General features: G+C 42.3%; 3 protein-coding genes across 3 annotated transcripts in view; all 3 read left to right on the top strand.

Moving 5' to 3' along the window:
• The first annotated feature begins 11,947 nt into the window (after positions 1–11,947).
• On the top strand, positions 11,948–35,668 carry LOC130367283 (extracellular calcium-sensing receptor-like). Its single transcript, XM_056569689.1, has 7 exons — positions 11,948–12,165; positions 13,057–13,348; positions 20,528–21,346; positions 27,960–28,190; positions 31,040–31,042; positions 33,332–33,455; positions 34,761–35,668. Exons 1-7 carry the CDS (start codon positions 11,948–11,950, stop codon positions 35,666–35,668), a joined length of 2,595 nt encoding a protein of 864 aa, XP_056425664.1.
• Positions 35,669–44,228: 8,560 nt separating this feature from the next.
• On the top strand, positions 44,229–59,784 carry LOC130367282 (extracellular calcium-sensing receptor-like). The gene is made up of 8 exons (XM_056569688.1): positions 44,229–44,272; positions 49,287–49,448; positions 50,310–50,555; positions 51,957–52,248; positions 52,350–53,174; positions 54,122–54,349; positions 57,515–57,638; positions 58,874–59,784. The coding sequence occupies exons 1-8, from the start codon at positions 44,229–44,231 to the stop codon at positions 59,782–59,784; spliced, it is 2,832 nt and encodes a 943-aa protein (XP_056425663.1).
• An 8,975-nt stretch (positions 59,785–68,759) lies between these two features.
• The window catches only part of LOC130367281 (extracellular calcium-sensing receptor-like), a 22,950-nt gene continuing 21,581 nt past the window's right edge, over positions 68,760–70,128 (top strand). Inside the window, exon 1 of the mRNA XM_056569687.1 lies at positions 68,760–68,938. Coding sequence (XP_056425662.1) covers positions 68,760–68,938 — 179 coding nt within the window. The remainder of the gene's footprint in view (positions 68,939–70,128) is intronic.

Here is a 70,128-nt window from a genome sequence, read left to right as displayed (position 1 = left end):
TCACGCCCCTTTTCCCATAAAAAAAATTTGAAAACAAAATTACCGTGTGCGTAAATGTCTGAACTATAAAAAATATATTGTTAATTAAACCGCACGCTAATGGAATATATGTAAAAAAAAAAAAAAAAAAATTGTGTATTTTTGGTAATTTTGTATTCCCCAAAAAAATGTATAAAAAGCGATCAAAAATTCTCATCAAAACAAAAAGGGTACCGATAAAAACTTCAGATTGTGGTGCAAAAAATGGGCCCCCATATAGCCCCGTATACAGAAAAATAAAAAAGTTAGAGGGGTCAGAAGATGACAATTTTAAATATATAAATTTTCATGCACAAAGTTATAATTTTTTAACAGAAGTAAAACAAAATCAAACCTAACGTATTTTTTGCCTTTTAAGGCACACTTTTTCGTCCCCAAAACTGGGGGGGAAAAGTTGGTGGGTCTTATATGGCAAATACACATTAAAACCGGCGGTCCCTGCGGCCATCAACGGCCGGGACTCGCGGCTAATGTAGGACATCACCGATCGCGGTGATGCCCTGTATTAACCCTTCAGACGAGGCGATCAAAGCGGACCACCGCGCCTGAAGCAAAAGTGACACTAACCCGGCTACTCAGTCGGGCTGTTCGGGACCGCCGTGGTGAAATTGCGGCGTACCGAACAGCTTACAGAACACCGGGAGGGACCTTACCTGCCTCCTCGGTGTCTGCTCCGTGCCGGGATCCCCTGCATGGCCAGCGCTCTCCTTCGTCGTCATCACGTCTTCGCACACACCGTCCCGTCATCCAATAGGAGCGGCGTGCGTAGCGACGTGATGGCGGCGACGGAGAGCAAGGATACCGGGCAGCAGAGACGTTCCGGAGTGATGGGGACACCCCGGGGACGCGGCGACAGCGATGGAGGGCAACATCCGGGGCAGCGGTGATGAGCGGTGATGGTCCGGAACAGCGGGGACACGTGAGTATTACCTCCTATACCAGTGGTCTTCAACCTGCGAACCTTCAGATGTTGCAAAACTGCAACTCCCAGCTGGGAGATCACTGTCCTATACTTTACATTGTATTTGGTGCAGAATCTTTTTCTAGATTTTTATGCTTTAAAATTGGGTGCGTCTTATATGCCAAAGCGTCTTGTATGACGAAAAATATGGTATATAAGTTGGGTATCCTCGTAACCGTGTGAACCTATAGAATAAATATAAGGTGTAATTTTTACCGAAAAGCACACTGTCTAGAAATGGAAGCCACCAAAAATTTACAAAATGATTGTTTGTTTGTTTTTTTTTCAATTTTGTCCCACAAATATATATTTTTTGGCTTCTCCATAGATGTTGTGGTGAAATGACTGATGTCATTACAAAGTAAAATTGGAGGCGAATAAAAGAAGCCCTCATGTAGACTTCTAGGTAGAAAACTGAAAGTTTTATGATTTTTAGAAGGTGAGGAGGAAAAAAAACAAAAAAGCAATAATGGGGAAAAAAAGGAGTTAAATTAAAAAAAAATTCATGCATACAAAAATGTGCAGGAGGGTGTGCAGATGGCGGGAGTGGGGGGGGGGTGCTTCTCGATGTAGGCGGGGGACGTAGCCCCCTCTGGCCCCTCCTTGGCAATGCCACTGTTTCCAATTGAAAGTTTTATGGGAAAATTTGGCAAGAGGTGAAAAGATTGTGCGGTATTAAAGGAGGCCTTCCATGCCCACCCTTGTGGCATTATGATAGATTAATGGAATTCTCTAAAGGGTTTGGGGGGGAAAATAAAATAAATGGGTTTATCAAATTTTTTGTCAAGGTAAAATATTGACCTTTATAGACCTTCAACAAACACTGGGAATTAAATAGACAAAGTATCAAGAAAATATTAAAGGGGTATTCCAGGCAAAAACTTCAAAAATTTCAACTGGCTCCAGAAAGTTAAACAGATTTGTAAATTACTTCTATTAAAAAATCTTAATCCTTCCAATAATTATTAGCTTCTGAAGTTTTCTGTCTAACTGCTCAATGATGATGTCACGTCCCGGGAGCTGTGCATGATGGGAGAATATCCCTTGCATGATGGGAAAATATCCTCATAGGAGCTGGACAGCTCCCGGGACGTGAGTCATCAGAAAGCAGTTAGACAGAAAACAGCAACTCAACTTCAGAAGCTAATAACTATTGGAAGGATTAAGATTTTTTAATAGAAGTATTTTACAAATCTGTTTAACTTTCCGGAGCCAGTTGATATATAAAAAAAAGTTTTTGCCTGGATAACCCCTTTAAGGTAGAGTGGGTGACAAAAACAGGAGAATTGAAGGATTGCACATGGAAGCCGGTTTTTGAAAATGTGACAACTTGTTCAGACAATAGCATCAAATACTGCAGGTGAGCATTATATTTCAGGTGTATCATTAACCATTGACGTTATAACCATATCAGGATAATGCTAATTAACCCACACTAATGATTTCCTTCATTTAGCGTGGGGGTGCCCCAAAGTCCAAAGTTTATGGTCTGAAATAATTAAATTTTTGGGAAAAAAAAGTTTTTTGAGGAAATTTTTTCTGTCGGTTAGGCTAAGTTACCACTTGGTTTTTTCTCTGGCAGTTTTTGGAATACTGCCACTGCAGTTTTTGAGCCAAAGCCAAAGTGTCTTGTGGCTCAGTGGTGGAGGAAAACTGATAACCCCCCATTCCAGATGCTACTAGATAAAATCGCAGATATACGGAGAATGGAAAATATGTCCGCCATGGTGGAAAACAGACTGGATGCTTTTGATACTTTGTGGCGCCGGTGGGATGAATATGTGGAGTCCCTGAGAGTGGTCTGAGGCAGTGGACGGACCCTGAGAAGCTGGAGCCGAGCGGATACTTCTCTATTCTCTTTATCTTCCCTACTTATCCGTCCCTTTATCTTTATCTTCCATACTTACCTGTCTTTTTCTCTATTAACTTTCTACCTATTAAAAACTTTTTACCTCCTGTTTTTTTTACATTATTTTACATCGTCTTCATTGCATATTGCCTGGATTATTGACCATAAGCTGAGGTGTAATGGATCCGGAGTCAAGAGATATTATTAGTATCCTCTAATAGTGCTTCATATTATCCTCGCTTCATTGTTTATTATCTGTTAGATAACGGCTTTTATCTAAGCTTCATGTCTCTGAGGTGGGGTCTTCCCTGGATACTCACAGAGCCGACCTGAAATAATCTGGACTTTACAACATCTTTACAGCCGGATCTATGTTATCATAATGTAACCTGGTCTTTTTAATATGTAATGACTCTGTTTATTATTCTATGTACTTTTATTTTCTTATTCTCAAATATCTGTTTTAAATAAAAATTATTTAATAAAAAAAAAACATATATATATATATATATATATATATATATATATAAAGGAATAGGACATATAAAGGAAGGACTTACACTTCTCCTCCCTTATGGATCCACTTCTGACTTTGGCTCAAAAACTGCCAGAGAAAAAAACAAGTGGAAACTTAGCCTTAGGGTGGCAATTTGGGGGGAAGTGGTGGAATTTGGGGATCTGAATTTACTATGTTTAAAACTCTTTTTGGTTGGCTAAGGTGTCAGAGAAAGACCTAATTTTTGGAGAAACCGCTAGTGTTAGATCATTGGAAAAATTTAGTAAATGAAATATGGGAGTACGAAGAAATTTTGGCTAAATCCTCCCAAAAAAAGCTAATTGATTTAGAGGGATTGGTGATGTTATGGATTGTCGTAGATTTTTTTTTCTTTTTTTTGTTTCTTCTCCCGAGGTCTGTGGGGGGAATACAAAAACAAAATTAATGTATGTATATGTTTGTAGGGTGCCTATATTGAGGTATCAGTTGGGATCATGTAATGGAGTATTGTATTATATTGTATTGTATTGTATTGTATATTCGTGTAAATTCCTTCTTTTTGTATAAATAAAATATTAATTAAAAGAAAAAATCCATGCACACAAAAATGTCCAGGAAAGCCAGAGGGTGCGCAGATGTGGCCAAGCGGAAAAATGCTTGTGGGATGATGAAAGGAATAATTCCACTACTTGTCATGGCTCTGTCACAGGGCACGAGGGCTTCTACAAGGTGCCCTTATGAAGTGTCTGACCGGAAGGTGTTTTGAGGTGCCTTCAAAGGTAAAGTAGAGGTAGTAAGGGATGGCTTTTAAAGTGACAATGTGTACTGGAATACCATTGACTCCAGTACTTAAAAACGTATCCACAGAATGGGGTATAAGGGTCCGACGGCTGTTACTCCCAACAATCTACTGCCCAGTGCCCCTCATGCACGGAACGGCCACTGTTCTGTACACATAACTGTGTTGACTGCCCCAGGAAGTGCTGGTCGACACCCATCCTCCATGCATACCTATGGGAGAGCAAGAAATACATGAGTGCTGTATCTTTAGCTATGGGGAGAGCCAGGGTGCCAGGCAGATCGGACCCCCTGCGATCAGACACTCATCCCCCATCCTGTGGATAGGGGACAAGTTTTTAAGTACGCCTTTACATATATAAAGCAGAGGGGGTCCAGTCTGTATGTCCTGCCAGGATCTGTCTCTACAATTTAGCTCAGGGACAGGGTGAGGATCTGTAGTGTGGTGAAATTGACCATAGCAACCAATCAGATCGCTTCTTTCAGTTTTAAAAAGGCCTCTGAAAAATGACAGACTCAGTCTGATTGGTTTCTATATGCAACTGCACCACTCTTCCTCTACACAGGTTTTGATAAATCTCCCCCAATTGGAGGCTTCTGCACCATATTTTCCAAGCAGAATTATGGAGTGTTATTCAGCTGGAAAATACAAAAGGGTCTTAATGCGTACCTGTCAGATCCCTCAGTACCTAATCCTGACCATGTACATCTAATTTTTATGCCAATATCACCTATATTTATTATAAAAATGCTTCTTTTAATTAACTCACGGTGTTAGAAATCCTCTCAGGGGAAGGGGGTGGTGGTGGGAGGTGATTGGTGTGTGGTGAAAGGGGGCGTGTCTCTCCCTTGTGGTGGTGGAAGGTGATTGGTGTGTGGTGGAAGAGGGCATGTCCCTCCCTTGTGGTGGGAGGTGATTGGTCTGTCTGCATATGCAGCCTTGTCCATGAGTCATCTCCTGTCCATGACTCATGGACAAGCCTGATACTGCTGCAGGACTTAGTGTCCCAGTAGATATGGGGACCCCTAGTGGTGGGATTTTCAGGAGCCATTTTCTTTGTTAAATATTCATATTTTTTTAAACAACCATATTACAAAAGGTCTTTAATTTTCATCAGTAACAACATGTTACAACAAGTTTTTAGGTCTGACAGTGCCCATTTAAGGTCCATGTATACTTCTATGGGACACTTGTTAGTCTTATACCCAAATCTCGGTTTCTCCTCTTCACCTATGAACTAGGGTCAACAGACGGACATAGTGAATTTTTCTGCAGGAGCAGCTTAGCCCTAAGTGATCCTGGGATTTGGACTTTTCCCTTAGGGAAAAGGAAGCACAGAACACTAACACAGAGGCTGAAGGTTACTCCGGAGGGGGGGAAATGTTTTCAATTCAACTGGTGTCAGAAAGTTAAACAGATTTGTAAATGACTTCTATACAAAAATCTTAACCCTTCCAGTACTTATCAGCTGCTGTATGCTCCACAGGAAGTTGTGAAGTTCTTTCTAGTCTGACCACAGTGCTCTCTGCTGCCACCTCTGTCCGTGTCATAAACTGTCCAGAGTAGAAGCAAATACACATATAAATTATTTCCTGCTCTTTGATATAATTAATGTAAACATCAGTCCTTTCCCACAAGATGTTCTCTGCAGAGATCTGGATTGTTTCTTATTCTATAATCACCGACTGTTAGTAATCCGCCCGGGAATCAGCATCTGCACCGCCACGCTGACACACACATCTCCCATAGAAATAGTCTACGGAGAATCCACTCACTTAACCCTTGCATCAAAAACTCCAATTCTATCAACGAGGTGCAGCGTATAGGAGGCATTCAGAACACATAGGGTTAATTCATGTTATGTAAAACCTAGCAGCTTGTATATAAAGAACAGATACCACCCATTGTATCCAGGGGTGAACAACTGTAAGGCGTGAAAGGTATGTGTGTGTGTCTTGTGGGCATGTGTTATACTTTATATATTATTTTTTTATTATTTTATATATTTATAAAAAAAAAAATCTTAATTATTTTTATTTTTTCGTAATCATTTTATTAATACTTTTTAATGTCTGTTTAATCTGATTAATTTGTTAAACCTTGTGAAGGTTTTTATTATATATATTTTTTTAATTTAAACAGATTTTAATAAATTGTACAGTGTACCATGAGAGGCTGGATGATGGGAAATATTCTGCTAAATCTATTCGTGAGGGCTCCATGAAAGGTTGTTGTTATGCTGCTTTGTTTTGCTTTTTCAAACTGTACCATATACATCTGTTTACAATGCTTTTTTTTGCTGAAATGTTTTTATTTATTTTCAATACGCAGCAGCAAAATACTCAGCAAAATACGACACATGTGACCCCACCCCCTTATCATGTTTTTTGCTATTTCCTATAAAAATTAAAATAAAATAAAAAACGTATGGAGAAATACCAGAAATAAAGGCCAAACACAGAGTATTCTGCATTTTGAAAAAAAAAATATGCACTAATATTTCAGATTTAAGTTTCTCTCACCCTTCAGTGATGGTTTTTCAAAATTGCAGCATGCCAAGTGTTTTTTTTTTTTTCCCCCCCATAGGGCTGTTGTTCCTCCCAAAGGTGGTAGAAAAAAGCCAGAAAAAATGCAGGCTTTTTTCCCCCCGATTATTGAGTCACGTGACTTGTATTGATCAAACTCCAAATAAAAACCATTTGAATTACACACACTATTAAAATAAAAAAATAAAAATATATGAATAAATATATACATAGTTACATAGTTAGTACGGTCGGAAAAAGACATATGTCCATCAAGTTCAACCAGGGAATTAAGGGGCAGGGGTGTGGCGCGATATTGGGGAAGGGATGAGATTTTATATTTCTTCATAAGCATTAATGTTATTTTGTTCCAGGAATGTATCTAATCCTGTTTTAAAGCTGTTAATTTTTCCTGCTGTGACCAGTTCCTGAGGTAGACTGTTCCATAAGTTCACAGTTCTTATGGTAAAGAAGGCGTGTCGCCCCTTGAGACTAAATAACAATACTTAAATAAATACATAAATAAATAAATACCTACATATATAAATACATAAATAAATAAATAAAATACTAATTAAAAAGAGAACACCACAGAAAAGAAAAACAAGGGGGAAATTTTGGGGGGAATTTTTTTTTCAGAGCATAAAAATGCTAAACAAATGTTCCTAATCTAAGACTAAAATTAGATATAGCATTTTTATAAATAAAAAAAATAAATAAATAAAAGTAAAAAAAACGCATTACATGGCATTTTTTAGGAGCTCTAAACTATATAAAAATGAAACACCACAATTTTTAATAATATTTATTTATATAAAGTTTTTCTTTCTACATATTTATACCCATTAACCCCTTAAGGACTGAGCCCTTTTTCACCTTAAGGACTCGGACATTTTTTGCAAATCTGACCACTGTCACTTTAAACATTAATAACTCTGGAATGCTTTTAGTTATCATTCTGATTCCGAGATTGTTTTTTCGTGACATATTCTACTTTAACATAGTGGTAAAATGTTGTGGTAACTTGCATCCTTTCTTGGTGAAAAATCCCAAAATTTTATGAAAAATTTGAAAGTTTTGCATTTTTCTAACTTTGAAGCTTTCTGCTTGTAAGGAAAATGGATATTCCAAATATTTTTTTTATTCACATATACAATATGTCTACTCTATGTTTGCGTCATAAAATTGACGTGTTTTTACTTTTGGAAGACACCAGAGGGCTTCAAAGTTCAGCAGCAATTTTCCAATTTTTCACAAAATTTTGAAACACGCTTTTTTCATGGACCAGTTCAGGTTTGAAGTGGATTTGAAGGGTCTTCATATTAGAAATACCCCATAAATTACCCAATTATATAAGCTGCACCCCCAAAAGTATTCAAAATGACATTCAGTAAGCGTTTTAACCCTTTAGGGGTTTCACAGGAATAGCAGCAAATTGAAAGCGAAAATTAACAATCTTCATTTTTTACACTCGCATGTTCTTGTAGACCCAATTTTTGAATTTTTGCAACAGGTAAAAAGGAGAACATTTTTACTTGTATTTGAAACCCAATTTTTCTCGAGTAAGCAGATGCCTCATATGTCTATGTTAATTGTTCGGCGGGCACAGTAGAGGGCTCAGAAGGGAAGGAGCGACAAATGGTTTTTGGGGGGCATCTTTAGGAAGCCCCTATGGTGCCAGAACAGCAAAAAAAAACACATGGCATACCATTTTGGAAACTAGACCCCTCGGGGAACATAACAAGGGGTAAAGTAAACCTTAATACCCCACAGGTGATTCACGACTTTTGTATATGTAAAAAAAAAAAAAATGTTTTACCTAAAATGCTTGGTTTCCCAAAAGTTTTACATTTTTAAAAAGGTTAATAGCAGAAAATACCCCCCAAAATTTGAAGCCCAATTTCTCCCGATTCAGAAAACACCCCATATGTGGGGTGAAAAGTGCTCTGCTGGCGCACTACAGGTCTCAGAAGAGAAGGAGTCACATTTGGCTTTTTTGAATGAAATTTTGCTCTGGGGGCATGCCGCATTTAGGAAGCCAGGACAGCAAAAAAAAAAAACACATGGCATACCATTTTGGAAACTAGACCCCTCGGGGAACGTAACAAGGGGTAAAGTGAACCTTTAATACCCCACAGGGGTTTCACAACTTTTGCATATGTAAAAAAAAAATAAAAAATTTTACCTAAAATGCTTGGTTTTCCAAAAAATTTACATTTTTACAAAGGGTTAAAGCAGAAAATACCCCCCAAAATTTGAATCCCAATTTCTCCCGATTCAGAAAACACCCCATATGGGGGTGAAAAGTGCTCTGCTGGCGCACTACAGGTCTCAGAAGAGAAGGAGTCACATTTGGCTTTTTGAAAGCAAATTTTGCTCTGGGGGCATGCCGCATTTAGGAAGCCCCTATGGTGCCAGAACAGCAAAAAAAAAAAAAAACACATGGCATACTATTTTGGAAACTAGACCCCTCGGGGAACGTAACAAGGGGTTAAGTGAACCTTAATACCCCACAGGCGTTTCACGACTTTTGCATATGTAAAAAAAAAAAATTTTTTTTTACCTAAAATGCTTCTTTTCCCAAAAATTTTACATTTTTAAAAATGGTAAAAGCAGAAAATACCCCCCAAAATTTGTAACACAATTTCTCCCGAGTACGGCGATACCCCATATGTGACCCTAAACTGTTGCCTTGAAATACGACAGGGCTCCAAAGTGAGAGCGCCATGCCCATTTGAGGCCTAAATTAGGGATTGCATAGGGGTGGACATAGGGGAATTCTACGCCAGTGATTCCCAAACAAGGTGCCTCCAGCTGTTGTAAAACTCCCAGCATGCCTGGACAGTCAGTGGCTGTCTGGTAATACTGGGAGTAGTTGTTTTGCAACAGCTGGAGGCTCCGTTTTGGAAACTGTGACGTACCAGACGTTTTTCATTTTTATTGGGGAGGGGAGGGGGGCTGTGTAGGGGTATGTGTATATGTAGTGTTTTTTACTTTTTATTTTATTTTGTGTAAGTGTAGTGTAGTGTAGTGTTTTTAGGGTACAGTCGCACGGGAGGGGGTTCACAGTAGTTTCTCGCTGGCAGTTTGAGCTGCGGCAGAAAATTTGTCGCAGCTCAAACTTGCAGCCCGATACTTACTGTAAACCTCCGCCCATGTGAGTGTACCCTGTACATTAACATTGGGGGGGGGGGGGGGGACATCCAGCTGTTGCAAAACTACAACTCCCAGCATGCGCTGACAGACTGTACATGCTGAGAGTTTTAGTTTTGCAACAGCTGTAGGCACATTGGTTATGTATCACTGAGTTTGTGACCTTACTCAGTGTTTCAAAACCAGTGTACCTCCAGCTGTTGAGAAACTACAACTCCCAGCATGTACGGTGCATGGTGTAAGGTGACTGCTGGGAGTTTTAGTTTGCAACAGCTGGAGGCACACCGGTCGTGAAACACTGAGTTAGGTAAAAAAAACTCTGAGTTTCACAACTAGTGTGCCTTCAGTTGTTGCAAAACTACAACTCTCAGCAGTCACCGACAGCCAATGGGCATGCTGGGAGTTGTAGTTATGCAACCAGCAGATGCACCACTACAACTCCCAGCATGCACTTTAGCTGTTTGTGCAAGCTGGGAATTGTAGTTATACAACAGCTGAAGGTGCACTTTTCCATAGAAAAAATGTGCCTCCAGCTGTTGCAAAACCATAAGTCCCAGCATGCCCATAAGGGAATCCTGGGAGTTGTGGTGGTCTGCCTCCTGCTGTTGCATAACTACAGCTCCCAGCATGCCCTTTTTGCATTCTGGGAGCTGTTGCTAAGCAACAGCAGGAGGCTATCACTAACCTCCTGCTGCTGCTCCGTCGCAGGACAGTCCCTCGCCGCCGCCGCTCCTGGGGCCCTGATCCCAACATTGACGCCGGGGATCTGGGTCCCCAGCACCCGGGGTCGTCTTCCCGCACCCGCTCACGTCCTCTGGAAGAGGGGCGGAGCGGGTGCGGGAGTGACACCCGCAGCAGGCGCCCTGATTGGTCGGCCGGTAAACCGGCCGACGAATCAGGGCGATCATGAGGTGGCACCAGTGCCACTTCACCCCTGCTGGCTCTGGCTGTTCGGGCCGTCAGAGACGGCCCCGATCAGCCAGTAATTCCGGGTCACCGGGTCACTGGAGACCCGATTGACCCGGAATCGCCGCAGATCGCTGGACTGAATTGTCCAGCGATCTGCGGCCATCGCCGACATGGGGGGGCATAATGACCCCTCTGAGCGATATGCCGGGATGCCTGCTGAATGATTTCAGCAGGCATCCGGCTCCGGTCCCCAACCGGCTAGCGGTGGCGACCGGAATTCCCACGGGCGTATGAATACGCCCTGTGTCCTTAAGGACTCGGAATGCAGGGCGTATCCATACGCCCTGCATCCTTAAGAGGTTAATGGTGTTTTTATACAGACTTCTAAGGCCCTGTTCACATTGCGGAATTTCCTAGCGGAGCACAACGGAAAAAGTCCGCCCTGTAATTTAATTGCAGCAGAGTCCTATTTTTTCCAATAAGATTCTGCTGCACCTTCCATTCCATTTCGGAAATTCCGATTCCATGCTTCCCAGAAAGAATAGACATGTAAATTCTTACGTGCAATCTGCTCGGAAATGCATTGCCATCTACGGAGATGGCACATTTCTGAGCGGCCCTAGCATTGGGCGAACAATTAACTAAAAATCTATGGAGAGGTGGAAAAAAATCCTAAAAAGAAATGCCAATTTTTGTTTTCTTGTTTTTTTCCCCTCAATTCTTCTATAGTAATCTTGGAGTCCCATGATGAAAAAAAAAAAAATAATGACTTGTGAGGAGAAACACGCAGGGGGGAAAAAGTCAAACAAAACCGTCTAGAATAACATATACCACTTTTTTGTAGAAAAAAAGGACAAATTTTTCTTCGAGCCAAACAAAATTTTAATTTGTGTACTGTACTGGTTCTGTTCACGCATTTCATGAGGCCTCATTTTTTATTTTTTAATTGTTGCATTTTATTTTTACGTCTTAAATATAAGGACATCATTTTATTTCTCCACTGAATCCAATGCAGTCCCCTATGTTTTAATAATGGTTTCTGTCTACGGCAGTGTTTTCCAACCAGGGTGTCTCCGGCTGCTGCAAGGAGTTGTAGTTTTGCAACCACTGGGAGCTCCCTGGTTGGGAAACCCTAGTTTATGTCCGTATTGCATTGTACTGTATATATCACTACACGCTGTCACGTATATGGCACCTTACAGATATCCCATCCGTGATGTTGACTCTTTATTGTCTGGTCTGGATCTTCATCCTCATCTCCCTTATACCCATGTCTTGTAATGAAGATAACCGATGTAGACTGGAGGACCGGGGGCTCGAAGGGATTCTCCAGCCTGGAGATATAATCATCGGGGCCGTGCTACCTGTCCGCGTGGCCGATACCTTCCAGCAGGTTTCTTTTACCAAAACCCCTCAGAGAACAACCTGTAACGGGTAAGTGGAGATGTCTCCAAGACGTTGTGTTACGCCTACATTTATTTATTTATTTATTTTAGATTTTGTTGCGTAATTATTCTCAGGCTGCCATGGATCGGTAGGACAGAGCAGGGGCTATGCATTTCTTATGGAGCCTGGGTGACTCTTTGACTAAAAAACATAATCAATTTCAATTTTCAACACTCTAAGTTCAATCTGCAGCATGTAAAGGCTCATAATATTATATTAGCATTATTTTGCCTATTTTTTTTTTGCGTTCCTTCAGGATGTTATATTTTTAAATTGTGCATAGACATTGTCATCATTTCTGTGAATCTGTGTTAATGGACCATCTTTAAGATATGTATATATATATATATATATATATATATATATATATATATATATATATACTGTATGTATATATATATATATATATATATATATATATATATATGAATATTTATATTCATGGAGGTGTTTTAAATGAGAGAGAGAGAGAGAGAGGGAGAGAAAGGCAAAGTGTTCTACACCCCTAAGGATGCTCTCTGTAGCCGGGAAATAGCCATTTTTTTAATAGCGATTTTTTTCGGAAAATTCACCGGATTGGCAAAATAGAATTTTTGAAAAATTTGCCCATCTCTAGCTATGAGGTAATGTCGTTGACCTTATGTGTAGCTTCTTTGGTGAACAAGAAACTAGGAGGCAGAAACTGTAGAATGTGTTAATTTTAGCTTTTGTCAGTTTCTTCCAGGACAGAACATAAAGGGTTACTAATAGTTATAACCACATGGGTAGTGTCCTGAAGTTTTAAGGTGATCATTGCTTCTCATAAACTTGAGGGATCGGTGATATCAGATTATATGGTAAACTTTGTCTACTGACTAAGCCAATTTGTGTCTCCTCAAGCTTCCACTTTGGTTACTTCCAGCAATTTCAAGCTCTTCTGTTTGCCATAGAAGAAATCAACAGAAATGAAGACATCTTACCGAACATGACCTTGGGATTCCACTGGTACGATTCTTGTGGGGTGATGCCGGTAAACATAGCGGCTACATTACAAGTCCTATCAGGAGGGAAGACAGCCATCCCCAATTACAAATGTCTTCACCATTCTCCTCTGAGCGGATTCTTAGGTTCGTCCTCATCCACATTGTCTATAGCTGTTGCCCGCATCTTGGGCCTCTACAAATACCCTCAGGTAAGGCCAAAGTATGATTCTTGGGGATGACATCTCTATACATACCCTGTAGCCACAGCATTGCAAGTACAGTAGAATCTCCCAACAGCGGATACTCACGGGGAACCAAAAAGTGCCCCCTATTGGGAAAAAAAAGGCTCAAAAATCTTTTCTAATGACCGAATACTGTACTATATTCACTCCAGAGTGTAATTACTTAGAAAACATGATAAAAACCAATATTACAGTAGAATCTCCCAGTGCCGTTTAATCCCTCCTTATCCCTCCCTCCCTCATATCATTTCATCTTTTTACCCTTTCCACCTTATTCTTCTTTGCCTTCTGCCAAATTATTCACTCCTTACCCCTGTCTCTCATTTCCCCTTGATCCCCCTGTGCCATTTAATTTCCCCTTTATTACCCTCTGTGTAAACTCATCACCCCCTCTTAATGAAGTGGCACAGGGAATAAGGGGGGAATTAAAGACACGGGGGGGGGGAAGAAATGGCACAGGGGGGGAATTTGCACAGAGGGTAATAAAGAGTGAATTAAGTAGCACAGAAGGGATCAAGAGGAACTGATTTGGCACAAGGGAAATAAGGGAAATAAAGTGGCACGGCGAGGATCAGGGAAGGAGAGGGGTGAATGATGTGGTGAACGTACAGAAGCAGGAGACCACTGTTTAAACATTGGTCTTCTGCTTCTGTGCTGGGGCTTCTGCAGGGGGGTGCAGCTGGGGCCTAGGCCCCTTACTAGGGTACTGGCTACACCCCCTGATGGCGGTCCTGTGTTCAAGGTAGGGCTGGCACAAAAGCCTAGATGTCACTTATTGGGAGTGTTTTGTCCCCTAAAGGGAGTGTTGTCCCCTATTGTCCGCTAATGGCAGCGTTTTGTCCAATATTAGGAGTGTTTTGTACCCTTTCCGGTGTGTCCGCATTCGCTATTGGGAATGTCCCCTATTCGGAAGATGCAAATACATAAAGTCTAGAGCTGAGCAAATTTTTTGAAAAATTTGATTCGCCCGATTTGCCGAATTTTCCCCCAAAATTTGGTTTGGTCCGATTATATTCATGGCAAATCGCGATTAAAAACGTCTATTTCTGGCCTACAGAGAGCATCAATCGGGGTGTAGAACACTAACTATCACTGTCGCAGAGTGATACAATGACAGAGAAGTGGCATCAGAATGAGGAGACCATATAGTGCCTGAATGACACAGCGTGCAGGTGGCAGCAGCAGGAAGAGACCATATAGTGGCTGAATGACCCAGCCTGGAGTTGGCGGCAGTAAGAGGAGACCATAAGGCCTCACAATTAAAAAGATTAAAGATATTTTTTAACATTTAAATTGAAGATTTAAAATGGATGAACCTAAAAAGTTTTATATAATGTGCCAGCAGCATAAGGAGTCCACATGGCGGCACAGTTACACAGCCTGGAGGTGGCAGCAGCATGAGGAGACCATAAAGTGGCTGAATGACACAGCCTGGAGTTGGCGGCAGTAAGAGGATACCATATAGTGGCTTAATGACACAGCCTGGAGTTGGCGGCAGTAAGAGGAAACCATATAGTGGCTTAATGACACAGCCTGGAGTTGGCAGCAGCAAGGGGAGACCATATAGTGGCTAAATGCTGCTTCAAACGCCATGCTATGTCATTCAGCCACTATATGGTCTCCACATGCTGCCACAAACTCCAGGCTATGTCATTCAGCCACTTTATGGTCTCCTCATGCTGCTGCCAATTCCAGGCTGTGTCGACTGAGGAGGCGTCCACTTCCAGTAAGAAGGGTTTCGATGGATCAGGTCTGGACAGCACTGGAGCAGAAGCGAAGGCAGTTTTGAGGCGATTGAAGGCCTCATCCGCTTGGGGAGGCCAGGACTTAGGGTTGGCATTCTTCCTGGTTAGGGCCACAATCGGAGCCACAATGGTGGAAAAATGAGGAATAAACTGTCGATAGTAATTGGCAAATCCTAAGAAGCGTTGGATAGCACGGAGTCCAGAAAGGCGTGGCCAATCTAAAACCGCTGACAGTTTGTCTGGGTCCATTTAAAGTCCCTGGCCAGAGACTAGGTAACCTAGGAAGGGAAGAGATTGGTATTCAAAGAGGCATTTCTCCATTTTGGCATACAGTTGATTTTCGCTGAGTCTCTGGAGCACTAGGTGGACATGAAGACGGTGTTCCTCTAGACTAGAGGAAAAAATCAAGATGTCGTCCAGGTAAACCACAACACAGGTATATAACAAGTCCCGAAATATTTCATTAACAAAGTCCTGGAAGACTGCAGGGGCGTTGCAGAGCCCAATGGGCATAACCAGATATTCGAAGTGTCCGTCTCTGGTATTAAATGCGGTTTTCCACTCATCCCCTTTCCTGATGCGAATGAGATTATATGCGCCTCTTAAGTCCAATTTAGTGAAGATGTTGGCGCCACGAAGGTGGTCAAAGAGTTCCGAGATTAAAGGCAGGGGATAGCGGTTTTTAATGGTGATTTTATTTAAACCGCGGTAGTCAATACATGGCCGTAGGGTACCGTCTTTTTTTTAAACAAAGAAGAACCCTGCTCCGGCAGGGGATGAGGACTTGCGAATGAATCCCCTCTTTAAATTTTCCTGGATGTAGTCAGACATGGCTTGAGTCTCAGGGGCGGACAGAGGATAGATCCTGCCCCGGGGTGGAGTAGTACCAGGAAGGAGGTCAATAGGGCAGTCATAAGGCCTATGGGGTGGCAAAGTCTCTGCTTGTTTTTTACAGAAAACATCGGCATAGTCCTAGTAGGCCTTGGGAAGACCTGGTATAGGAGGAGCCACAGGGGTTTGACTGACGGGAGCAGACGTGAGGCATCGTTTGAGACAAAAAGGGCCCCAGCTCTTGATCTCCCCGGTGGTCCAGTCAAGGGTAGGAGAGTGACGTTGGAGCCATGGCAAGCCAAGGAGAATTTCAGAGGTGCAGTTGGGTAGGACAAGAAATTCAATTTTTTGGTGATGCAGTCCAATGCACATTAACAGAGGTTCTGTGCGGTAACGCACAGTGCAGTCCAATTTTTCTCCATTAATTGAAGAGATGTAGAGTGGTCTGACGAGACTGGTCACAGGGATGTTGAACCTATTAACGAAAGAGGCCAAAATAAAATTTCCTGCAGAACCGGAATCCAAGAAGGCCACAGCTGAGAAGGAAGAGTTAGCAGAAGGAGAAATCCGCGCAGGCACAGTAAGACGGGGAGAAGCAGAATTCACACCTAGAGCTGTCTCACCTTTGTGCGGAATCGGAGTGCGTTTTTCCTGACGCGGAGGGCGGATAGGACGGTCTTTTAGGAAGTGTTCGGTACTAGCACAGTGCAGGCATAGATTCTCGTTACGGCGGCGAGTCCTCTCTTGTAGGGTCAGGCGGGACCGGTCCACTTGCATAGCCTCCACGGCAGAAAGCACAGGAACAGATTTCAGTGGACTTGAGAAGAGAGGAGCCGGGGAGAGAAATCACCTGGTGCGAACAAAGTCCTTCTCTTGTCGGAGCTCCTGGCGTCTTTCAGAAAAACGCATGTCAATGCAGGTGTCCAAATGGATAAGTTCATGCAGGTTAGCAGGAATTTCTCGTGTGGACAGAACAACCTTGATGTTGCTGGTTAGGCCTTTCTTGAAGGACGCGCAGAGAGCCTCATTGTTCCAGGATAATTCAGAAGCGAGAGTACGAAATTGGATGGCGTATTCGCCCACAGAAGAACTTCCCTGGACAAGGTTCAACAAAGCAGTCTGGGCAGAAGAGGCCCGGGCTGGTTCCTCGAAGACACTACGAACCTCAGTGAAGAAGGACTGGACAGTGGCGGCGACATTATCATTGCGGTCCCAGAGCGGTGTGGCCCATGACAAGGCCTTTCCAGACAGGAGACTAACCACGAATGCCACCTTAGACCGTTATGTGGGAAATTGGTCCGACATCATCTCCAAGTGTAGGGAACATTGAGACAGGAAACCACGGCATAGTTTAGAGTCCCCATCAAATTTGTCCGGCAGGGACAAGCAGAGGCTGGGAGCGGCCACTCGCTGCGGAGGAGGTGCAGGAGCTGGCGGAGGAGATCGTTGCTGAAGCTGTGGCAGGAGTTGTTGCAGCATGACAGTCAGTTGGGTCAGCTGCTGTCCTTGTTGCGCTATCTGTTGAGATTGCTGGGCGACCACCATGGTAAGGTCAGCGACAACTGGCAGCGGGACCTCAGCAGGATCCATGGCCGGATCTACTGTTAGGATCCGGATACAGGATGGACTTGCAGCGGCAGATAACCCCCAGGTCGTATCCACCCGATAGCGACTCAACCCCAACTGACGGCTGAGACAGGCGCGGTACAAGGGATTAGGCAAGAGCAATGTCGGATGTAGCAGAAGGTCAGGGCAGGCAGCAAGGATCGTAGTCAGGGGCAACGGCAGAGGGTCTGGAACACTTGCTTGGGACATACAAGGAACGCTTTCACTGGCACAAGGCAACAAGATCCGGTGATGCTGGGAAGGGGAAGTGAGGTATTATAGGCATGGACACAGGTGTGAGCACTAATTGGGCCAGGCGCCAATCAGTGGCGCACTGGCCCTTTAAATCGCAGAGAGCCGGCGCGCGCGCGCCCTAGGGAGCGGGGCCGCGCGCGCCGGGACTGAGCCGTCGGGGAACAGGACGGGTAATGGTGAGATCAGTGCAGTGGCAGATCCAGGGGGGGGGCAACGGGGCAATTGCCCCCCCCCCCCCCCCCCCCCCGAGTTTGCTGCCCCTATTATTGAGGAGCAGGAGCTGTCCCCGTCTCCACTGTCCCCTCACCTTTCACACGCTGCTCCAGCTCCTGCTGCCCCTTTAAGAGAGGGAGCTGATGGATGCTGCAGCTTAGTCCCTGCTCGTCCGACCCCTCCCTCGGCTGCTCACCGCAGAGCTGAAGTGAAGACACTGCCTGCCAGCTGTACAGCCTCTGAGGCCTGTATCCTCCATACCAGCGGAGCTCCGTCCAGTCGGACAGTCTCCGATCTGCAGGGCGGCCATCAGAGGTGAGGAGGTCTGTAGTGAAGTCCCAGTGACCGGGCATGTCAGTCACTACCTGTATACCAGTGGCTGCTGTGCCCTCTGTCCTATACTGCATATAGTATATGCAGTATGGGCCAGTCATTGATATACAGTGATGTGTTTCTCAAACAGGGTGCCTCCAGCTGTTGCAAAACTACAACAACCAGCATGCCCAGACATCCAACCAGAGTTGTAGTTTTGCAACAGCTGGAGGCACCCTAGTTGGGAAACACTGTGGGGCTATATACATCAGCTGTGCTGTACCCACTGCCCTGGCTGCTATAAATATATGCATGTATATAGTAGTCAAAGGAGGGCAGAGAGTATAAGGAATTTCTGGGGTAGTACGGTTTTCATTAGCCACAATACATCACGGTATTGTATTCAGAGGGATATTTAGAGCATACAGTGTGTTGTAGTAATATATTCAGAGGTTACAGTGTGTGGCAGTATTATATTCAGGGGGTACAGTGTGAGGCAGTATTATATTCAGGGGGTACAGTGTGTGGCAGTATTATATTCAGGGGGTACATTGTGTTGTAGTAATATATTCAGAGGTTACAGTGTGTGGCAGTATTATATTCAGGGGTACAGTGTGAGGCAGTATTATATTCAGGGGGTACAGTGTGTGGCAGTATTATATTCAGGGGTACAGTGTGTGGCAGTATTATATTCAGGGGGTACAGTGTGTGGCAGTATTATATTTAGTGGGTACAGTGTGTGGCAGTAATATATTCAGGGGTACAGTGTGTGGCAGTATTATATTCATGGGTACAGTGTGTGGCAGTATTATATTTAGTGGGTACAGTGTGTGGCAGTAATATATTCAGGGGTACAGTGTGTGGCAGTATTATATTCAGGGGGTACAGTGTGTGGCAGTATTATATTCAGGGGGTACAGTGTGTGGCAGTATTATATTCAGTGGGTACAGTGTGTGGCAGTAATATATTCAGGGGTACAGTGTGTGGCAGTATTATATTCAGGGGGTACAGTGTGTGGCAGTATTATTCAGTGGGTACAATTTGTGGCAGTATTATTCAGTGGGTACAATTTGTGGCAGTATTATATTCAGTGGGTACAGTGTGTGGCAGTATTATATTCAGTGGGTACAGTGTGTCAGAATTATATTCAGAGGGTACAGTGTGCCAGAATTATATTCAGAGGGTACAGTGTGTGGCAGTATTAAATTCAGTGGGTACAGTGTGTGGCAGTATTATATTCAGTGGGTACAGTGTGTGGCAGTATTATATTCAGTGGGTACAGTGTGTGGCAGTATTATATTCAGTGGGTACAGTGTGTCAGGATTATATTCAGAGGGTACAGTGTGCCAGTATTATATTCAAATGATACAGTGTTTGGAAGGTTTTTAATAATAATTGTTTTCATATAGAGGATCAGAATGTGCTGACATAGTGAGGAGATGTCTGGGCGTCAAGTTCTGCAATGAGAACATTTAGCTGGACCCGGTGGTATGTACCATCTGAATTAGATAAGGAAAGACTATAGAGAAGACGTCACCTGTAGTCACTGATATCATTGTATATTGTCCTGACTGTCCCATCACTGGTAAGTTTTGCAGTAATGATGGGTGAAACAACAACTCCCAGCATCTCCTCACCACTACTTAGGTCATACTGGGAGCTGTAGTTTTAAATGGTAAAAACTTCTTTAGCGCTTTCCCATTCTGTGGTAATTGGTATATTTGATTATTATACTGGAAACATTTAATAATATTGTAAGTTCCTTAAGCAACACCTTATTTTCTGTCCGCCAACGCAAAATTCTCTAATAGTGCCCCTCCCGAGACTAGACTCTGGATCCGCCCCTGGATCAGTGGGAGGGTGGGAGTGGAATAAAAAAACAGTCCTGCACAGGGCTTTACAGTGGTGTGTAGATGCTGAGTCCACCAATATTTATTAGAACTATGGAATTGATCTTCTCTACAAGGCCCTCTGCACTTTTGCTCTGTTAAATATAAACAATAGACAGGGCAGAACTCATATGCATTTCTCGAAACAGAGCCAAAAAAAAGTCACAACCTTTTAGTTCCAGTATTTTTTGCAACCCCAGCACTAACTTCTAAGGTTCCCTCACTGTGAGTTGGTAAATAGTAAATTTTTTGCCATTTTTAAATTTTTTTGTTAAATTTTTTCTTGTTCTAACCAGGTGAGCTATTATGCTACCAGCTCTCTCCTGAGTGACCGGGTGAAATTTCCCTCCTTCTTCAGGACTGTCCCCAGTGATGCCTTCCAGTCTAAAGGACTTGCAGAACTCGTACTACACTTTAACTGGACGTGGGTTGGGTTACTTGGGGTGGATGATGACTATGGACAACTGGGCGTACAATTGGTGAAACAAGAGATAATCAGGGCTGGGGCCTGTGTAGCCTTCACCGAGAATATTCTGACTAGTAGACAAGACCGGAACGCACCACACATAGTTAAAGTCATGAAAATGTCAACTGCAAAAGTAGTGATTGTCTTCTCTGCTGGCCTTGATTTAGTCCCCATCTTGACCGAGATGATAAGAGAGAACATAAGGGACAAAATATTTGTTGCTAGCGAAGGGTGGTCGGTAACCAGTCTACAGAAGATGAGGAGCTTCGCCCAAGTCTTATACGGGACGGTCGGCTTAGCCTTCTACAACGGGTTGATGCCAGGATTTCAAGAATTTCTAAACAAAATTCATCCAAACATGACATTAGGAGGCAACTTGGTGAAGACGTTTTGGGAAGAAGCCTTCAATTGTACGTTTTCAATTGAGAGGAATTTGGAACCCCAAAAAAAGGTTTGTACAGGTGCGGAAAGGCTGGACACCATCCAGAACAGCTACAACGATGTCTCCAATCTAAGGATTTCTTATAATATCTACACTGCAGTTCTTGTTCTGGCCAAAGCTTTAGAAGATCTAAGGAAATGCAGCAACTGGGAAGGTCCATCCAGTAAGGGCTGGTGTGCAGGTATACAAAACTTCGCTCCTTGGAAGGTAATAAGTTCTGTACTGTAGTGATTATATTTGTGTAGATATATTCTTGTACATAGGGGGCAGTATTATAGTAGTTATATTCTTGTATATAGAAGGCAGCATTATAATAGTTATATTTTTGTATATAGGAGTAGTGTTACGCCGAGCGCTCCGGGTCCCCGCTCCTGCCCGGAGGGCTCGCGGCATTCTCCTGATCGCAGCGCCCCGGTCAGACCCGCTGACCGGGAGCGCTGCGATAATGTCCCTAGCCGGGATGCGATTCGCTATGCGGGACACGCCCGCTTGCTTACCAGACTCGTTCCCCTTCTGTTCTTTCCCGGCGCGCACGGCCCTGCTCCCTAGGGCGCGCGCGCGCCGGCTCTCTGCGATTTAAAGGGCCGGTGCGCAACTAATTGGCGCCTGGTTCTAATTAGTGTGTTCACCTGTGCACTTCCCTACATAACCTCACTTCCCCTTCCCTTCCTTGCCGGATCTTGTTTCCATTGTGCCAGTGAAAGCGTTCCTTGTGTGTCCCAAGCCAGTGTTCCAGACCTCTTGCCGTTGCCCCTGACTACGATCCTTGCTGCCTGCCCTGACCTTCTGCTACGTCCGACCTTGCTCTTGCCTAATCCCTTGTACCGCGCCTATCTCAGCAGTCAGAGAGGTTGAGCCGCTGCCAGTGGATACGACCTGGTTGCTACCGCCGCTGCAAGACCATCCCGCTTTGCGGCGGGCTCTGGTGAATACCAGTAGCAACTTAGAACCGACTGGCACGGTCCACGCCAATCCCTCTCTGACACAGAGGATCCACCTCTAGCCTGCCGAATCCTGACAGTAGATCAGGCCATGGATCCCGCTGAGGTCCCGCTGCCAGTTGTCGCTGACCTTACCACGGTGGTCGCCCAGCAGTCGCAACAGAGGCCATCAGCTGTCTCAACTGACTGTTATGCTAGAGAAGCTTCTACTACAGCTTCAGCAACCATCTCCTCCGCCAGCTCCTGCACCTCCTCCGCAGCGAGTGGCCGCATCCAGCCTCCGTTTATCGTTGCCAGACAAGTTCGATGGGGACTCTAGACTTTGCCGTGGTTTTCTCTCGCAATGTTCCCTGCATTTGGAGATGATGTCGGACCAATTTCCAACTGAGCGGTCAAAGGTTGCTTTCGTGGTTAGTCTCCTGTCTGGAAAGGCCTTGTCATGGGCCCCACCGCTCTGGGGCCGCAATGATCCTGTCACTGCCTCTGTACACTCTTTCTTTGCGGAGATTCGAAGTGTCTTCGAGGAACCAGCCCGAGCTTCTTCTGCCGAGACTGCCCTGCTAAACCTGGTCCAGGGTAATTCTTCAGTAGGCGAGTACGCCATCCAATTTCGTACTCTCGTCTCCGAATTATCTTGGAATAACGAGGCCCTCAGCGCGACCTTCAAAAAAGGCCTATCCAGTAATATCAAAGATGTGCTGGCGGCAAGAGAAATCCCTGCCAACCTACATGAACTTATTCATTTGGCCACCCGCATTGACATGCGTTTTTCCGAAAGACGCCAGGAGCTCCGTCAGGATATGGACTTTGTTCGCACTAGGCGGTTTCTCTCCCCGGCTCCTCTCTTCTCTGGTCCGCTGCAATCTGTTCCTGTGCGTGGAGGCTATGCAAGTAGACCGGTCTCGCCTGACACCACAAGAGAGGACACGCCGCCGCAATGAGAACCTATGCCTGTACTGTGCCAGTACCGAACACTTCTTGAAGGATTGTCCTATCCGTCCTCCACGTCAGGAAAAACGCACTCCGATCCCGCACAAAGGTGAGACAGTTCTAGGTGTGAACTCTGCTTCTCCACGTCTTTCTGTGCCTGTGCGGATTTCTTATTCTAACTCCTCCTTCTCAGCTGTGGCCTTCTTGGATTCTGGATCTGCAGGAAATTTTATTTTGGCCTCTTTCGTTAACAGGTTCAACATCTCAGTGATCAGTCTCGCCAGACCTCTCTACATCGCCTCAGTTAATGGTGAAAGATTGGACTGTACTGTGCGTTACCGCACAGAACCCCTCTTAATGTGCATTGGACCTCATCACGAAAAAATTGAATTTCTGGTCCTCTCTAACTGCACTTCTGAAATTTTTCTCGGACTGCCTTAGCTTCAACGCCATTCCCCTTGACTGGACCAAAAGGGAAATCAAGAACTGGGGTACTTCTTGCTACAAAAAATGCCTCACGTCTGCTCCCAGTCCTGCCAGTCAAACCCCTATGGCTCCTCCTATACCAGGTCTCCCCAAGGCCTGTCTGGACTATGTTGATGTTTTTTGCAAAAAACAAGCAGAGACTTTGCCTCCTCACAGGCCTTTTGACTGCCCTATTGATCTCCTTCCTGGTACTACTCCACCCCGGGGCAGAATCTACCCTCTGTCAGCTCCTGAAACACAAGCCATGACGGAGTACATCCAAGAAAATTTAAAAAGGGGATTTATCCGCAAGTCTTCCTCCCCTGCCGGAGCAGGGTTCTTCTTTGTCTCCAAAAAAAATTGATTACCGCGGTCTTAATAAGATCACTATAAAGAACCGCTATCCCCTGCCTCTTATCTCGGAACTCTTTGAGCGCCTACGTGGCGCTAACATCTTCACCAAATTGGATTTAAGAGGTGCATAGAATCTCATCCGCATCAGGGAAGGGGATGAGTGGAAGACCGCATTTAACACCAGAGACGGACACTTTGAATATCTGGTTATGCCCTTTGGGCTCTGCAACGCCTCGCTGTCTTCCAGGACTTTGTAAATGAAATTTTTCTTGATTTATTATATACCTGTGTTGTGGTCTACTTGGACGACATTTTGATTTTCTCTTCTAACCTCGAAGAACACCGCCGTCATGTCTGCTTGGTTCTTCAGAGACTCCGTGACAATCAATTATATGCCAAGATGGAGAAATGTCTCTTTGAATGCCAATCTCTTCCCTTCCTAGGATATTTAGTCTCTGGCCAGGGACTTCAAATGGACCCAGACAAACTGTCAGCCGTGTTAGATTGGCCACGCCCCTCCGGACTCCGAGCTATCCAACGTTTCTTGGGGTTTGCCAATTACTACTGACAATTTATTCCACATTTTTCCACCATTGTGGCCCTAACCAAGAAAAACGCCAACCCTAAGTCCTGGTCTCCTCGAGCGGACGAGGCATTAAACCGTCTCAAAACTGCCTTTTCTTCTGCTCCCGTACTCTCCAGACCTGATCCATCTAAACCCTTCTCACTGGAGGTAGACGCCTCATCGGTGGGAGCTGGAGCTGTACTCCTACAAAAAAACTCTTCTGGACATAACGTTAATTGTGGTTTCTTTTCTAGGACCTTCTCTCCGGCGGAGAAAAATTACTCCATTGGTGATCGAGAACTGCTGGCCATAAAACTAGCCCTCGAGGAATGGAGGCACCTGCTGGAGGGGTCCAAATACCCAATTATCATATACACAGATCACAAGAATTTCTCTTATCTTCAGTCTGCCCAACGGCTGAAGCCACGCCAGGCTAGGTGGTCGTTGTTTTTTGCCCGTTTTAACTTTGAGATTCATTTTCGCCCTGCTGACTAGAACATCAGGGCTGACGCCCTCTCTCGTTCCTCGGACGCCTCTGAAATGGAAGCCTCCCTGCAACACATTATTCCTCCTGAGTGTCTGATCTTCGCTTCCCCAGCCTCCATCAGACAAACTCCTCCTGGAAAGACCTTCGTCCCTCCACGCCAGCGCCTCAAGATCCTCAGGTGGGGACACTCCTCACACCTAGCCGGCCATGCTGGCGTCAAAAAGTCCATCCAGCTCATCTCTCGATTTTATTGGTGGCCTACCCTGGAAGCAGATGTTGCTGATTTTGTTCGGGCTTGTACAGTCTGTGCCCGGGACTAGACTCCTTGTCAGAAGCCTGCCGGTCTCCTTCATCCTCTGCCTGTTCCTGAGCTACCATGGTCTCAGATTGCTATGGACTTTATAACAGACCTGCCTTTATCCCATGGCAACACAGTCATTTGGGTGGTCGTTGATCGTTTCTCCAAGATGGCACATTTTATTCCACTTCCAGGTCTTCCTTCTGCGCCACAGTTGGCGAAACAATTTTTTGTGCACATTTTTCGTCTTCACGGGCTTCCCACGCATATTGTCTCGGATAGAGGCGTTCAATTTGTGTCGAAATTCTGGAGGGCCCTCTGTAATCAGCTTAAAATCAAATTACATTTCTCGTCTTCCTATCATCCCCAATCCAATGGGCAAGTGGAGAGAGTTAACCAGGTTCTTGGTGACTATTTGCGACATTTTGTTTCCTCCCGCCAGGATGACTGGGCCGATCTCCTACCATGGGCCGAATTCTCGTACAATTTCAAAGTCTCTGAATCCTCCGCTAAATCCCCGTTCTTTGTGGTGTACGGCTGTCACCCTCTTCCCCCCCTCCCCACTCCCACGCCTTCTGGTTTGCCCGCTGTTGATGAGGTTACCCGGGACTTCTCCACCATCTGGAAAGAGACTCAAAAATCCCTCATACAGGCCTCATCTCGGATGAAGAAGCATGCCAACAAAAAAAGAAGAACTCCTCCTGTCTTTGTTCCTGGAGACAAAGTGTGGCTTTCTGCCAAGTATATCCGCTTCCGTGTTCCCAGTTATGAACTGGGACCACGTTATCTTGGACCCTTTAAAATCAAGTGCCAAATCAATCCTGTCTCCTACAAACTCCTTCTTCCCCCTTCTCTACGTATTCCCAACGTCTTTCATGTCTCTCTCCTTAAACCGCTTATCCTTAACCGCTTCTCTCCCAAGGTTGTTGCTCCTACTCCTGTCTCCGGGTCCTTAGATGTCTTCTCGGTTAAAGAAATTCTCTCGTCTAAGACGGTCAGGTAAAAAAAAAAATTCTTGTAGATTGGGAGAATTGCGGTCCTGAGGAGAGGTCATGGGAACCCGAGGATAACATTCTCGACAAGGACCTAATTCACAAATTTTCAGGTTCTAAAAAGAGGGGGAGACCCAAGGGGGGGGGTACTGTTACGCCGAGCGCTCCGGGTCCCCGCTCCTCCCCGGATCGCTCGCGGCATTCTCCTGTTCGCAGCGCCCCGGTCAAACCCGCTGACCGGGAGCGCTGCGATAATGTCCCTAGCCGAAATGCGATTCGCGATGCGGGACGTGCCCGCTCACGGTTCGCATCCCGGCCCGCTTACCAGACTCGTTCCCCTTCTGTTCTGTCCCTAGGGCGCGCGCGCGCCGGCTCTCTGCGATTTAAAGGGCCGGTGCGCCACTGATTGGCGCCTGGTTCTAATTAGTGTGTTCACCTGTGCACTTCCCTACATAACCTCACTTCCCCTTCCCTTCCTTGCCGGATCTTGTTGCCTGCGTTCCTTGTGTGTCCCAAGCCAGTGTTCCAGACCTCTTGCCGTTGCCCCTGACTACGATCCTTGCTGCCTGCCCTGACCTTCTGCTACGTCCGACCTTGCTCTTGCCTAATCCCTTTTACCGCGCCTATCTCAGCAGTCAGAGAGGTTGAGCCATTGCCGGTGGATACGACCTGGTTGCTGCCGCCGCTGTAAGACCATCCCGCTTTGCGGCGGGCTCTGGTGAATATCAGTAGCAACTTAGAACCAGTCCGCCGGCACGGTCCACGCCAATCCCTCTCTGACACAGAGGATCCACCTCCAGCCTGCCGAATCCTGACAAGTAGTATTATAGTAGTTATATTCTTGTATATAGGAGCAGTATTATAGTAGTTATATTCTTGTATATAAGAGGCAGTATTATAATAGTTATATTCTTGTATATAGGAGCAGTATTATAGTATTTGTATTCTTGTATATAGGAGGCAGTATTATAGCAGTTATATTCTTGCATATAGGAGCAGTATTATAGTAGTTATATCCTTGTATATAGGAGCAGTATTATAATAGTTATATTCTTGTATACAGGAGACATTATTATAGTACTTATATTCTTGTATATAGATACAGTATTATAGTAGTTATATTCTTGTATATAGGAGCAGTATTATAGTAGTTATATTCTTGTATATAGGAGGCAGTATTATAGTAGTTATATTCTTGTATCTAGGAGCAGTATTATAGTAGTTATATTCTTGTATATAGGAGCAGTATTATAGTAGTTATATTCTTGTATATAGGAACAGTATTATAGTAGTTGTATTCTTGTATATAGGAGCAGTATTATAGTAGTTGTATTCTTGTATATAGGAGGCAGTATTATAGTAGTTATATTCTTGCATATAGGAGCAGTATTATAGTAGTAATAGTCTTGTATATAGGGGCAGTATTATAGTAGTTATATTCTTGTATATAGGAGGCAGTATTATAGTAGTTATATTCTTGTATATAGGAGACAGTATTAACGTAGTTATATTCTTGTATATAGGAGCAGTATTATAGTAGTTATATTCTTGTATATAGGAGCAGTATTATAGTAGTTATATTCTTGTATATAGGAGCAGTATTATAGTAGTTATATTCTTGAATAGGAGCAGTATTATAGTAGTTATATTCTTGTATATAGGAGCAGTATTATAGTAGGTATATTCCAGTACATAAGGGACAATATTATATTATATGCCCTAAAATAGAGGTAATTTTTAAACAAATATATTTTACATTTAATATTATCATTTAATTATTATCCACAGATCCTGCACCACATGAAGAAGGTAAGAGTACTTTTAATGAGTAATGAAAGAGAACTTTACTTTGACAAAAATGGAGACCCACCTGCAGTCTATGACATTGTCAATTGGCAGCAGAGTTTGAGCAATACCATGAGCCCTGTCAAAGTTGGCAGCTATGACACCACAGCATCTTTTGGCCAACTTTTTACCATCAACTCAAGTCTACTGCTTTGGGCAACTGAAGACAAGCAGGTACAAAGGTCAAATAGGTAGTTGTCCTCAAATACTAGTATTCATAGTTATGAGAAGGTCCAGATGCAAATCTAATAATTTTTTTTTTAAGCCAAAATTCCACTTTAACTGTTCTATAAGGACAATAAAATATAGGATTTGTTTACTCCCAATGTTTAAAAGAATTCAAAAATGTATTCTGGCCTTCTTATTGGCTGAACTAAATGTCAGTCATCAGATGTTGATTGGGGTTTAGCTAAGTCAATGAGTGTGAAAATGTATTGTCTGTGATAAAATAGTTAAAAATAAGTGGGATATCAAGGTAAGACCCACCTGGTGAAGTGCCCCAGTATAGTTGGACTCTCTCCTGATAGAATAAGGGTAAAGGCATGTAAACCACTGTGGGGTAATGCGGTGTTTGAGATGAGCACACTGCTGGCCATGAGTCAATTGGTCTGGACCGCAATGGTGAATTACATGTTTCGAGAGTTAAATCCCTCTTCATCAGATAACAGTCTGATGAAGAGGGATTTAACCCTCAAAACACACTGTTGCTGCTTTTATTTGAGTAAACTTAAGATTCTGATTGGTCCCTTTTTGTGTCCCTCCTGCAAGTGGTTTGTGCCCACAATCCAACAAAGATAGGTGGTCAGACCAACGATGCCATCTGTATGATGGAACACATAATTTAGGCTTTATAGGTATGTGGACTGCTTGCAGAGGGGTCCATTGTATGGATGCAGACTGGTGTTAAAGAGTACCTGTCATCAAACTAAACTTTTTAATATATTGTTCCTTATGTAATTTTAAGCAAAGAAAAAAAAAAAAAAGTGCACACCTCGTGCAGGTTACCCAATCGATAAATTAGGAAAAAAGACGCAGGGTCAGTTAGATGGAGCCTTACCTGAGAGAGTTATGCTAAGAGCATAACATCTGGATGAGCTTTGTAGTAATGTTGTCGCAGCCTCGTGGTCCCTCCGGTAATCCAGGTGTGGAAACCGGCAAACAGTATCAGGAAGCGTTGGAGGTCAATATGCCTCATGAGAAACGGGACATTGATAAGGCGCAGACTTTTTCGACTTGAGTGGATAAAGGATCTTTATTTGAATAAGGTGCAATGCATAACAACAAGCGTTTCAAGCCCGGACAGTGCTCTTTGCCAGGCATATACATAATATAAAATGTGAACAGTATAAGAACACTTCTAGACAATTGCTTCCGGGTGTAAGGGAGACTGAACGAACCGGACATAATAGTAAAAACATAAAGTATATAGAAGAACAATATAAAAACATAATGCATTAAAAAATTGTGGAAATACACATACCTGATAAAACGAAAGGTATAAATAAATCTCAATTCAAATTGACCACTGATGTAAAAGATGTGTATTGCGTTGTGATGCCAAGGTTACCTTGCGGGATAGGGTGTATATTGCACTTCTGGGAATAGGGTGGTTTCAGGATGATGCATAACGAAAGGGACAGTAATGCGCGGCATCTGACAAAATGAACCTGCGCAGTGGTGATGATGTAATGTGCTGCATAGACTGACGGAGGGGAACAGGATATCTCAAGGTATTCCACTATGGAGTGAGGGTGCACTGTATCTGAAAAAGAGGCCTGAGCAGGGGTGATGATGTAATGTGCTGCATAGACTGACGGAGTAGACCAGCCTATCACAACTATTAGGTTGCGGTCCAGGGGAAAAACGATCCGGGATCAGAATGCCAATCAAGTGCGAGAAAGGTGTGAAAAAAGTGCTGACTGCGGGTTAAGGGCAGAAGGAAAACTAATTTCTCGTATCTCGTTTAGATCCTGGGGGGATAATGTCGACATCTTATAGATCCAGTACATTTCCAATCTCTTTAGTTGTTCAAATCTATTGCTGAGTGTGGCCAGCACATGATCGATAGGTGTAATAGTAATTAATTTTTTCACGTCCACTCTCAAAGAAAGGAAATTCCTGGCACTGCTACTTTAACAAATCATTTAGGTGCAAAATTTTCTTACACAGTTCATCAGGCACTTGACATAGGCTGTCTATTAAGGTGGTGCTGCATGTTTATAACCAATAAACAAACATGTAAATCCAGTAGAGAAAACAGTAACGAAGCACTCACCACTCGGGCTGCTGTAGACAGGTACTTCTTTATTTTCTTTCAGTGCATGTAGACAAAACTGTAAATACCGGGAAGGTGGACCAGGTCTTATGCGGGGGGTTCAGGTGATCACACGGGGCCAGGGGCCCGAGGAAGCGCAACAGCATGATACGGTCGTTGCCCCGTGTGATCACCTGAAACCCCCTGCATAAGACGTGGTCCACCTTCCAGGTATTTACAGTTTTGTCTACATGCACTGTAATTAATTTTTTATTGTCTGGATGCAAAAGATAGATATGTTTGGAGACTCCATGGAGTAAGAACTTCTTTTTAATATTTTGGCGATGTTGATTTAATCTCAAGTGAAGAGGACGGATGGTGCGTCCCATGTACTGTAGTGGACAATCGGGACATTGAATCATGTATATTACATAATTGGATAGACAGGTAAGATGGAATTTAATGAAAAACTTCTCTCCGATGGCTGAAGAAATAAAGTGATCAACTTCATGTGAGATCCGGTGACAGCATAGACACCGGGGCCTCCTACATTTATAGCTTCCTTTTCTGATGGATCTCCCTAGAATAACAGTCTGGGTGTCATCTTTATTCTGATGTTCTCTGATCTGACTGGGTGCTAGGATTGTTTTCAGGGAGGCCGATTTTCGGTATGTAAACCGAGGTTGTAAAGGAAGGGCTTGAGAAAGATGAGCTACTTGGATTTCCATAGCTTGCACTTTAAGAAATGATTACTCAATATACCGTTCAGTCAGTATAAAAGGATTCGGAAGAATTGTACAAACAATACAACTTGTAAAATACAGTCACAAATTTTGCTGGATCGGTTCAAGGCAAAACACTAGCCAACCAAATTGCTAAATGATGCATATAATCGCACAAAAACATGTACACAGAAAGATTGTCTAGAAATCAGAAAAAAGGATGAACACAAAGAAAATAACACATTTACATCTAATTTCATTACAACATACAGTAAGGATGCTCACCTTATCAAGCAAATTGTCAAGAAACACTGGTACATATTACAAATGGATCCTCATCTTCCATTCCTTTACAACCTTGGTTTACATACCGAAAATCAGCCTCCCCGAAAATGATCCTAGCGCCCAGTCAGATCAGAAGACAGCAGAATAAAGATGACACCCAGACTGATCTTCTAGGGAGATCCATCAGAAAAGGAAGCTACAAATGTAGGAGGGCCCGGTGTCTATGCTGTCACCAGATCTCACAAGAAGTTGAGCATTTTATTTCTTCAGCCACCGGAGAGAAGTTTTTCATTAAATTCCATCTTATGTGTCTATCCAATTATGTAATATACATGATTCAATGTCCCGATTGTCCACTACAGTACATAGGACGCACCATCCGTCTTCTTCACTTGAGATTAAATCAACATCACCAAAATATTAAAAAGAAGTTCTTACTCCATGGAGTCCCCAAACATATCTATCTATTGCATCCAGACAATAAAAAAATTAATTACTATTACACTTATTGATCATGTGCCGGCCACAGTCAGCATTAGATTTGAACAACTAAAGAGATTGGAAATGTACTGGATCTATAAGATGTCAACATTATCCCCTCAGGGTCTAAACGAGATAAGAGAAATTATCTCGTAAACATTACCTATAAGGTATCACACCAGTTTTTCATATACATCATGCCTACCTGGATGAAGAGATTCGTTTTCCTTCTGCCCTTAACCCGCAGTCAGCACTTTTTTCGCACCTTTCTCGCACTTGATTGACAGTCTGATTCCGGATCGTTTTTCCCCTGGACCGCAACATAATAGTTGTGATAGGCTGTTCCATTCTGTCAGTCTATGCGGCACATTACATCATCACCACTGCGCAGGCCTCTTTTTCAGATACAGCGCACCATCAATCCGTAGTGGAATACCTTGAGATATACTGTTCCACTCCGTCAGTCTATGCAGCACATTACATCATCACCACTGCGCAGGTTCATTTTGTCAGATGCCGCGCATAACTGTCCCTTTCTTTATGCATCATCCTGAAACCACCCTATTCCCAGAAGTGCAATATACGCCCTATCCTGTAAGGTAACCTTGGCATTACAACGCAATACACATCTTTTACATCAGTGGTCGATTTGAATTGAGATTTATTTATACCTTTCATTTTATCAAATATGTGTATTTCCAAAAAATTATATGCATTATGTTTTTATATTGTTCTTCTATATATTTTATGTTTTTACATTATTTCCAGTTCGTTCTGTCTCCCTAACACCCTAAAGCAATTGTCTAGAAGTGTTCTTATACTGTTCACATTTTATATTATGTACATGCCTGACAAAAAGCCCGGTCCGGAATGAAACGCTTGTTGTTTTGTGTTGCCCCTTATTCAAATAAAGATCCTTTATCCACTCAAGTCGAAAAAGTCTGTGCCTTATCGATGTCCCATTTCTCTTGAGGCATATTGGCCTCCAGCGCTTCCTGATTATGTAATTTTAAGACACTTTGCTATTCACTTGCTGTTAAAATTCTCCACCTTTTTTTTGTTTTTAATGTGATTGAAAAAACGGCCACTAGGTGGCACTGTTCTCTTCACTGAGCAAGTCAAACAGTTAGTTTGGTCTCCCCCTGACTTGTCAGGAGACCAAACTCAGGAAGTTCGTGGTGAGGCACAGCTCTCTCAGGCTTCAGTGAAGTTGCGCCTGCTGGGAAACGCCTACTTTCTCCTGCCGGGAGCTCACACAATGTGAGCAAGGGGAAAGGTATGATACACAGCTTTTTAATGCTCAGAAATTTTTTCTAAAGGCAGGAGGGGTTTTAGGAGTAGTTAGGGAATATAATCTGAATTAGTTTAGAAAATATGGTTTGATGACAGGTACTCTTTAATCGGGCCCATATTCTGTTCTCTATTATGTTATAAAATGTGGGAGGGAGGGGCGGGATTTCATATAATTGCCATCACTTTTCAATACAAAGGAAATTCTGAACCGATCTTTGAAGTTTATTAACTTCAGTTGGAAAACTATGACATTGCGTTATACCTGTTGTGCCTCTTCCCAGGTACCTACATCGGTTTGTAGTGAGAGTTGTCCTCCAGGATTTAGAAAGGCCTCCATCAGAGGACAACCTGTCTGCTGCTTCCAATGTGTCCCCTGCCCACAAGGAGAAATCTCCAATCATACAGGTAGAGAATTCCTTGTCTATGCAATTAAAGTCAAGGCGGGGGGGGGGGGGGGGTTATGTGTTGCAATTCAAACCCTCCCCCCCCCACACACACACACACACACACATACAAACACAAACTTTACTAGCGTGTACTTTCTACCTTTTCAAATGCCCAAACATTTATCCTCTTTTTACATGACATATGGTAAATTTACAAATTTTTTATGTACTTTTTTTTGTCTGATTGCGCAAAAAATTTTACTCCTTTTTAGCAGATAATAAGTGTGTCTAAAGATCTACACAACCTTTTACCCCATTAAGGACACAGCCCAGTTTTAGATTGCAGATACCAATCAGTGCTATGCATATGCTTAGCATTGATCAGTGTTATCTGCAATCTAATTCTCTGGTCTTCTTGATGTCAGACCAGAGAAGAAGACCTGCGGGAGGCAGATGAGGAGACCTCTGGCCCCCATCTTGGCTGATCTGATTCCTGCAGATGTCCCGATAGCTGATCAGATCAGCCATTGAAACCACCGCATTGCCGCAGATGCCGTGATCAACATTGATCACGGAATCTGAGTGGTAAATGGCACGATTGCTCATGTTCACCATTAACCATGTTCACCACAAATTTGTATTAGCTACCCTTCGGAAAATTTGTTGACAATTTCGGCCAAAAATGCATCAGCAAATGTCCCCTTATCTCCCTTTTTGATGCTTGATTTGAACATCAGCAAATTGTCCTGACCACGTCTACATGTCTAAATGCATTGAGTTGCTGCCAGGTGATTGGCTGATTAGCTATTTGTGTTAACAAGAAATTGAACGGGTGTCACTGATAAAGTGGCTAGTGAGTTTCTGTGTGTGTGTGTGTGTGTGTATATATATATATATATATATATATATATATATATATATATATATAGAAAGGAGAAGACTGTAGCACTCCAGTAAGATGAAAAGTGAATGTGGCTTTATTCCAATTCAAACATCAAGGCAACGTTTCAGCTGCACGCAGGCAGCCTTTATCAAGCTTGATAAAGGCTGCCTGCGTGCAGCTGAAACGTTGCCTTGATGTTTGAATTGGAATAAAGCCACATTCACTTTTCATCTTACTGGAGTGCTACAGTCTCCTCCTTTCCACATTGTGAAGTGTCTCCCGTGACCTGGGATTCCGGCCGTGTGCACCCACCCTCTACTTGTATCTCGCAGAGTGCTGCTCCTTATCCCTTGTTTTTATATATATATATATATATATATATATATATATATATATATATATAACTTTAATTGTGACTTTTAATTCTTCACTTATTTTCAGATTCTAATGGTTGTCATTCATGTCCATGGAACGAGTGGCCAAATCTGCAGAAGACCAGATGCCTTGAAAAACACATCGACTACCTTTCCTATCATGACCCATTGGGTGCAACCTTATCGGGTGCCTCAGTCTTTTCCTCCATCATTCCTAACTTAATACTGAGGCTTTTTATTCAAAATAAAACAACTCCCATAGTAAGAGCCAACAACTACGTCCTAAGTTGTCTTCTTCTTGTGTCCTTGTCCTTTTGCTTCCTGTGCTCTTTGGCTTTTAGTGGTTACCCCCAGACCGAGAAGTGTCTTCTACGCCAAGCCGCTTTTGGACTGGTTTTTACCCTCTGCATATCTTGCATTTTGGCTAAGACCATTATGGTAGTGATCGCCTTCATGGCCACAAGACCTGGCAGTATTATAAAGAAATTGACTAAACCTCAAGTGTCCTACTGGATTATTTTTACCTGTTCCTTGTTACAATTTATCTTATGTATCTTGTGGTTGTCCCTAGCTCCACCATTCCCCCAATATAACATAGAAAGCCAGCCCACACTCATTGTTATTGAATGTAACGAAGGGTCACCCATCGCCTTCTGGATCATGTTGGGTTATCTCTTCCTTCTGGCCACCATAAGTTTCATTGTTGCTTTCCTGGCCCGAAGACTTCCCGACCGCTTCAATGAAGCCCAGTATATTACATTCAGCATGTTGGCCTTCCTCAGTGTCTGGATATCTTATATCCCAGCCTCCCTCAGTGCCCAGGGCAAGTACACAGTAGCTATGGAGATCTTTGCCATCTTGACATCCAGTTGGGCTCTGGTGCTCTGCATGTTCTTTCCAAAATGCTTTATTATACTATTCAGACCTGACATGAACTCTAGAGAAAACCTTATTAGGCGAGACAGAGACCAATAAAATGACTACAAGAAAGGATTGAAGAATATATGGTAGACAAACTATAAAAGCTCACAGCAGTTGTCATATGTGGAGAAAGTGCAGGAACTCAGTTCCCACTAGTTTCTGCAGGACTTGGTCCCTGATAGGCATAATAAATCTCCATATGTACAAGTAAGGCATTAGGACCTCAAAGAGACCCCCACCCTTAAAAGCCAGAACATATACTCAGCATGTATGAGCAGCTCCAGTACTGGACCTCAAGCCATCCATGTATTACTGAAATGCCATCATGCAATACTCCATTTGCGCTGTAGTGGCAGCTGCAGAAAAGGTTTCCCCTGAAAAAAATCATCTGATCGCTGCTGATGCATAGTCAGAACTCTTCTGTCTCTGATCAACTTTTATGATCAGGGGAAGCTGATGCTGACCATATATGTTTTTTTTTGTAGTGAAAAAATGTAATATTATATGTTGTTCATTCAAATAAGTAGCCGACAATGTGAACAACGGACAAGCCAAATCCACAAAAGAAAGGAATCCCTTCCATAGTTCTTTGTTGTGGCTCATATAGGGTGATCCCAAAAAAAGGAATCCCCTTCCATGACCTCCATATGTCCTACTCAATCTGAAGAAGAGGGAGGAGCCCCCAAAACATGTCACTAAAGAAAAGGAGGAATCATGTGGTAGCACCGGTATAGAGCCTTTTTCTTCATGCCTATAGATAAAAGGATGTCAGGACAGGGTTGTCAAAATGAGGTAGATGGATTAATTTTATCTTAGGTTGTTGTTTTTTTTTAGCTATAAAGATTCTTAAAATCTGTCAAAAGTTAATGAAAAAAAATCCAAAAACACCAAAATGAATAATGGGATTTGGAATGCAATGGTCAGATTTTATTTACATACACATACACACATATTATGTGTGTATTCACAGCGTATTTCACACTGCGAGAAATCGGCCAGGCAGTGGGAAATACGCTGTGCATTTTGCTATGAACAGACACTCAGGGCTTCCCCGTCGCAGCCCTGTGTGTGCAGTAAGGTTTGGAGGTGGGCCGAGCAAGCTGGGCCCACCTCCAAACCTTGCTGCACACACAGGACTGCGGCAGGAAAGCATAAAATATGCTGCGGATTTACTATGTTTTACCCTTCCCTGAAGATATATTTTATGACATATCTGAAATATAGAAGTCAACATGCAGTAAGTGAACACTGACTTGCACTATGGCTGAAGTCACATGACCTGCTTGTATGAACTATAGGCCTGTCTGTCTCATATTTTCTTCATTTGATTATTATTACTGTAAATTCTTGTCAACTCTGTAAACCTAAAAAAAATCTATTGAAAGCAAAATATAAATAAAATAATGAAATTAGTTAAGTATGTATTCAAGTACTGGGTTAGGCTATATTCACACATGAGTTTATGAGTTTTTTATGCCTGTTCACTGCTGTTTGTTTTTCTTTGTACAATGTGTAAACTCAGTCTAATTAATGGTTTATAAGGCCCTTGGGTCACAGTAGGCCACCTGTTTAGCCTATATTCTCTGTATTCCCATGTCATGGGTAGTTGGTAATTTTCCAAGATTGGCCAAGTGCTAACACTACCCTCTCCCTCTCAGAAAGAAAAACATTAGAGGTCAGGGAGAATTTTATTACATTTCATATTTGTTATACATGTATATATAGTGTCCCAGTGCAGGGTGTCATCCTGGGGGCTAAATGTTGCCTGAGACATCCCTTGTGTCACTGTTAGGGGCCCACTGCTCCATGGCGTATTCTGTTGCATTGTACTGTAATTTCTTGTTGTGTTATAATTAATTATGTTTCCTATACAAGGGTAAAGTTTTACTGTAAAGAGTGCACACCACAGGATCAATATTCATATAATTAACATGTTTTATTTTATTTTATTAGATATCAAATACATATGAAAAAAGACAGAAAGAGCTAAAAACAATTAAAAGGCTCTTAATTGAGCCACCACTACAACATGGGAGAGGGGCCATGAACCCCCTTCTCACCAAGTCCCGTCCCTCTATAATACAATGCAATGGCTCAAGCAGTGGTGCTAACTAATAAGATAATACACATGCAACATCAAACTATGTCACCGAATAAATTATCCTGAATATAATGAAAAGGAAAATACGATGTACAAAGAGAAGGTATATAAATGCATATCACCAGTGCACAGCGACCACAGAACAAAGGAGCCAAAAGGATAGAAAGCGGGACGGGACCCCTAAAGCCCCACGCGTTCCGTCACCGTTTGTGACTTCCTCAGGGGTGTTGTAGTCTACCTGCCCTCAGGGTCTTTTATATCAGCATAATATATTAAATAATACCTGTCAGGTGAGGCCATTGAGGGTGAACCACGCTGTGTGTAGTGGAGCCGGCGTGGACTTCCGCCTCCGCCACCCACTTCCGCTATGCGTGCGTCATGAGTACAGACCATGTGACCAGCAAGTGGTCACATGATCTCCTCTATTAGATGTATGCTATCAAGCGCAGTAATGCCGTATCCAGGAATAAGGGCGTCTCACGTGACCAAGGTCACGTGAGGCGTCATGTGATCACATGTTGTTAAAGTTTTTTTATACCTCAGCGCATGCGCACCCTTTATGTCAGGACACCAGGTAAATACATAGCAATGTATATTGACACAGTGGAACTCAATAATAGAATAGTATTGTGCATACCATGATGGTAAGTAAATTAGACCGTAACATGATAGACATTATATATAAAAAAGTAAATAAAATATATATAGAAATATAAATGTGTATGATTGAAAATAAATAATATATATATATATATATATGGATGAAATGTGAAAAGTAAAAAAATAAAAAAATATAAAAAAATATATATTATTAATAAGTGATAAAACACAATATATATGTATGTATGGGGGGCAAAGTATATTATATATATGTATTTAAAAAAAAATATATATATATATATAAAAGAAATAGGAAATGACTAGTGTGTGTGTAATTTATTGAAAAGTGTAAAAATAATGAAGTGAGTAGGCAAATAACCAATGTGTGGTCATCCATTTGAATAAGTGCGAGATCTCTAGATAATTAATGCAAAGAGTAAATGAAAAATTAAATAAATATAATAATATATAAATATATAAATATAAAATACCCAAAATAATAATAAAAATTAAAAATATGTGCAAATGATTATATCAATATGATGTCTATCTGATCCCAATCATAGAGAAATAGCAATTGTAAGAAGATCTTCGTCCTATATATAATTCCACCATATATGCAGAATCAATAATATACGAGATATATATCTCTATTAAAATAAAATTAAGAGTCACCATTGCTGTATCATACCTGGTGTCCCGAGCAGATAAAGGATGGCCCAATATCCCCTTAGTCAAAACAGCCTGTGTAACCCTCAAGGGCCTCCCGACCAGGTCCATGTTAAATAAACCAGTATTAAGATACTACATAAAGCATTAATGTTCAAAATTTAATGATCATCCAAATTTAATGGTCATCCAGACTGGGCAAGTGGCATCCTCTTCTTAATTAAGTCAATGCAGTCCAGGGTCTCCAAAATGGAGTCCACATCCATAAATGTTCTCGTAGTGTGTGTGGGAGGATGGCTACAAAAAAGTCCATCAATCCCAAAATTTCCCAAATTAGATCATCCTAGGGGGGACCCGTAGCAGTCAATAGGGTCCAAATCCAGGCTGGAAAATCCATTATCCAAGAGTATCAAGTTGCCACACGTATGTCCAAATATTCTCATACGTTCTTCTTTTTATCATCTTCCTAGACTCCACATTGCACCCGCCATTAGGGACTCAACAATTCTTGGAACAACACGAGGTAAGTACAATAACTCAGGATCAACTTAGTCTGGAAAAGTGATGCAAAAACCATTAGTATAGTACAGCTAATCACTCCGACAAGATGCCCCCATGTCTGAACAAGCCCACCCGGTGTAAGTGAATGTGTGTGTGTGTGTGTGTGTGTGTGACCAAACCTGCTGTGCGTGTGGTGCCTATACCCCCTATGTGTGGTGAAGTGACTGTTGTATAAGTGGTCATGTGCTGGCTGACCATGTAGTGTGATCAATGTGTGATAGTGAATGAGATGTGAGTGTGTGAAATAGGTGTGGCCCAAGCATGACCCAGGGACTAATGTCCTCCCTGATCACATGAATGGTGCGGTGCCCCCCCCCCCACACAAAAACCCCTCCCCAACACACAAAAAACCACTAGCCCCCCTCCTCTAAAACAACCACCCCAAACCAACCCACTACACTACAAACCCATACTTGCCTGTAAAGAATGAGTGACATGTAAACTTGATATCACTTTAAGTCATCCCTACTGGAAAGTGCCTGAATGATCGTCGACCTGAAACATACAAGTGTACAATCTCTCCAAAGGATCTATGCATGAGTGTCCGTAAAAACGCACACCCATACCACATAATTGGATGTGTGAACACACACATATAATAGAATAGCCACAGTAATGACAGCTCCTCACTCACCCAAAAAGCCAGTAAACAGTAGGTCCTCGTTCATGCCCCAGGGAGACACTGTTCCCAATTCGAAAATCCATTTGGATTCTACTTGTAGTAATCTTTGGGTAATGGGTCCTCCTCTCATATTTGTCATAATTCTTTCCAAGCCGATAACCTGTAAGCCATATGGGCGTCCTCCATGATGTTCCAAAAAGTGGTTTGCCACGGTTGTCAGGGTTTTGAATCTGTCTTTATCTCGACGAGCCAATGCTATGGTGGATAGATGCTTCTGTATTCTTTTTCTAAGCTGTTGTCCAGTTTGTCCCACATATAGTTTACCACAAGGGCAAATGATGGTGATGTTTTACAGTTGATGTAATTTTTTAGATGGTAGCTTTTTCCATTTCGTGGATTGGTAAATACTTGCTTAGGTGTCATAAATTGACAGGCAGTACAATCTCCACACGGATATGATCCATGATGTTTGAAACCCCGGCCTAGAGTTCTTGTGGGTCTCTGAAAGTGGCTCCTTGTTAATAAATCCCTCAAGTTTGGCGCTCTTCTTGAGACCAACATTGGTCTCTCAGGTATCACATTTCTAACCTGGTTATCTGATAGCAAAATGTTCCAGTTCTCACCTAATATCTTCCTGATGTCCTGCCACTGGTTGTTATATGTGGCCACAAATCTTATAGTGTTATCCTCCAGTCTTTTAGAAGTCCCCTCAAGGAGTGCTCTTCTCTCAATGCCATTAGCCCTTTGGTAGGCCTGGGATATAATACTTTTCGGGTATCCCCTCTTTTTGAATCTATTAGTAAGGTCCAAAGCCTGTACTTTGAAATCTTGGGGTCGGCTACAGTTTCTTCTCACACGCAGAAATTGTCCGATAGGGATCCCCCTCAAGGTGTGTCTAGGGTGAAAAGAGGAGTAATGCAGCAAACTATTGGTAGCTGTGCTCTTCCGGTATAGATTAGTCTCTAAATGCCCGTTGCTCACCTCTATTCGAAGATCCAGAAATTCCACTGCCCAAGGGGAGATAGTGTGCGTCAGTCTTACATTGACGTTGTTCTGATTAAGAAAAGAAATAAATTCCAAACATTCTTCCTGTGTACCTGTCCAAAGAAACAAAATATCATCTATGAACCTAAACCATTTGAGTACATGATGAAAATAGGGCGATGGGTACACGTGTGTCCCCTCCCACCAACCCATAAAGAGGTTGGCATAGGAGGGGGCACAACGTGCGCCCATCGCCGTGCCTGATATCTGTAAAAAAAATTTGTTATCAAAGGTAAAGAAATTATGATGTAGAACAAAATCCAGAAGCGTGATCAAAAAAGAATCAAACTGTATGTCCCGGTTTACCTGTTGTTCCAAGTAGTATGTAATTGCACAGATGCCGTCTTGGTGTCCGATATTGGAGTACAGTGATTCTACGTCACATGTAACTAATAATGTTCCTTTCGGGATTTGTATGTCCTTAATCATTTGCATCAGGTGTAGAGAATCTCTCAAATATGATGGTAGTGCTGTTACCAGGGGCTGCAGAGAAAAATCAATGTAGGTAGTAGCTCTTTCACATAGGCTTCCTATCCCTGAAATAATTGGTCTTCCAGGTGGATTTTCCCTGTTTTTGTGTACCTTAGGGAGCATATAGAATGTTGCAATACGTGGCTCTTTTACCTGCAGGTATTCAAGTTCCTTTTTGGATATTACTCCGTATTCCAGGGCTGAGTCAAGAATGTGTGTGAACCTCCTTTGGAAGTAGTCCGTTGGGTCTGATGGTAATTGTTGATAATAGTTCCGGTCATTCAGCTGTCTCAATGCCTCACAGATATATTTATCTAAGGGCCACAGGACAACGTTTCCGCCTTTATCAGCTTCCTTAATCAGGAAGTCCTTGTTATTCTTCAGATCATTTATCGCTTGCTGTTCCTCTCTGGTCAAGTTCCTCCCTGAAACACAATTATTGGGTAGTTTACATACTGCTTCCATGATCGTCTGGAAAAACACCTGGACAGTAGGGAACAGAGAGAAAGGGGGGGCTGTTCTAGAAGGTTTAATGCAGGGGCAGCGACTTCCGGATTGTGTACCTGTTTGGTTCTCCTCCAAAAGGTCCATGAGGTCACGCAATATCTCTCGATCATCTCGTTCCAGACTTGACGACATCATAGGCTTATCATGTAGCAGCTTCAATACTATTTTTCTGCAAAACAAATAGGTATCCTTAATGAAATCAAATTTGTCCAGTTTCCTCATTGGTGAGAAAGTTAGTCCTCTACTCAATACTGACATTTCTGAATCGGTGAGCCTGTGTGAAGAAAGATTCAGAATCTGTAATTGTTCTTGTTGGTCCTGGTCCCCCTGAACATCAAAGCCCCCATCCCCTTCCACTGCTGCCGCCACCCCCGTGGTGCTTATTGCATCTATCTGTATTTCTTGCGGTAGGTGGAGGTGGGTGCCCGATGTCTGGGTGCTCTTTTTTTGGGGTTTACGTTTCCCCCTTCGGGTCCTCCGTCTGTGTCGCTTGCCTCTGTTGATAAAAAATCACTACTACTCGCCTCCCTATTCAAATCTCCCTGTTCTACAATGTTACTGTTCGCTGCATTACTCCTTTTCCAATATCTACGATTGCCTCTATGTTGCCATCTATAGACATCCTGTCGATCATAGTCTCCACGATCTCTGCTGAACTTACTTCTCTTCCCCTCCATGATTTCTTTCTCAAATTTGTCCATCATGCTCCTGAGCTTCTCCTGAAATGGTAATACCAATTTCTCTTTATCCCAGGTCAAAAGTTGCATCTCCAATTCAATTAGTTTCTCCTTGATGTTTTTCAACAACTCTCTATCATGTTTAATAAGCATCTCAATGATAATTACGGAGCATCTAGCCAATCCTGACTCCCATATGGTTTTGAATTCGGGGGTTACTTCCCACGCTGGGAAAATCTGCACCCTGAGCCCCCTAGGGTAAATCCCTAGTCGAACATACTCTTCTAAACTTTTAATATTCCACCATAGACGTGTGATATGTTTCTGTGTCTCAATAATATCTCGACTTAATTGGGCAAAATCCTTGTCCATAGCTTTATCTGGATCCACACTGAAGACTGAGCCAACTTGGCTACTCCATAATGCCTCCCTGGCCTCCATGTTAACAAATCTGAGTTGTGTAGAAAAAAACACACCACAACAACACGATGAAGGACTATTGCCACTATGCCTCAAACCAATTTGGTAATAATAAACCAAAACAATAAACGGGAGCTCCTTCCCTAGAAAAAGGTGGATAAAAGATCCACCAACAAACTCTTAGAAATCAATGCAAAAATAGGGGGGCTCACCAATTCATACAGTGGGAGCTACTACTCAGTAAGCAAAGAGCTTTCTATACAAGGGTAAAGTTTTACTGTAAAGAGTGCACACCACAGGATCAATATTCATATAATTAACATGTTTTATTTTATTTTATTAGATATCAAATACATATGAAAAAAGACAGAAAGAGCTAAAAACAATTAAAAGGCTCTTAATTGAGCCACCACTACAACATGGGAGAGGGGCCATGAACCCCCTTCTCACCAAGTCCCGTCCCTCTATAATACAATGCAATGGCTCAAGCAGTGGTGCTAACTAATAAGATAATACACATGCAACATCAAACTATGTCACCGAATAAATTATCCTGAATATAATGAAAAGGAAAATACGATGTACAAAGAGAAGGTATATAAATGCATATCACCAGTGCACAGCGACCACAGAACAAAGGAGCCAAAAGGATAGAAAGCGGGACGGGACCCCTAAAGCCCCACGCGTTCCGTCACCGTTTGTGACTTCCTCAGGGGTGTTGTAGTCTACCTGCCCTCAGGGTCTTTTATATCAGCATAATATATTAAATAATACCTGTCAGGTGAGGCCATTGAGGGTGAACCACGCTGTGTGTAGTGGAGCCGGCGTGGACTTCCGCCTCCGCCACCCACTTCCGCTATGCGTGCGTCATGAGTACAGACCATGTGACCAGCAAGTGGTCACATGATCTCCTCTATTAGATGTATGCTATCAAGCGCAGTAATGCCGTATCCAGGAATAAGGGCGTCTCACGTGACCAAGGTCACGTGAGGCGTCATGTGATCACATGTTGTTAAAGTTTTTTTATACCTCAGCGCATGCGCACCCTTTATGTCAGGACACCAGGTAAATACATAGCAATGTATATTGACACAGTGGAACTCAATAATAGAATAGTATTGTGCATACCATGATGGTAAGTAAATTAGACCGTAACATGATAGACATTATATATAAAAAAGTAAATAAAATATATATAGAAATATAAATGTGTATGATTGAAAATAAATAATATATATATATATATATATATGGATGAAATGTGAAAAGTAAAAAAATAAAAAAATATAAAAAAATATATATTATTAATAAGTGATAAAACACAATATATATGTATGTATGGGGGGCAAAGTATATTATATATATGTATTTAAAAAAAAATATATATATATAAAAGAAATAGGAAATGACTAGTGTGTGTGTAATTTATTGAAAAGTGTAAAAATAATGAAGTGAGTAGGCAAATAACCAATGTGTGGTCATCCATTTGAATAAGTGCGAGATCTCTAGATAATTAATGCAAAGAGTAAATGAAAAATTAAATAAATATAATAATATATAAATATATAAATATAAAATACCCAAAATAATAATAAAAATTAAAAATATGTGCAAATGATTATATCAATATGATGTCTATCTGATCCCAATCATAGAGAAATAGCAATTGTAAGAAGATCTTCGTCCTATATATAATTCCACCATATATGCAGAATCAATAATATACGAGATATATATCTCTATTAAAATAAAATTAAGAGTCACCATTGCTGTATCATACCTGGTGTCCCGAGCAGATAAAGGATGGCCCAATATCCCCTTAGTCAAAACAGCCTGTGTAACCCTCAAGGGCCTCCCGACCAGGTCCATGTTAAATAAACCAGTATTAAGATACTACATAAAGCATTAATGTTCAAAATTTAATGATCATCCAAATTTAATGGTCATCCAGACTGGGCAAGTGGCATCCTCTTCTTAATTAAGTCAATGCAGTACAGGGTCTCCAAAATGGAGTCCACATCCATAAATGTTCTCGTAGTGTGTGTGGGAGGATGGCTACAAAAAAGTCCATCAATCCCAAAATTTCCCAAATTATATCATCCTAGGGGGGACCCGTAGCAGTCAATAGGGTCCAATAGGGTCCAAATCCAAATTATGTTACTGTCCCCTTAAGGAAGTATGGAGTGTCAGGGTCACCAGAGTGACCCAGGTGACCCTGACACTCCAATGGGAGCCCCTCAACTTTAGCACTAATATAGAGTAGGTGGGAGGAGCTGTTCAGTCTAGTGAGGAATTGTGCAGTTGAGCTGAGGAACAGTGGGGAGAAGTCTGAGGAGGCCTAAGTAGAAGAAACCTAAATCTGCAGCCACGCAAATCTCAGGAAATCCCATCGCTCAGGTGAAGTACAAGTCTGGCGATAAGCACAAAGCTCCGGAGGAAAAATAGTCTTCAGTCAGTCAGTCAGTACAAAGTCTCTCAGTCAGCGTGGGCTGCCATTTATCACGAAACTGCAGTCTCAGCACCTACAACTCCCAGAAAGGTGACAGGCTTCCTGGGCTCACTCGGCACTTCCCCCTGCACAAATCCATACTGTGAAGGATTTAACAACATTTCTGCCTCAATAAAGATAGTTTTCCGTAACCTGCCATCGTGGTCGTTATTCTCGCCATACTTGACCCAGGAGAGCTATCCCATCCTCGGAACGTGCAGGCTAATGTTGCCCTGGCGTCACAGGTTCCATATCTACAATATGGGGGTACATATCTACTTACTGAAATTACCACAATAATGTGTTGTCCCACTTAGTTAATGGGGACCTTCCTACTAACTTAATGAGGAGGTCTTCTTACTTAAATTAGATTACCTATTTGCATACTTATGGTGAGATTACCCAGTTATTGTAGAAACTTTCTACATTAACTAGGTAATCTACCCAATAAGTATGCAAATAGGTAATAAGTAAGAAGACCTCCTCATTAAGTTAGTAGGTAGGTCCCCATTAGCTAAGTGGGACAACACATTATTGTGGTAATTTTAGTAAGTAGGTATGTACCCCCATGTGGTAGATAGGGAACCCTATAGGTAGGTTTCTAAATTAGAAACTCTACTAGAAACAAACCAGTCTTCACAATGGGAACACCCACCTACTCAAAGGGGACAACCTGGATAATGTGGAGGCCCTAATTGTTATTTTACCCACCTAATTACCCACTCTTACTTTTTAGGGTACAAAATAGATGTGGAGTCCCCTGCGTCGTTGCTAGGCGCTGCGAGACGCAATGACGAGTGACATCACTCGTCATTGCGCAGCGCTGTGCAGCGCATAGCAACGACGCAGGGGACGCCACACCGGAGGCCAGAAGCAGCGTTGACCCGACCCCGGCAACAGGTAATTATACAACCGTGGATGGGGGAGGCAACGGGGCAGCGACGCCGGCAATGGGTGCCGGCGCCGCTTCTCTCCCCCTGACTATCGGCGCCGGCAATGGGGCAGCGGCACTGATAGCCAGGGGGAGAGAAGGGGCAGCGGCGCTGATCGCCAGGGGGAGAGAAGCGGCGGAAGCAGGGCTCTAGACCCCAGGACAGGCAGGGCCAGAGAAGCCGGCAGCGACGGCAGGTCTCTGCACCTGCAAAAGCCGCTGCAGTTCATTGATTTAAAGCGCCCACTTTAAATCACTTAACTGCAGCGGCTTATCGGCGTATAACACGCAGATAGACTTTAGGCAAAAAATTTTATCCTAAAAAATGTGTGTTATACGCCAATAAATATGGTATATATTTTTTTTCTATAAGTTAAGACATTTACTGTAAGCCAGAGTTTTCCAACCAGGGTGCCTCCAGCTGTTGCAAAACTACAACTCCCAGCATGCCCAAACAACCTTTGTCTGTCCAGGCATGCTGAGAGTTCTAGTATTACAACAGCTGAAGGCCCCATGGTTGGAAACCACTGGCTTAAGGTGTCTGATGATGTCACTTTGCGCAACTACTGTGAAGCGAGCGCAGGAGTTCCTGTGCTAACTTCATAGCCATGCCTTAAATGAACTGCGCTGCGCGGTGCAGCGCCGTGCATTTTTATTTTGAGCAGAGTTTTAAGTCATACCTGGCAGGATAGCGGGGTCGGCTGGCCGGAGGGAAGGAAAAGGTCCACACCGGATGGCCGGGCGGATGAGCGGGTGGGCGGTCGGGCGGATGAGCTGGTCGGCGGCCGGGCGGATGAGCGGGTGGGCGGCCGGGCGGATGAGCGGGCGGGCAGGTATCCGGGCGGATGAGCGAGCGAGCAGACGGGCAGATGGATGAGCAGGCGGGTGGGTATCCGGGCAGATGAGCGTGTGGGCGGGCAGCCGGGCGGATGAGCAAGCGAGCGGGCAGGCAAATAAGCACGCAGTCAGGCTACACTACGGAAGAAGAGGGGCAGGGCTTCCTGGACTCGTCGCCGTACGTGCACTGCCCCTTCTCCTCCCCTCACTTAATGCGGCGGAGGCAAAGCAGGGGTGGGACAGTCATGGCGTGATGATGCCGCTGCGCTATCCCAGCCTATTTCAGGTCCTGATGCCGCCGCACTGTCCCCAGGTCCCCATACAGACTCCGACACTGCCGGACGGACAGGTCTGCTAGTAGCGGCTGTCATATTGATTTATTAACATGATGGCAGCCCTGGTCATCATGTGAATGTGGCAAGGGGGGCACCTATTTAGTGGTAATGGTATTATTGTTCCTGGTGTGCCCGTATTATCTGGACCTTATATAGTGGAATTACTGACTACAGATTATGTTGTTGGTAAAATAATTTAGCATTAGGGGCCCCACATTTATTTTTTCCTAAAAATAACCTAGCCCTAGCATCATATGAATGTTGCTTTGACAGGTGCAACTTACCTTAATATTGTAAAGATTAAGTCCACCCCTTCATGGCAGCATGACCCCATAATGACAGTGACCACTTTTAGCAAGACAGTGGCCTGGTCAAACTGCAAATATTGTTCAGGTATGAAAAACATGACAAAAAGATCAAGGTAGTGACTTGACCTCCAAATTTCCCAGATCTCAATCCAATTGATCATCTATGGGATGTGTTGGAAGTCCAGTCCATCTTTATTATGCCAGTTCACAACATATATCTTAGAATATATTGATCCAAGATGAGATGTAAGGAAGGACACGTCTGTATTTCAGAAGAAGGTTTTGGTGACCTCGTGGGAGGTCACAGGCTGAGAATAGTGGGGTAGGACCTAATAACATTTCAAGTGAAATTATGAGGAGGCAGTGGGTTGTCCAAACACCTGCGTAGGGGTCAGTGTCTTGAGTTTTATTCTTGGGTAGGACAAATTCCCTTGGTGAATACTGTATACTATAGTGTATAGTGCATTAACATAACGTTTTTTTTAAAAGAAAAAAAAAATAAACGGAAAGAAAGCGCAATCATGTGCTGTTATTCCTTTTAAGTAATAGATAGTATGTTGTGGGTGAGTCTGCTCACCTGGGTGTGTTGTGCTCTGGGCACAATACCAATCCACATATATCGCCAACAGATAGTGGCTCAACAGATCTGGAGTGCAGCCGACATCGATCCCGTCCTTAAAACAGCGGTCAGAACAATCAGATATGAGGCAAATGCAAGCTCCGCAAGGAAGCAGATGGCGTCACAGCGCTCTCCGAGGAGTAATAGATATTAACCATAACTCCGGACAGTTAAAATAACAAAGATTTATTTAGACATCAATAGTTCACGGACTACGTGGTTCGAGGGGTTGGACCCCCTCTTCGTCAGGTCCAATAATCAAGGGGGTCCTGACGAAGAGGGGGTCCCACCCCTCAAAACGCGTAGTTCGTGCACTATTGATGTCTTAATAAATCTTTGCTATTTTAACTAATATTTGTCAGTCTTGAAGAACCTTTATTGTTCTCCTGATTATAAGAAATGCAATCTTTAAAAGCTTCAAGCCTCTCAGTAAATTGTTCTTGTCCTTCATGTCTCTTTATATGGATTTTTCTTCATTACAGAATCTATTGTGCACATCTGTATGATATAATTGTTCCTGTAATTGTCCTGGAGCAGCATCCAGGCCCTCAGGGTGACATGGCTCGGCCCACAGAGGACATCAATCACTTACTCCAGCTGTGTTGTCTGGGAACAGCCATGGGCACCCTTTATAAACTGAGGATGTAAGCATGGATCAGCAGTAATATGATATGGTGTAGGGCACAGCTTATGTAGGGCACAGCTTCTGTTCCTTCCAGAAATTTCTGACAACAAGAAATATATATATTTCAAACTTTTTGTACCAGTAATGGTAAGATACAATGCACATGGACCAGTTTGATTAACTATTTTGTCTTATTTACACTTGGGTTTTCCTAATGTTTTAACATCATAATGATTTTACTTTTTTAATACCTGACCATTTTAGAGAAAGATGGGTTGGGACAACTGATAGCTACAGTGTCAGTCATGGAAATGGTCTTTGGAACAGTATGTGAGTGCTTCCATTCCGAGGGGGCAGTGATCGACTATTAATAAAATTAGACAGGTGATATGATGCGAGAGAAATGGAGACAAGAGGGAGATCATAGATTGATATTATGGCATAAGAGAAGTTCCTGGCAGCACAAAGTATTTCAGGAATGTAGTAATTTGTCAAGTCACGTGATTAGTGAATAAATTGATAATTGTGATAAGGAAGTGTCATGAAGTGAGGAGGGCAATGGGAAAAAAATGAAAGACACTTTGTGAATGGGACAGGGTCCTCAACAAAATACTTCAGAAGGATGTGCGGATCTTGCAGGGGCAAGCACCACTGTTGTAATGGTGTGTGAATAAGGACTATTCTTGAGATGGTGTTTAAGCAGAGACTACTCTTATGATGTTGTTTGATCAGGGATTACTTTTGTGATGGTGTATGGGCAGGAACTACTCTTGTGATGGTTCTTGAGCGTGAACTACTCTTATAATGGTGTTTGAGCAGGAAATACTCCAGTGATGGTGTTTTGGACTATATTATGACTATATGTATATTGTATTCACAGTGGAGCCCCCCTCGTTGATGATCGTACAATGATAACCTTGTATACAGTGATCTGGATTCTTCTTCTGCCTGACCTTATTGTTGTGTTACATTCCTCGGATCTGGCCTGCCGCCTTTATGTTCCAGAACTTGAAGGTATAACTCAGCCTGGAGATATCATGTTAGGAGTCATTTTACCTCTTCATTTGGACAGGGTGTATCAAAGACTTCCCTTCACCGTAAGACCAACTAAGACCATTTGTTCAACGTAAGTGGAAATGCATAGAGTAGCTAATGTGATTGTATTTTATTCTTCAAGTTTTTTCAACATTTTACAAAAGCAGTTTTTTTTATTGGTTGATGCCCCTCTGGCTCAGTACAGACAACCCTAGTAATATACCACTTGGTTGTTCACCACTTTCATTGTAGGCTACATATGACCAAGGGTGTACATATCTTACAGACCATGTAGCTGCCATAGGGTTTTTGGACAGATGAGTCCAGACTTTATCATCACCTTTTGCTACTGGGTGGAAAAAACCCTCATCAGAAGAAATTCATAGTTAGCAAGCAAGGAAATTGGCACAATGTTCATGGAGATGAAGATGGCATAGAGGGAATGGAGGAATGAACTGACAATATCCCCTGGGTAGAAAATAATTTTGGCTATGGATCAATAGTGGTGCAACCCTATACCATAATAGGTGATCTATTTCTTTCTTTTTTTTTTAAGTAAATTTGAGTAGCCGTATTAGTCCAGTGATGCAGATGCAAATCATAAAATGTTGCAGTATCTTGTAATAACCTTTTTTATTGGACTAACAGCATTTTGTAGAGAAGCTTTTGGGATTCCTCCCTTTATCAAGTCCAAAGCAAATCTAAGCTCACAAGTAGAAGACACAGGTTACATCTCACAAATATGCAGGCCACTCTATACAGGACCTTACAATCAAGACAGGGCACTCCATATAGGACCTTACAATCAAGATACTGAGAGGGGACTTCAAAAACACACAAGAGAGAAAGACATTCAAAGCCAAAATGATACTGTTTTTTAATTCGAAAAACAGGGGACTTAATGTGGATTTGAGCTTCTTATCTCATTATCAAAATTTCTTATAACCTGTACTATACTGGATTCTCTTATAACCTGCACTGTGTTCTCTTTTACATCTCACTATGTACTGCTCCAGTCTCTCCCATGCTCCCCCTCCCTCCCCCCTTTTTCTAATTCTTATCTATTTAGTCTATGTTCCCATAACAGGACAATTTATGGCCCATCTTAGTGTGAATTCTCCACATCTATTGTCTTAACCCCTGCATATTTGTGAGATGTATCCTGTGTCTTCTACTTGTGAGCTTAGATTTGCTTTGGACTTGATAAAGGGAGGAATCCCGAAAGCTTGTCTCTACAAAATGCTGTTAGTCCAATAAAAAAGGTACAAGATACTGCAACATTTTATGATTTGCTTCTGCATTTTTTTTAAGAAATACAAGGAAAAAACACATCCAAGTGGGAACTCCAACATATAAGGAATAGTAATTTTTCCACAAAGATAGATGACTTATTTTTATGGTTTCTACGGGCTCCTCTCCCTTCAATGTACATTTCGACAATTTCTAAATATTAAAACTAGACCCTCATCTTCTTCTACTTTCTTTCTTGAAGGTTCCACCTTGAAAATTATCAGCAACTTCAGTCCATGATATTTGCAGTTGAAGAAATTAATGGAAATCCCACTATTCTTCCAAATGTCACTTTAGGCTTCCAAGCCTATGACTCGTGTGATGTTCTTCGGCATGATCTCCAAGGAACATTACAGATACTGTCTGGATCCAACAAAGTTCTACCCAACTACCGATGCCTTGTAAATGTTCCACTCAGTGTGATCATCGGTCCCTCGATTTCAACACACTCCATCCTCGTAGCACATATTCTGGGACTGTATAAGTACCCTCAGGTAAAGGCCTTCTATGGCTTCTATACATCATCGTGACCAACAGCATGAAATATAGGGAGGACATTACTCTTCTGTCATGACCTTTTGTCTTTTCCCAACAGATTAGCCACTTTTCCACCAGTCCTCTACTGAGCGATCGGACAAAATTCCCGTCATTTTTCAGAACTGTATCTAATGATGTTTTCCAATCTCAAGGACTTTCCCAGCTGGTGTTACATTTTGGCTGGACATGGATAGGGTTACTGGCCGTTGACAATGACTATGGTCAACAAGGAATTCAACTGGTGAAAAAAGAGATAGTCAAGGCTGGAGCATGTGTGGCTTTTTCTGAGAACATTATTACAAGCCAGCCAAGCCACAACGCTCCACGTATTGTTAAAGTTTTGAAGACCTCAACTGCAGAAATCGTGGTTGTCTTCTCGCCAGCTATAAATTTAGTTCCCATCTTGTATGAAATGTTGAAACAAGATGTCACAAAGAAAATATTCATAGCAAGTGAAGCTTGGTCCACCTCTAGTCTCTTCTCCATAGGAAAGCTTTCTGAGTCCCTCTCAGGGACAATCGGATTAGCTTTCTACAGTGGAACTATCCCAAAGTTTCAAGAATTTCTCAATAAGATCCACCCTTCGATAGCCCTGGGAAAGGAATGGACAAAGTTGTTATGGGAGCAGACATTTCATTGCACAGTTATGGATAACAATTCAACAAGGTCTTTCAGCACATCCATGAAAGAATGTACAGGATCTGAGTACCTTCAAAGTGTCACAAACAGCTTCAATGATGTCTCCAACTTAAGGGCTACGTACAATGTCTATACTGCAGTGCATGTTGTGGCTAAAGCTTTAGAAGATTTGAAAAGCTGCAAGAATGGACCCTTATTCTTCCATAAACCATGTGCTAAAATTAAAGATTTTGCATCTTGGCAGGTAGTTTTCATGTATTCAGATTGCTTGATCAATGTATGTAGGGTATTACTTTTTTGCTATAGTTTCGATCAGTAGACAAGAATTGGGACAGTAGATTAGATTTTTTTTTTTACTATGTTTGAAAGTTTAGGCCCATTTCAGGTTACATCCTTTTTAAATACCGTAACCATACTTGTAACCAAGATTTCCTTTCCTAAAGTATGTGCTCTGTTTTTTTAAATAAAGCCTCCATCCATGGTCTAGACATGTTGGTTCCATGAACCATAAGGTTTGTCCTCACACCAAGTGCATCAACATCTATAAATATGATAAGGATTAGTACAGTATACAAAAATGGTAATTCGGTCCAATATTATTTGGCACAACAGATGGTTTTCATGTCATTTTCTATGTGGTAACATGATTCCTTCCAAAATCTAAATCCGTATAGTAATAATAACTATTTCTGGCCAATGTTACTGTTGCTGCCGGTTTTTGGACAATATACCCATGAGCTTGTGACGTCATATCCCTGCTCCCTCATGATGTCATGCCCCGCCCCCCTCAATGCAAGTCTATATCATGCCCCCTCACATAAACTTGCATTGAGGGGGCGGGGGTAACGTCCTGAGAGGGGGCGGGGCATGGCATCCTGAGAGTGGACGGGGCTATGACATCACAAGTGCCCTATGCCGGGTCCAGTGTTTGGAACAGTTTGTTCCAAACCCTGAGCAGCGGAGTACCCCTTTAAGTGGATTTTTTATTCAGTATGTTCACAGGTAAATTTTGTATAGGGATGCACCATGTAAATAGTTTGAAAGCAAAATACTGGAAAAAATACCTGCAGGTATCCCCAGCCCACCGGTTATAAAACTCCAGTCCCAACAGTTTGTCCCAAAGTTTTCAAAAAATAATACTCTACCCCTGCCCAGTTGACATTGAATTAACTTTTATTTCACATTTTCTAGCTTTTGTACTATATGAAGAAAGCTAGAGTCACCCTGAGTAATGGGAAAGACTTCTACTTTGATGAGAATGGAGACCCTCCGGCCATCTATGACATTGTGAACTGGCAACTTAACCCAGAGGGCATCATGCAACATAAAAAGATTGGCAGCTACGATACCATGGCTTCTCCTGGTCAAGTTTTTACTATAAACACCAGTGCTATACTATGGAACACTGGAAATGAGACAGTAAGTGTCATCCCTTCCCCTTCATCCAACATACCCTTCCCTTCAATTCCTTGGTTGAACTTGATGGATGTATGTCTTTTTTCAACCATACAAACTATGTAACTATGTAACTATAAGTGCATCTGAAATAATGGCCCCAGTATATCCCTACAACATCATGCGGCAGAGAGTTCCATAGTCTCACTGCTCTTACAGTAAGGGTATGTTCACACAGCGGAATTCCTGGAGTAGAATTCCGCACTGTGAACATTATCAACAGTGTGAATGGGTCTTCCGCGAGACCCGTTCACACTGCAGAATTTCAACGGCGGGCAATTCCACTGCTGAAATTGAACATGTTCATTCTTTGCTCAGAATTCCACGAGTACTACATAGCTGTCAATGGGGATGGCGCAGTGGCCCGCGGTCCTACCGCCGAAGTATCTTCGGCGGCAGCCACCTGATGGAATCTCCACTCGCGGAATTCCGCAGTGTGAACATACCCTAAAGAATCTCTGTCTGTGATGATGGAGAAACCTTCTTTCCTCTTGACGTAGAGGATGCCCCCTTGTCATGGTTACGAGCCTAGGTATACTGTAGGTATCGCTCTATATTTGTACATGTTCAGATCATCCCTAAGATGTATCCAATAATTAAATTCATACTCTATTCTATCCATTCTATATACTCTATTCTATCCACATTACTGCCTATCTCCCACTCATATCTACAGTATGTTGTTGGAATAGAACTGTGGTTGGGTTAGATGGCTGATCTTATGGAAACTTAACATGTGTCCAAATGATGAAAATACATATACATCACAATGTTGAGAACAATTAAAGGGGTGGTGGGGCATGACCTGGGCACTGAAGTGAGAGGTGGCATCCCTGTGAGCCCCACCGTCCATCCTACCAATTATCCGCTTTCCCACTGACTTGTCTGCTACTATATGACTCTACTAAACCCTCTGACTCTCTGGAACTCTTTAGTGCTTTTTACTGCCAACCTGATTCCCACAGTCATTGCAAACACGATGGCAAGTCTGGGCCGCATGACGATCAAGCTCTCCAAGATGGCAGTGGCTCCTCTAGGACTGTGTGTAACAGGCTGGCTGACAAGCTAAATGAGATGGCCAGGTACCTCCAGAGGATCCTGATCTAGGTATGGCTCCTGTCTTGGTTATTGCCCTGGATCTACCTTTTACTACTTTAAAGGACTTTGCTGACATTGCTGCTGTGGATGAGCTAGAGGCGGCCTCTATCTCATCGCCTGCTACCCCATTTTCCCTTATAGTTGGTGCCTTATTATCTAGTGCTGAGGGGCCCACAAAACCAATGCAGGCTGTAGTGTTCGCTAAGGTCCAGAGATATAATCTGGCTTTCTCTAAGCTCACTTCACATATTTTCAGACTGAGGTAACATTAATGCATTTTGATTAGCGAAAAGTCACTGACTGTACCATGTGGAGGAGCAAAACCCAGGCTCCTCCCTCCTCACAGGTCCCTCAGTCACAATCTCTCCTATTAGCTGAGCTCCACCTCCAACATTTTATTGGGCACTGCATGGTGACATTATCCCAGGTCCTACACCTCCAGCATTTAGCAGATCGGGTCAGGGGAGGAGGTAAAGGAAGGATAAGCATAATTCAAGGGTGGGTTCTGTAGGACTGCTGTAATGGGAACGTTCTCATGTGTTCCAGTAGGACTCGAGCCCTGGTTCGGACATTTACACACACAAATCAATACCGAATATGTTTATATTTGTTTTGGTTTATGTTATTGGAAAAAAAAATGAGAAAAGGGGGTGATTTTAAACTTTTTTTTATGGGGCGGGGATTATTCACGTTTATTACATTATTTTTTTCTTATTTATTATTTTTTTGTCCCTGTAAGAGACTATTACATGGAATCTTTTGATTGCAAACACTAAACAATGCTGCTCTTTAGGCACAGTATGGGTCAGTGTTATCGGGGCTTCACTTCTACTGGCTGCTGAGGTTGCCTGTTTCCCCAGAGTGCTAACTGGGCGGCATGCCGGCAGGTAGGGATCCTCCGGCCATTATCCCAGCTTATTGGGACCCCACAAAGGTCTTGTTCTACCCCCCTAAACCAGTCACCACCAGTCATTTTGACATTTAGGTCCCTTTAGATTGCTGGATCTAAAGGGTTAATGCCAGACATCGGCATGATTACAGCTGACTGACATTAACATCAATTCCTGGCTATTCTAAGCAGCCATTTCTCGCCGTCTATCAAACAGGCACAGCTCCTGCACTCGCTTCTAAGACAGTTAACTCAACATGAGGTAAATATAAATATACGTGACATATTCCATACAAGAATTCAAAGAATGGAGAACTCACCCGGTCTTTAGGGAACAGCAAACTTCTTTATTGTATTACAGCTTGGTAGTATTCCAACACATTTAGGGAAGTGGACAGATGCAGAGGGGTAGGGGAGTGGGTTGGCGACAGTCCACATCGCACAATCAGCAATTCGTCAGGCCCGGGGCCTGACGAAGCGCTGATTGCGCGATATAGACTGCTGATTGCGCGATATGGACCGCTGATTGTGCGATACGGACCGTCGCCCACTCCCCCACCCCCCTGCATTCGTCCTCTCCCCTGCATGTGTTGGAACGCTAGCTACCAAGCTGTAATTCAATAAAGAAGTTTGCTGTTCCCTAAACACTGTGTGAGTGCTCCATTCTTTCAATTCTTGTATGGGATATGTCTTGCACTTACTATGGAAGCACATGAACGGTCCTTTACCAGAGAAGCCTAGTGGGATATTTTTAGTGAAGTAGCAGTGCAGGGTATTACCTGTTGTGGATTGTGTATAAATATACGTGATGTCACCTTAGCGTTTTCTCACCCATGACATACCTAGAGGGTTGGAAAGGTTACAAAAGGTTGAAAAAATACAATAGTCCAATTAGTCCAAACTATAACCCTACTGTACTGATCCAGAAGAAGACAAAAACCGCTGGTTAAGTGCCCTCATAGTATTGGAAAAATCCCTTTCCGAGTCTAAATATGGAGCTTCACATGAAGTAAAACGATTATCAGTCATGGATATAGCTTTATAATAAACCCATCTGTAAGAAGGACTATCAGCCCCTGAACTGTGCAAATATCTCAACCGCACAATGAGAAGTGTAAAGTTATGCCATCTTTCTCCTACAGCGTCCTATCTCGGTCTGCAGTGAGAGTTGTCCTCCAGGCCTTAGGAAAGCCCCTTTAAGTGGTCAACCAGCTTGTTGTTTCCAATGTGTACCCTGCCCTCAAGGAGAGATTTCCAATCAGACAGGTAAGAGGAAGTCACCATCATGTTATATCAAAAGTACCATCTTTCTTCCCCATTTTCGCAAATTAGCCGGAAACCTTTGGCCCTTAACAACAAACGGTCTTTATCTACAGCAATAGGAATTTATTATATTGTGTAGATCTTTTGGAAAGCCATATTTGACCAATGTTTGGTTATTTTCTGTAGGCACTTTCATAGATGGACCATTATTAATCATGCTGGTCATCATCTCCACTATAATACATCAGGCCGCATATATATCAACTGTATGAGATCTAAGAATGCTTAGATTTTTTTTATTGTGTCTGCATAATGTAAAAATAATATAGACAGTATCTTCCATAAGTGAGTCCACCCCTCACATTATATATACAGTATCTCCCATAAGTAATTCCACCCCTCACATTATATACAGTATCTCCCATAAGTGAGTCCACCCCTCACATTATATACAGTATCTCCCATAAGTGAGTCCACGCCTCACATTATATACAGTATACAGTATCTCCCATAAGTGAGTCCACCCCTCACATTATATACAGTATCTCCTATAAGTGAGTCCACCCCTCACATTATATATACAGTATCTCCCATAAGTAATTCCACCCCACACATTATATATACAGTATATCCCATATGTGAGTCCATCCCTCACATTATATACAGTATCTCCTATAAGTGAGTCCACCCTCACATTAAATACAGTGTCTCCTATAAGTGAGTCCACCCCTCACATTATATATACAGTATCTCCCATAAGTGAGTCCACCCCTCACATTATATATACAGTTTCTCCCATAAGTAATTCCACCCCTCACATTATATACAGTATCTCCTATAAGTGAGTCCACCGCTCACATTATATACAGTGTCTCCCATTTGAGAGATACTGTATATAATGTGAGGGGAGATACCACAGCCATCACGCCCCCGCCCATGGACTTGCATTGAGGGGGAAGGGTGTGATATAATGAGGGGCGGGGCTATGAAGTCACAAGCTCCCGATGCCGCCTCCAGCATTCGGGACAGTTTTTTCCAAATGCTGAGCAGCGGAGTACCCCTTTAACCACTTACTAGATGACTATACGCTTTGTGCACGCACTCCCTGCCATCCCTATCCACCATGATGATAGTTGGACAGGATCCTACACACTGGAACATAAATGAGCATGTCTATATTTTGCTGGTGTAAGTAGATGTTTATTTACTTTATTTTAATTAAACTTTTTGTGTCATAGACTCAGTTGACTGTATCCGGTGCCAATGGAATGAATGGCCAAATGCCCCAAAAGACCTGTGTCTCCAGAAGGCTATAGAATATCTGTCATATGAAGAAACCTTGGGCTCAACCTTGACCTGTACAAGTTCTGTGTCCGTCCTCATTCCTGTTCTTATTTTTCAACTTTATGTTAAGTTTAAAATGACCCCTATAGTGAAAGCTAACAACTACTACCTGAGCTGCCTTCTGTTGGTGTCCTTGTCCCTCTGTTTCCTTTGCTCTTTGCTTTTTATAGGATTTCCAAAACATGAAACATGTCTTCTACGTCAAGCTGGATTCGGGTTGGCCTTTACCCTCTGTATCTCTTGTGTCTTGGCTAAAACCATCATGGTAGTATTTGCTTTTATGGCAACAAAGCCAGGAAGCAATTTGAGGAGATGGACCAGTCCCAAAGTGTCCTATGCTATTATATTCCTATGCACTTTTTTGCAGTTCATTATGTGCATCACATGGTTGTATAACTCACCTCCATTTCCCCAAAACAATGCTCAAGTGAAACCTAATGTAATAATTGTTGAGTGTAATGAGGGATCACCTATCGCCTTCTGGATCATGTTGGGTTATCTCTTCCTTCTGGCCACCATAAGTTTCATTGTGGCCTTCTTGGCCCGAAGACTTCCCGAAAGCTTCAATGAAGCCCAATATATTACGTTCAGCATGTTGGCCTTCCTCAGTGTCTGGATATCTTATATCCCGGCCTCCCTCAGTGCCCAGGGCAAGTACACAGTGGCTATGGAGGTCTTTGCCATCTTGGCCTCCAGTTGGGCTTTGGTCATATGTATGTTTTTTCCAAAATGTTTTATCATATTGTTCAGACCAGAGACGAACTCTAGAGAATTTCTCATGAGGAAGAACCCAACATGTAGTTAAGATAAAGTTCCTAGACCAATATCTAAACACACTTTACAAGGCAGAGTGGCGTGTTGAAGATTCACCTGGCACCCAGCACATGAACAACCGGCCCTATTCCTAGAATAGGTCAACAGGTGAAGAAGATGCATTAAAGGATAGGGGATAAGATGTATTTGCCCAGAATACCCCCTTAATGCATCTTCTTCACCTGTTGACCTATTCTAGGCATAGATAAGGAATAGGGCAGGTTGTTCATGTGCTGGAAACCCAGAGGTTTCCGAAACTGGAGACGCAGCCCCGCATAGGATGCGGGTGCTGCAGGGAGATAGGGGGGGTCCCAGGAGCGGGCCCCCCACGATCAGACATTTTATCCCCTATCCTTTGGATAGGGGATAAGATGTTTTTGCCCGGAATACAGCTTTAATAATAAAACTAACTATATTGCAACAACAACATATAGAAATGTTTATTATTTGTGTTTTATTTAGATGTCCACACAATGGACAATGGTGGGATTTATCAAAAGTGTGAATTGGACATTTGAATTCAATGCAATCCTTACTTTTCTGAGTCAGGTCAATGTTTTATATCTAAGATAGGAGATATTGTTAAATCGCTGTGAATATATTTGTCCACTAAAAAGCTTTCCATAGAAGTTTTAGCATGACAATTACTTATCTGGTAATGACCATTATCAATGGGTGGGGCTGAAATGGGACTGTGAGACTAATTATGAGACTAATCCATGTCCTGGCTACTTGATGTAATTTCCATAATCATTTTGGAATCCACATAGATATGTGTCAATAATGATGTTTTTTTGTTTGTTTGTTTTTTTGCACATGGATTTTCACAGGAAAGTATCATAAGATAGCCTTTAATTTTTGTTTCTAAAGGTAATTAAACCAAAGGGGCAGCATTCTGCCACAAAGGAATAAATTAAACCAATAGTGTAATAATTGTTTGCAACAGAAAATATCCAAAACACGCTAGGGGTGCTGTGGAACGATATGTGAGATACTGGCCCCTAGTGGACAATTGTAACCCTAAAATGATTCCTGTTTATTCAAAATCATATTCCTTCCAGAAGAACATAAATTAAACAAATAGTGCCACAATTGTCTACAGCAGAAAATGTCAGATATTCACTGGGATGTTTAAGTGGACAATTGTGTCGTCGATCACCCCCTCCCCGCTCCCCAGCCGGCCGGCGACGTAAAAAATAGAACGTCTCTGCACTGTAACTTCATATTCCCCTCAGGGAGCCAAGATTGACCACGGCTCTCAACAGGGAATTTGAAATGACAGTGATGTGATTTCATTTTACTCGTAGCCGGCCAGCCGTGGAATGTCGCACAATGCCTCCCACTTTTCCGGCAGCAGCCATGGTTCCTCTACTGCTCACATCATGTCTGTTCCGTGATATGAGTAGTATGAGGAGGGTGGCATTGCACAACATTCCACGGTCGGCCGGCTACCAGTAAAATGAAATGAAATCATTGTAATTTCTAATTTCCCACCAAGAGCCGTGAATGGTCATTGACTAATCAAGGCTCCCGGCGGGGAATATGAAGTTACAGTGCAGAGACATTCTATTCTTTACATCACCGGCCGGAACATGCCGCCTACTTCCCTGGTTTATAAGTTAGGATTGCAGCTGGTCTGATACCATGAGGGTGGCAAGGCCTATTTTTTTATGTCCTTCCTGGCTTAATACTACCAGTCAGCTACCAGTCCAGTCTTGGAATGTCATTTTTCACAGTCTGAGTTTGCCAGTACCCAGTTATTCCCAGTAGCCCTTATACTGGTGGGTACTGGGGAAATAATATCAAGATTAGCATTAGCCATTTTACAGGCCAATACTAAGTCTTGGCTTAAAGGGGTTATCAAGTAAGGGGTTATCAAGTCTGACAAAAATCGAATGCTTAGCTAGCCACTTTTACAGTGCAAGAAGAGAACCTGACAGGTACACCCGAAGGTAGAAAAAAGTCAAGGCAATCTCAGCAGACCCAAAAAGCCCATGAGGGCCTCCGTACTATACCATTCGGTGTAGCAAAAGGGGCATACAATGTTGGCTATCTCCCGCACACAGTGTCCCTATGAACGACTTCCATTGCTGGAAGAACTTCTTAGTGCCAGTCAGCTTATGCTGTTGCGCATCGATCCTATCCACCTCCAGTAAGACTTTTATTTGAGATATCACCATAGGCAAGTTCGGTGTTGTGCCATCTGGCAAAGAGGCAGTGCAACGCCACCATCCACGTGGGCCACGTCGGCAATCTGTAGGGGCTTCCTTCCCTCTCCATCCTACCCCTCCAGTGGACGAAGCATGCCCCTTGGAGTGGCAGGGACTTTCACATACCAATGATCACAAATATAGCATGCCACTAGCTCCTTTGGGACCTAGAATGTGTACATGTCCACACTCCATGATATAGATTGGTCAGGGGGGTTTGACACTTAGGGCAGCTCATTATTCTATCCAGAAGGTCTGGGGAGGGGAGAATATTAAAGCCATACAGTCCAGCTTGAGCCATTTTAAAGTTTGTCTCTCTTCATCATTCATTTATGACACATTTACACACCATCCTCCACCCACAGAGGATGACCTCACTCAGGTCCTCATCACAAGTCCATTTCTCCCACCTACAGAGCAATTTTTTAGGGTCAGCTTTCAGGAAGCTGTTACGACAGGCTAAATACAGGAGTGAAATTGAAGAACGTCTAGGTCCCATACCGATCACATCAGCCATCTTTTTTAATTAGACATTATTCATGTAGCTTTATTAATGTGCCATCTCAAAAACAGATGAGACACTGCTGATGGGTTTTGAGATAACATGTTCTATACCTTAGACTGCCACTTCACATAGCCTTTTATTTCATAAGGTAGGACTAAAGGCCTTCAAAATAGTGACAATTCTGTCCCTTACAATCACCTGCTGTATATCATTGAATGGCAATCCAAAGCAGTGACATTAACTTTCATCATGACAGACATAGATAACATAATGCTCAGCTGTCAAATCCCATCTGCCCTGAGGTTCAAGATGACAATGTCTCTCCGAGGACTTTTTTAACCATTTAGTGCCTAGTGAGATCCCTGCTCATAATTTACAGGTATAGTTAGATACACTAGTCTCTATATATAGGTGACGTTAGTCTTCGGCGTGAACTCAGAAGACATTGGAAAACAAAGTGTAAGTGCAAGACATGCATAAGCTATGACTTAGAAGATCACAGCTAATATTGACTTAACTCTTCTCTATCTACCTTTACTGATCCAGTGGTTTATATTTTTCCCATTACATTTTGGTCTATACAATCACAAAAGCTTCAGCACTGCAGTGACTTCATTGTAATTCACACATCAATAGTCTGGAAGCCTTCTATTACATTTGGTGCGAAATTTGAAAACTTCAAATTTTAATACCAAAGAGTACAGCTCAATAAGAGTAGAGAAGACCATTGACCATGTGATGACCTGACAGCTGTGCATTATAGAAAATTCTGTGGTTGCGCCCTCGAAGAACATCTTGGAACATCTTGGTTTGGAAAGTAATCAACTCCATTGGAAATTCCAGGTGGGGTCAAGATGTCTTATTGTCTATGTGGTGTAGAAGGGGTTACATTAACTTTGCCTAGTAATGTAACTGCTCAGTTCCTAGTTCAGAGATGTATAATACTGTAGTAAAGGTTAAGCCGGCACTTCTGTGAGTAATGGTGGTTAATGTGGTGGATCACGTGTCCAGAGTATAGGTATAACGGAGAACCCAGCACTCACCCTGTATGTTGAAGAATACTGAACCTTGTTTACATCATGGAGTCATTACAGGACGCATTTCATCCGAAACGTGTCAAGTAATGACTCCATGATGTAAATAAACTTCAATATTCTTTAGCATGCTTTGGTGAGTGCCGGGTTCTCCTTTATACCAGAGATGTATAATACACCATCTGTAAACCATGTAGAGTTGTTGTCATTAGCACCCATTGCCTTCTATAACAACACTCCAATAGGCTCCTAAAAGACATGAAAACAATTCAATCTGTGGACATAGAAAGGCAAATCTTTTGACCAGATGAGTTTGGCTCAAAATTTGGCTCAAAATGCTCTCTTAGCCCCCAGTATATGAGGTTAATGTAAAAATGTGTATTTAAAGTATAGTACAGATATCATGCAGGATGAAGCCATCTTTAGGCTTCTGGACCCTCAAAATGTTTATTTTTTTATTCCTGCATTTTGTTTATTTTCTTTAGTTTTTTCCGTAATTGCTTTTTCCGTAACTGAAACTACATGATCATCTTATTGCAATGACATATCTAGGTGACCTGATACAGATATTGACTACACCCATATGCAAAGGTAGTTGGGCATAGTTAGTTATATGGACCCCTCCAATGTTTTAGATATTCTCCCACAAGTCCTATAAAAAAATTCCATACAGACACTATATACAGCTGTGCGGAGCAGGTCATTAGAAATTCATATACTAACAACACACGAACTCTATTTTTCCAGGTAATTTGACCAACAAGAGAGGAATGATCAGAGCATGCACATGCAGCTTGATGCTCGCACTTTCTCTGTATATCCATGCCTTATACTCCAAAGAGTCTCGATGCAATCTGGATAAAACAGTGCTGGAGGGGATAGGACAGGCTGGAGATGTAATGATTGGTATAATCTTACTTCTTCATCAGGACAATGTGTACTACCATAACACCTTTACTGACAGACCCCCTACGATCACCTGCTCTAGGTAAGCAACCATTACATTGATGACGTTTTTTTTTTTTTTTTTTGTTTGTTTTTTTAGGTGAAGGTCCTGTATAGCACTGCCTGGCAGTTAATAGGACTTTAGTACTGTTCCTCTCTTTTCTTATTCATGGACCACACATTTGCTTTTAGGCAGTTCTGTTCTTAGATAACATTTATCAAGGATGTTTGTGTCATCAGGTATGGCTCTTAGGCCAGTGCCCCCCCCCCCCCCCCAAACCCAGTGCTTAAGGCACAACAACACAACATTTGGTCATTTCTTTCAGCTTCTTAAAATAGAACAGGGGAAAATTCACCCTGGACTGTTGGTGGGCCTGGAGGACTCGGTTGTGGACCTATGTCTTAGACAGTCCACAATTTGATCCCTGTTCTTACACAGAACATGGATCCAAATAAAGAATCTTTCATGTTTTATAATTTGCCAAATGAAACTAGCTCATAGTATTAGGTTGATAAAGAAATTGTGGACCAAAGATTGTTAGCCCACAGAGCTTAATGATATGTATTTTAAATTACATTGGGTATTGGGTTTTACTGATGATTCCAGAGACAATACAGTTATAAATAATTCATTGTACTTTTTTATTGTCACAAACTATTTCACAGAGAAATGTGTTGATAGAGGTATATTGTGGCAAGGTGGCAAAAAACAGTAGGGTTTTTATGGTGTATGGTTGAGGGACAAGGGTTGGAGATGTTTAAGGAGGGGTTTATATGTTAGATTTTTGTATAAATGGAAATTTTTCATTGTATTTTTCCTTCCCATATGTGGGTATGAATGGCCGTGGCCATTTGTTATGAATTTGTTATGAATTTCATGAAAAATTCGATTTGCAACAAATGTGAATATCGCCGTGATTCACATCAGCGTTCTATTGCAGAGAGAGAGAGAGAGGGACAGAGAGCAGTGTGTTGCACAGAAAAGCTTTTTTACAGCAGAGATTCACCTCAAGCCCAAATCCAGCCTAGAAGCACTGATAGGGAAGGGAGTGAGATTGAGAAAGTGCAATTGTGGGTGTATTACAGCAGTGATTCACCTCAAGCCCAAATCCATCCGAGAAGCACTGATAGGGAAGGGAGTGAGATTGAGAAAGAAAGTGCAATTCGGGTGTATTACAGCAGTGATTCACCTCAATCCCAAATCCAGCCTAGAAGCACTGACAGGGAAGGGAGTGTTGTTGTAGACAAATACAGTTTTAAGCATAGTGGAGAATATTGTATTCCCCTCATAAGTGCATACCACATACATACATCTACGTGGTGTACCGTTTTGTTCTTGTTAAAGTCTTAAGGGACTAGTTACTGTGAAAGGCAAGGCAAAAATACACACCTGCTGCTGTTCTAGACAAATACTGTTTTAAGCATACTGGAGCGCACGTGGTGAACCATTTTGTTCCTGTTAAAGTCTTAAGGGCCTCCCTGGGGGGCGGACAACCTCTGTGGGGTGGAAAATGCTGGAGGGGATGCCTTGCTGCCACGAGATTCCCACGGGAACTGCACTGAAGGAGGTGCTGATTGGGCAGATTGCGAGGACCGCTAACTGGGGAGCAACACGTGGTAAACGATTGTGATACAGTTGGCATCCTCAGTAATGCTGTTTATGAGAGAAAGGGAAGCGGCCTTTTACCAAGCTGAGGTGAGTCTGGCAGTGCGCGTACCAAGCATGCTGGAGCGCATTTTACTCCCCTCATAACTGCATACCACATACGTACATCTACGTGGTGTACCATTTTGTTCTTGTTAAAGTCTTAAGAGTCTAGGCCAGGCAAAAATACACACCTGCTGCTGTTCTAGACAAATACTGTTTTAAGCGTACTGGAGTGCATACCACATATGTACATCTACGTGGTGTACCATTTTGTTCCTGTTAAAGTCTTAAGGGCTTCCTGGGGGGGGGGGGGGTAACCACCTCTGTGGGGTGGAAAATGCTGGAGGGGATGCCTTGCTACCCACAAGATTCCCACGAGAACTGCACTGAAGGAGGTGCTGATTGGACAGATTGTGAGGACCGCTAACTGAGGAGCAACACATGTTGAATGGATGTGATGCAGTTGGCATCCTCAGTAATGCTGTTTAAGAGAGGAAGGGAAGCGACCTTTTACCAAGCTGAGGTGAGCCCAGCAGTGCGCAGAAGTAACACTGGAGCAAGACTTTTATATTGGAAGCGTGCGGTGAGTGAGCTGGGGAAAGGACTATGAAATTACAGTTACAAATTATGTATTATGAACATGGAAGTGGATTGTATGGGATGGACCTGTCTGCGAGACTAGGGGGTATCTGATGAGAAGATTAGAATGACGACTGAGGGAAATGTTAGTCCACTTTGGAAGGAACTCTTTCCTCTGAAAGTAATAGAGAAATAGAGTATGAACTAAAAAGTTGACTTGTATGTATTACAAGTATTACAAGGGGAGTGTGTTTTTTTGTTTTGTTTTTTTCTCTCTTTTTTTTCTGACATATGAAGGGAATAGGAAGTAAGGTTTTAGTATGGAATGTGAGAGGGTTAAATGACAAAAAAAAATAGATGTGCTACCTTTGATATGATGAATAAACATCTACCAGCAATAGTGTGCATTTGATAGAAACGCATATGAGTTAAGAAACTAAGATATATAAAAAAGCTATAGACAAATGGGCAGATATATTTTTTTATTTATTAGATGGGAAGAGAAGGATGTTATGTTATATCACTCCACCTTTTAATATTAAAATATTATTAACCCTTCTTAAGTTTATAAGGGATGAAAAATGTGAAGATTTGTATATATTTGGAGATTTCAATACAGTTATGGATTTAGAACGGGATAGAACAGGAAGAACTAGGGGTAAAGGAACATCATTGCTATATACATTTTGTGAAGAGGTGGGTTGGAGAGATGGTTGGAGGAAATTAAATCTGACCAGAGATATTTTTTCGTGTTACAGCACTTCCCATGTAGCAGCCGCCAGAATAGATTTGGTTATTGTGAATGACTCTGCTCAAATTCATAGAATCTGTTATGAACCCAGATCCATCTCCGATCACTGTCCGGTGGTGTGTTATCTTAAAACTAAGGTGGATGAGAGGAGAATAAAAGTAGCTAGGAAGATTAATATTCATCCTCATTGGCTGACCATGGAAGAAATAACAGGAGGGGTGGAGGAAGAACTTCTAGAATTTTGGAATAAAAATAAAGGTTCAGCACACATTTATGTCATATGGGATACACTGAAGGATAATTTAAGAGGGTTATTGATTAAAAATATTGCAACCTTTAAACATCAATTAACCTGTTAAGGACCAAAGGCATACCTGTATGCCCTGAGTCCGCTCCCGTTCTATAACGCGGGGCCACAAAAAAAAAGTGAAAACTAAAAGTTAATAAAGATAATTTAACCCCTTCCCTAATTAAAGTTTGAATCAACCCCCCTTTTCCCATTTAAAAAAAAAAAAAACAGTGTACATAAAAATAAACATATGTGGTATAGTCACTTGTGGAAATGTCCGAATTATGAAAATATACAGTTAATTAAACTGCACGGTCAATGGTGTACGGGCAAAAAAAATTCCAAAGTCCAAAATAGCGTATTTTTGTTCACTTTTTATATCATGAAAAAATGAATAAAAAGCGATCAAAAAGTCTTATCAATACAAAAATGAGCCCTCATACTGGCCCGTTGGCGGAAAAATAAAAAAGTTATAGGGGTCAGAAATGACAATTTTAAACGTATAAATTTTCTGCATGTAGTTATGATTTTTTCCAGAAGTGCGACAAAATCAAACCTATATAATCATTTTAATTGTATGGACCTATAGAATAAAGAGAATGTTACTTTTTTCCAAAAAAATTTACTGCGTAGAAACGGAAGCCCCCAAAAGTTACAAAATGGTGTTTTGTCTTCAATTTTGTCACACAATTATTTTTTTCCTGGTTCCTCGTAGATTTTTGGGTAAAATGACTGATTGTCATTACAAAGTAGAATTGGTGGCGCAAAAAATAAGCCATCATATGGATTTTAGGTGCAAAATTCAAAGTGATATGATTTTTTAAAGGTAAGGAGGAAAAAATTAACGTGCAAAAAACGGAAAAAAACCCGGTCTTTAAGGGGTTAAGAAGCACTGAGGAGGAAATGAAATAGGAGATTAGAGAAGGGAAAGAAATATACAGTAGGGATCCATCGGAAATACATTTTGATGATGTAGGGACAGAGAACATATGTAGAGTCAGAGAAAATGGGTAAATTACTCTCTAACATAATAACAAATCAGAAAGGAAAAGCGGATATTAGCTGTCTGATAAATGAGAAGGGGGAATTGATAACAAATCTGGAGGAAATTGAAACTGAAATTGTATCATTTTATATGAAGGTTTACCCCACGGATGGAAGCCCAAAAAAGGAAAAATTGGATGAGTATTTGAAGGGCATAGATATTCCAAAACTGAGGGAAACAGCTGGATGCAGGTTGCGGGTATCCCTGGCAGGGGATGGTCCCAGATCCGACTTGCGGTTCGGCGCTTCACCAGCGTGTAGAAAGCAGTTCTCGCAAACAGTATATTGTGTTAACTTTTTATTTACCGAAGTATAGATTATACATGGGTAATAGCATTTACACAGATACCTGGGTGCTCTGGACAACACATTTCGAGAGGGGATTCCTCTCTTAGTCAGATCTGCTATCTTATTGTGAAGTGTAGATATTTATACAGTGGAGGGGACTTCAATATTTTCAAATATTGGCGGGTTTGTGAGGTCATTGGGGGCATTACGTCAGACTCCTTGACCTTAAGGAGGGGTTTGCTGTATTTTCACTATGTTGTACCTATAACATTACCAGATTCTGACCATAGAAAACAATGGGCCATTGTGGTCTATGGCTAAGTTTGTTGATCATCACTGTTAGCTAAGGAATTGAGTGCTAGGCTGGGCATTGGATGGGAGATGGAGAGTGTACAGTAACTGAAAAGGTCTCAGTTATAACTTTAACTGTTGATGACAGCTAAGGTTAATAGGTTAAGTGGATAATGGTTTTGGGAAGTCATTACTTCAACCACACATTATACAATTACAACTTTCTCCAGATCATCTGCTAACACACAACTATGTTCATTACAACACTGACATCTACTAGCTGCTTCTAGCTATGACAATTCTACAAGCTTTACAGTTTTCCTTCTTTCATCTCCACTGTCAATCATGATTAAGCCAAAGTTCTAATGTAACCACAAACATTCTAATGTGACCACAAACTTAATTAGTTAAATTTTTTTGTTATTTCTTTGACACACATCCCCTCTTTATAAAAAAAAAAAAAAAAAAAAGCACTGTCTCTGTCTCTCTTTTTTCTACATTCTCCTGTACAAAAACTGGGGGGAAAAGATAGAGACAAAATAAATATGGTAATAAATATTCAAGATTTGGAGAAGTCCCTGTTAACATATAAATGGAATAGTACCCCAGGTTCGGATGGTCTTCCATTCAAGGTCTTTCGGAAGTTTTGAAGGACATTATGACCAATTTTTATTAAAGTAATAGATGAATCCTGTAGTAAGGGAGGCTTTCCCCAATCAGTGATGGAGGCCATTATTGTACTTATACTAAAA

The sequence above is a fragment of the Hyla sarda genome, chromosome 4 (genome assembly GCF_029499605.1).
Source record: "Hyla sarda isolate aHylSar1 chromosome 4, aHylSar1.hap1, whole genome shotgun sequence".
Lineage (NCBI taxonomy): Eukaryota > Metazoa > Chordata > Amphibia > Anura > Hylidae > Hyla > Hyla sarda.
The sequence above is the reverse complement of the archived record's forward strand: the minus strand, read 5'-3'. Positions and strand labels throughout refer to the sequence as shown.

What these genes read in the sequence shown, in the direction of transcription:
- LOC130367282 (XM_056569688.1), top strand. Translation starts at nt 44,229, where the DNA reads ATGCCGTATCCAGGAATAAGGGCGTCTCACGTGACCAAGGTCAC. An exon ending in GACTGTATAAGTACCCTCAG is followed by an intron (nt 52,249 to 52,349) that starts GTAAAGGCCTTC and finishes TTTTCCCAACAG; the next exon opens with ATTAGCCACTTTTCCACCAG. An exon ending in AGAGATTTCCAATCAGACAG is followed by an intron (nt 57,639 to 58,873) that starts GTAAGAGGAAGT and finishes TTTGTGTCATAG; the next exon opens with ACTCAGTTGACTGTATCCGG.
- LOC130367283 (XM_056569689.1), top strand. Translation starts at nt 11,948, where the DNA reads ATGTTGACTCTTTATTGTCTGGTCTGGATCTTCATCCTCATCTCCCTT. An exon ending in CAGAGAACAACCTGTAACGG is followed by an intron (nt 12,166 to 13,056) that starts GTAAGTGGAGAT and finishes TGTCTCCTCAAG; the next exon opens with CTTCCACTTTGGTTACTTCC. An exon ending in GCCTCTACAAATACCCTCAG is followed by an intron (nt 13,349 to 20,527) that starts GTAAGGCCAAAG and finishes TGTTCTAACCAG; the next exon opens with GTGAGCTATTATGCTACCAG.